The sequence below is a fragment of the Watersipora subatra genome, chromosome 4 (assembly GCF_963576615.1).
Source record: "Watersipora subatra chromosome 4, tzWatSuba1.1, whole genome shotgun sequence".
NCBI classification, from domain to species: Eukaryota; Metazoa; Bryozoa; class Gymnolaemata; order Cheilostomatida; family Watersiporidae; genus Watersipora; species Watersipora subatra.
In genome coordinates this window covers 59,335,972-59,408,060 of record NC_088711.1, presented here as the reverse complement: position 1 = coordinate 59,408,060, position 72,089 = coordinate 59,335,972, and the positions used below count along the sequence as shown (strand labels likewise).

At 33.2% G+C, this 72,089-nt stretch overlaps 1 long non-coding RNA gene across 1 annotated transcript; it reads left to right on the top strand.

The window, feature by feature from the left end:
* The first annotated feature begins 16,072 nt into the window (after nt 1-16,072).
* On the top strand, nt 16,073-53,217 carry LOC137392781 (uncharacterized). The gene is made up of 5 exons (XR_010978248.1): nt 16,073-16,158; nt 23,814-24,047; nt 25,108-25,235; nt 27,000-27,143; nt 52,444-53,217. It is a non-coding gene; the product is annotated as an uncharacterized lncRNA (long non-coding RNA).
* Nucleotides 53,218-72,089: the final 18,872 nt, after the last annotated feature.

Below are 72,089 nucleotides of genomic sequence, written 5' to 3'. Positions count from 1 at the left end.
TGCAGTCGTAAATTTCAAAAATCAAACTCTTGAAGCTTTTAACCAAGCATTACAGCTGTACTCAGGATTTTCATTGATTTTAGTTAAGCTTTCAATACTATTGATCATAAAATTTTACTGACCAAGATGAAGTTGTTTGGCTTTGGCAAAAATTGCATTACACGGATAAAGAGTTATTTGACACATCTCTCCCAAACTACATTGATAAATTCTACTTATTCAAATTTTAGCAATTTAACTTATGGAGTACTGCAGGGTTCAATTTTAGGTCCAACGCTATTTTTAATATATATTAACATCTTATGCTCTAACCTAAAATTCTTAATTCCTATATTGTATGCTGATGATACTAGCTTATCTTACAAATCAAAGAACTCAAATGATGACATTAACCTTATAAACACGATGTGGTCTATTGTACTGATTATCTTTTCATTTACCACAAAATATTCTAATTTTACTTTATAACTCACTGATCAATTCAAAAATTTCATATTGTGTTCAAGCCTGGGAGAATGCTTCATTAATTTATCATGAAACAATTATATATTTATCGAAAAAGAGTAGTTTGCATTATCTTTTTTAACAAGAAACTTTTTTATTTCTTGACTGGGGAACTATTTAAAAAATGCAAAATTCTGAATGTTAGTCAGTTGTTTAAATTTCGGACTTTGCTTAGAGCTCGTACCCTACAGGATGAGTTTATTCGCGGAGTTATATTTCGCGAAAATTGCCATATCATGCATATTCGTGGACTAGTTTATTCGCGGCTGAAAACTGTCACTCTCTATGAAGAGTTAACTCTATTACTTCTAGCAATAAAGTTAACCCTACGCATGCGCACATTGCGTGTTTCGTTTTCTATTTGGCTTACAACTACACGTACGGGTAGATCGTGCTAAGCTATAAATTTTTTGCTGCGTTCAGAGGTTTTCACGAATATTCCTAGATTTGGAGCCCTTTGATAAACCAACAATTTGTGGTAAGAAATGAGTTTTTCACATTTACTAAATTAGTTGAATTTTACTTTGGTTCTTCGGTAAAATGCAATATTTATTTTTTCCATCCTACCGCTTCATTATTTGTTTTAGTGTGAAAGAGATTTTTGATCATATCCGGAAGCACAATGATTGCAAGGGTGGTAGATGTCATTTTTAGAAGATCACCAATCATTCAGGGAGGTCTTGAAATTGAGATAGAAGTGACTCCAGCTGCTAACGAGGAGAATATATATGTTTTAAAAAAGGAACAAAAACGTGTTTACGAGCACAAATCTTTGGCCAACCGGCAGAACTTTGCAATAGCAAGCCACGATGAGAGTTCTGATGATAACTTCCTTACCAGTCATGCAGTAGCGAGGGAATCGCCTTTAACATCTACCCAAGACAGTGACAGCGACAGAGTTGCTATTACCAAAACAACTAGTCAGAGAGCACCATTACACGCTAGTATTCACTTATCAAGAGTAACAGTTTAATTTTATTGCTAGACAACCGCCATATGGACTAAACTGTTTATATTTACTCCATTCATCGTTTGTAAAATTTTATTTGTATTTGAAATATTTTATTTGTACACTCAAGTTTGTAATAAATTATAATATATCTATACATGAAATAAAATATATAATATAATCATGTTTGCTGCAGCGATATCAAGGAGTTGTTGTTGATGAAGGGGTCTAGGTTGACTGGTTAATATCTGCCAGTACTCCTGCCTTGGTGAACATTACTAGACTTCTCTCTAGTTTTCGTAATCAGAGTAGGTTGTTTCATTCTCAACCTGCAGTAAACACAAAAAAGAAAAAATATTAACAAGTGTTAAAGAAGTACAAAAACAATAGCTGAAGTATTTGATGAAAGCGATCAGTTTTTAAACAAAAGATTCAACTAATGCAGGTAATTATGGAAAAACGTATTTGCACTGCAAATCAAATACATACCATAACGTCCAGATCAGAATCATGATCGTCCTCAACTTTGGTATTAGAGATTGATGGAGTTGATTTCAATGTAAAAAGACTAGAAGAGATTTTTGCGATGACGAAGCCATGCCGAATAACTTGTGAAAACCTTGAATAATATTGTATAGTTTGATGCAATGGCAATAAAACTCGAAGCCCTGCGATGATTTTAAAGAAGCTTTAGAACCCGGCTACGTTTAGTACTTCTGCCTAGCGGCTATTTTTGCAATGACGCCATTCTGCATATCTTGACAACCTTGAATAATTTTGTAAAAAAATGTGATGCATTGGCAATGGTGTTAGCTCAAAGCCCAGGCAATAATTTTAAAAATGTTTTGGAACTCGACTACATTTAGTATTTATATTAAAAACTAGCCTAGCAGCTAGTTTTTAATTTAATGCAGTAGTTATTCTCCCTTGTGATTAAAAATAGAACTAATTATTCACAGAATTTAATAATTCGCGGAATTGACTCTTCGCGAAATCGCGAATTTTCATAACCAACGAATATTTTCATCTTGTAGGGTATATCTTTTTACTCATTGTATTCTTATCTCTCACAACACTATTCACTCAAAATTCTAAGTTCAACTTACCTTTACCTAAATCATCTTCCGCTGCTGGTCACAAAAGAACAATTTATCAAGAAGCTGTTTTATGGAACACTCTGCCTATTTCTACTCGCAGTATACAAAACACATCAGGTTTTAAGAGGAACTTAAGGGCATGGCTATTGAGATAAGTTTTTTTAACTAAAAGGTTTAATTAATTTTTGCCTGTAATCTGCCACCTAGGTTCACGCTAAATATTAGCTTTTGCTATCGTGCACATGGCCTCATCATCACTCTCTCTGAATGCTTGTTGTCTAGTTTTCATTTCTATTGTATATATTCATATATTATTGATGAAATAAAACAAACAAACATAAAATTTCAACACACTCAAGAAACCCAAAATAAAGCAAAGCATATCTAGCTTTAAACTTGATACATGTTACAAAATGTAGAAACTACCTTAAAATGAGTAGCACTATAACAATGATGATGATCGGTGGCAGAATAAGACAATGATCAACTAAATTTTATTACAGAAGAGTGACTGGACTGACCATTAGGTGTTAAGTAAAATGTACAAGAGGCTTTTAAGTTTAGAGTACCGTAAACAAATTTAGCTAATCATTAATAACACAAGTTGAGATGCAAATAAACGCAGCAAATTCTCTAGAGTCAGCAACAATTTATTCTAATCATCAATTCTTCTGATCAACTACCGCTACCCGTAGACCAAATTTATCTAAGTTTGTACAAATAAATAAAGCTTGTATGCTTACACAAGTAAGGAGTTACACTAGTACCAAATCTAATGACGCTAAGATCTTTGGATAAAAAAGGAGACAGAGTAACTCAGAGGTGAACACAAACTAATCACCCAGTGAGATAGCCATTATTGTGGCTGACTCTACATCATTTACATCATCTGAACTTGAGGTGAGCATCATAGTTACACAATACATTTGGTGAGACATTTGATTATGGGTAACTATCTTGAAACTTTCAGAGTTATCTAACCTTCATAGCTGTTCAATTTCTGCTCATGCCATTACAACTTTGCATGTAGCAGGATTCCATTTTTGTGTCTTCATTAGGAATGCATACTTTAAGGCACACCTCTCTTCTTGTCTCCAACCAATATTTGATTAGAATTGATCTTCTTGTCCTTAATCAATATTCAATTAGAGTTGATAAATTAAATAGTCTTGACCTGATAAAAATGACAGAAATGATATAAACTTTTTCATATTATTATAACTAATAAAGAAGCTCTGATGACAGTGAGCAGGAAGAATAAAAGCTCATTGCGCTCAGAACAATTCTTATTGCAAGATTAGATGTTTTTGTTATACTTAGCCTTAGGTACTGTGAATAGTCTATAGGAGGGAATATTAATAATATAGTACACAACTATTTCTTTTATACTATTATGTATCTGACAATCATTTCGGTTTGGCAAACTTTTATAGCTACTGCTTAGCATTTTACTTTCAGTTACTCATAGCTTTAGTGTTTTAATTGGCCTTTCTAATCGTTGATTAATCTTTACTAAGTGCCATGACTCACATTTTAGAATCCCTAACATCAACTGTTTCAGTCATAGCAGCTGTATCAGCTGGCATCTGCTGATCACAACATGCCACTTGTGTTTGATTATTAAGATGTAAACTTTATATACTGTAGCTTTTAGAAAATACTAGGGTGTCATTTCCTCATTCAAACTTTTTTTTTGACCAATTTGAATTTCCAAAAGACAGTTATTTAAAGATAGTTATTCATAGAATACAGATTTTTCATTTAAATAAAATTCTTGTGTCTTTTTTAATTATGCGAGTGTATCAATTGTATCAATTGTATCAAGTGTATCAATTGTATCAATTATTTATAGAATACAGAATTCCCTTTAAATAAAATTCTTGTATCATGTTTGAATTGTATGAGTGTATCAATTCATGTATTTCTTTACTGTCAAACAATCTTGTAAAATAGCTAATTATCTATTGGCCGCATTGATCTTGATCTTGTGGGTGTATTTACCGCATAGAACAATAGAAGTTTGTGTTCTTTATATATTATGGTGAATGATAATAATAATAAAGTTGTTATATCATTGACTTGTGTTATATAGGTTTCTTTACAGGCATTCTGCAATTGCCCGGTGTAGTTGTAAATAATCTTTCTCAACCAATAACTAGCCTTTTACCATGTGAAACCCATGGAATAATCCTTGATACACTTGTTTAATGACTATGTAAAACTTTATTACTTTTTATGGAGCTCATGCTAAAGAACTTCATCAGCTGATAGGTTTGACTCAAACTAAACAATCATAAAAGAATCATAGCGGTATTCTTATTCCTAAAGATTTATGGGGAATCACTTGTAATGTTTGTGAATAATCTGATTCTCATCTGCCCAAGTCTTTTGAGTGTTTCTACATTTTTACAAACGATTATTATTTAGTTTTTTATCAATCTTGCTAACTTTTTTTAATCTGAAATTATTGCATCATAATCTATTTCAACTTGGTGTATACATTTCAGTGAACATCTTTGAACTGCATAAAATATTTGCCAGGCATCTTTTCATATTTCAACATGTATTTAGATATAAATAAAAATAATTTTTTATTTACACTGGTCAATGTATTGTTGTTTAGAGCAATTAGACCTGGAGACAAAAACAACGCAGACAAAATTTGTGCTGGTATTATCTGTGTTGCTGTTTATTATTTTGTAAAATACATAAATTATCAATAAATCTATCAATAACCAAATAAATAAATGAATTATAATTTTAGGACAGCTGAAATTATCACAAAAATAATCAAATTCCACTATTTGATTGCATTAAACAACAATTATTATCTGCTAACCAAATGATTAAAGTCGACATCAATATTTCAGTCATTATTAAAGACTCCAAGCACTTTTCCATAACAATGACTATTGACAATACCTTTGTAGTAAATAATAACATACAGTATGTGGTAATAAGATTTGACACATTTTGGTATTAGACAGTTTTGTTCATATGAGAGTCATATATTTCCATTGAATATGTATTTATAGTATCTACATAGCATCTTATGTCACCTTATATAATGAAAATACAAGAAAGTTAATACTGCAGACTTCACAAGCTGACAGCTGACTTCTGATTCCTGATTAGCAAATAAAAAAATCATAGTATCTACCATAACATAATTACTTTCAAAAAAGAGATTGTAGAGTGTATCAGAATATATGAGGGAATATCAGTTGTGATGGTCACCATAACTTACATATTACAAGTACGTACAACTGTGTTTCATTTTAGAAAAAGGTGTTTTGTATCTAGTCTGTGAAGTACTCTGAAAACTTTCCTTATTGCCATCACATGAAAATATGATATGTAATAACATATGATAGCAAAAAGTGATACCTAATTTGAATCTCATTTATGTCCTAAAAGCTCAGCATGGCCCCCAATGAGCTGATCTTTGATCGAGTAGACAGTGGTTGCATTCCTAAACCTGTAAGTCGGCCCTCATTTACTGCGATGCATCCAAAGCAACCGTTTGTACAGCTCCCATAACGGCCCAAGGACAGCAGCTATAATGTTGACTCACTGAGTGGCAATTCCCAGTACGTTCTTCTTGTCTATTAACACTATTCTTTAACTACACAACTTTTAGTTACACATCTTTTGCAGTAGCTTGCGCTGATTTCTTTACTAAGAGTGTTTTAATGCTTAATAATCTTTGCATTAACACATTCCCTGCATGAGCATGTCACTGAGCACGTTGTATTGTACAGCAATATTTTATAATTGATATAATTGATAATATGATTTATTATAAATAAACTATGAAATGCTTGGAATATATTAAACTTTTTCTGTTGATCAGGAGCTAAAATATGCAGTAAATCTATAACCCAATTTATAATGTATACCTCATTGTAGTCAATTTACTATTGTAGTCAACACTTACCTGATGACAAGTTAAAACTGAAAGCAAGTTCTGAACGTCATCAGCTTCCTCTCAAGCAAGCAACTCAAAGTCAACTACCTGTAAGACCTCCGCTAAAATCAGAAAACTGTAAGAATGGTTCTAAAACTGTGTAAGTACATCCATAATTTTAGGTACTAAATACTTATTACATTATTACAGGATAAGATCGGGGAACACATGTAGGCGGAACAAATGTGTAGGAACATGTGTGACTTGCTTTGAATAGGGTACGCCTCTCTTGTACCCCCTATCATTTTAAAAGAGTGCCTAAGGCTAGGCTGACCCCAACAGCCAGCAGACCAGTTTTGGTCTCCACAGTCTCTAGACATTGTTTATTGCGTTTACCCTTCTTCTCACTCCTGAAGCAGGTTGGATTTATTGCTAACTCTCAAGCTGTTGTGTTCAAGTGGATAGTAGGAGTTGTCATTCTCTGGCATAGTTATTACCTAAGATCAATGAAAGCAATTTGCTCAGAATTTTTGTTTTGCTGACATCAGGTCAGAGACTTTTCAGACAGCACAACATTGTTTCTGGTTATGCAAATGAACACAAAGTCAGCAGATTGGTTGTTTCTAAAAGCAGCGAGTAATTTGACCTTGTAAAGCAATGAAATGACAATTTAGATTTTTCTAAATGTTTAACTTTTTGTATAATTGTAGATAACAATTTGTTGTTTACGAGGGTTTTTACGACTAGTAGGTTTATTCATGTGTTGAACTACTTACAGAGAAATAGAGTTTAGCTGGTATTGTACCATACTATACAAAGATGGATTATTCCTCAGCTTTTCCTTCGAAAACTTCTCCAAATATAGAGCTTATGGAAGACAGAAAAGCCACATAAAAGACATGTCCTCTATTATTTTATATCTTGTACATTCTACTATATATAATATGCATCTTGTACATAATATACTACACGCTACTGAAGCTGTAAAGCATATTTTCCAGAGAAATTAACTCTAGTAGATAAACCGTGCAGATTGTTCTTGCAGACCAGTTGGCTTGTTGGATCTGATGAGGTAGATGAAAAGCTGAATAAGTGTTTATTAAAAGTTCAAGCGCTCATTGCTACAAAAGGGTTTTTTCATAAAGGCAAATATTGCCCTGAAAAATTTCCAACAATTTTTTACATTTTCTCCTTCGTATGAATCTTTTTCTTGCTATTTCTAAGCTATTGTAAAACCAATTTTACTTGTACGCTGTTGCAAATGATGTATAACAGTATAGTATAGCAGTATAGTATAATAGTATATATAGTATAGTATATTACATATACTATAGTATAGTAGTAGTATAGTATGGCAATATTGTCAAGGAGAAACATGTCACGCATTCAACAAATCAAAATATCTGTCAATTATTTAGTATATCATCCAATGTACATGTACATGTATTGTAAACAGACGTTTTCTGTCCAGTTAAGTTGCTATCATTGCTAGACTACATTGTAATGCATCAGTGAATAAACAGGGCTGCGTTGTTTACAAACAGGATATACTAAAAGAATGCTGGAAATATTAGTAAGAAACTTTTACATATAGTCAACTAGTTAAAATAGAACTGTAAATACTAGCACTGCGCACCCTGCTTTAAGTTATCATATATAACCTGAAGTTTTATTAAAACCGTTTTACGTTCCGGCTGTCAAGAATGCTCTATGTTTGCTAATGTAGTGCAGGTGTCGAGAGAAAGCAAGTATAAAAACTCAGCATGTAGCTATCACCCAATGAGATACATTCCATAAGCTTTCTAGCCAATCACATAAGTTCCCAAGTTTTTTGCATGATCTATTAAATTTCAAACAAATGTTTTCCATAAAAATTGATGGCTATCATTGATAGACTACATTGTAATGCATAAGTGGAAACAGAGCTCAGTCATCTAAAAAAACATCATGGTAAAGTGACACTGGAAATTTTGGTAAGAAACTTTTACATATACAAGTGTAGTCAACTGACTACAATAGAGTTGTAAATACTAGTTCTGTACACCCTCATTTAAGAGATCAGATATATAGTTATTGATCAGATCGATACCCACTTAGCCTGTAGTACAGTGATGATGATACACCTTTGCTGTATACTCACACTCAGACATATAAAGAAATTGAGGAGTCATGTACTAAGGCTACAGAGTAAAGGGATAAGATAAAGAAGAGGCTTTTTACAACTAGTAAGCACTGCCAAGGTTATATTCCCCAGTTTATACTCTACTGTGTAACTGCCACAGTTACCATCTACATTCGTAGACCTGGAGATGAAGGCTAACATACATAAAGTATATACAGAGGAGTTGTATAATTTACAAACTGGGGTGTAGAAAGAACAATTGATTCAAAACCAAAGTTTTTAAAGTTTTAAAGAGTTGCTCACTTACAGCAATTAATTAAAAACTATTCACAACATCAGATATTAAAACTCTAAGAAGGAAAACCAGATGAAATGAGTGTAATATGTATAGTACATGTATAAACATGCATTTAACTACACTTAAACACACATACCATGTAGATGGTATCCAACACAACTTCCAATACTACTTATCATTTCCTTTAAACAATACGAAGCTGATATTACATTATGTTTATCCATGAAGTTTGTCTTTCATTTTATAATAAGCTCATTTTAAGTATTTTGAGCTTTACAAAAGCCTTAGTAAAACAAACTAACTGGTTTGATACATAAAGTCTTTTTGGTAAATATATTTTTGTTTTCAAGGAAAATTTATATCTCATAAATCTAATAATATGTATTTATATCTGTGGTAGAATCTGTAAATGTAATCATTGTAGAGCAAATATTTTTGGTTTATAAAATTAACTTCATGGGATAATTTTTTCAAAATATTCGCTAAACAGTCAAACTTTTATTATCAAAACTGTATAATATTTTATTAAGCTGCATTTATGCTCATACGTTCACTTATTTTACACTCGCACAAGAGTTTAGTGAAGTCAGTAGAATTACTAAGTAAAAGTTAATCCTTTAACCTCACCAGCCGTGTATACTCTGTTTACATAAACTATAAACTGGTAATGAAAGTATAAAAACACTCAAGGTGCCATAGTTCATATTTATCATTACAATTTGAAAACTTTTACGATTTTAAAATTGAAAACATACCTCAGAAACTCACATCTAAAACTCACATCACATCTCACCTCTGAAACTCACAAACTCACAACTGTTTTCTACTCTCTCTCTCATCAACCAAATGTATTCGTATTATAGAAGAAAGCAACTCCAAAAATACAAGTGTATTTGTTTTATAAGAGACGGTAACTTCATGAATATTACTTGTTATACAACATGGTTACTCTCATGAAGTGTATAATTATCTGCGTCAACTGATAGAACTATACACTTCACATAACATAGAGTATACGTCGTAGTTTGGGGATCTATTTATTTGTTACATGTTATTTCTGTATTGATTTAAATGTTTGCTACTGTTTACTAATGTAGACGATGTTTGTTGATTGATCTCAGTAGAACTATCCTAGCCAGCGGTATACACGTAAACTTTAGGAACACCGGAGGCTATACATGCTCAAGTTTCTTTGTTTTACATCATACTTAAGCTAGATGGCTGAATATACAAAGTGTATTTTACTCAGTACATGCTGACTAAAGTATTAGATACCATCGAACCTCAGTTTTTGAACATAACCTGTTTCAGAAGGTTGTTCGAAAACCGAGTCGTTGGAGATCCGAAACAATTTTTTTCATTACAATTAATGTATGTAAATTTTAAGCTGTTCCAAGGAAACAAATTTAGTAAAAAAAATTTTAACAATTTACGCCATAAACTGTACTGTATACTGCATATTATAAATAAAAACTGGTAGATATAGATTTCGTCTAATTTTAATAAAATTTTTTCTATCTACAATGAAAAAATAAAACAAAAAGTAAAAATTTAGTATGTTTGCTCTTAAAACGTCCAAAGAATTAGAGGTTAAGATACAAACCAAAAGCTGCAAAAATTGATAATGAAGCAGCAAAAAATTTAACAGATCAGTTACATCAAAAATCATGTGAAAAAGTAACTATGAACAACAATGGTTTATCAGCAAAGGTTTTATATAAACAGCAAAAGAGAATCCTCCTCCGAAACAATTTAGGATAAGTCGACTAAAGGAGTTATCTCTTCAGCAAATACCTTTGGTAAAAAAGACGTCGTCTCAGATGGGTCCTTCTTTTTTTGTAAAGAATTTATAAAGCGTAACTTGCTTCTCTCATACTGTTTCTGGAGCTGTTTCAAACATTTGATTCAAATGAACATGCTCCGGTTTTGTCGAGAACCAAATTTATGTTCAAGATCCGAGACAAACAAATTCCAAATTTTTTGGTCAAAAACCGAGTTGGTTGAGAACCGAAGCCTTCGAGGACCGAGGATCCACTGTATATGTATGATTTCAGCATGCTAAAACTGAGCATTCATTTGGTTTTGTGAATTTTACACACTAGGCAGCTGGACTTTTTATATTTTCATTCTTCTAATGATGTTCAGTTGTTCTAGAAAATGTAACGATTGATAGACAAAAAAGTACTTCCTCTGGTCAAACAGGATTTTCTAGTTATACTCAAAATGAGCTTAAGTGTATCAGCTGTAATTTTAACTTCAGCTAGGTTGTACAATAGAGCAAATAGTTTTCATAACTACAGAAAACTGCAAGCAATTGATTTTTTGCTAATTCAGCAACTGCTTTCGACGCGTGTCAGTTACATAAAGCAGAAGCAAATAACTCTCTAATTATGTATTTAAAAATTAATTACCAAAAATAGTAATAGTAATAGTAGTTGGCATGTTAAAGTCAAAACATTGAATAGGTTTCAATAGAGATCATGGTAGGAATAATTAACTCTCACTATGGCTCAATTTCCTTCAGCAGTATTTCATTCAATTATTTCCTTTTTACAGGTTTATTTTAGAAAATTAGAAACCACAAAGTACATCAGTTGAACACAAAAGCAAAATGAACAACAACATCAACTGCAATAAAGTTACTCACCAAAAAGGTAGGAGGGAAAAAGTTCCAGGCCTTCCAAGCCTTGTGAGTCCCCCGAAATCTCCAGTTCAGAATGATGGAAAGAGCGCTTCAAGTCATCTCGTCTTTTCAATGTCCCCAAGATCTCTAAGCAACTTAAGCCATGTAACACCTCCAATACGTCAACTATTTGATAACTTTACAAGCGATGAAGAATGTAGAAATCTATTTTATTCAGTGAGAAATTATAGAAATATTATAGATATACATGTGTTACCTTTTTATACAAAGCTGTATATATTAGGTGTCATAATAAACCACCTATTCAGTGGCTGCCCTAAAGTATAAAAACTATCTTCAACCATCATCAGTATTAATTTTATTGAAATCCAAAGACTTTTGTTTATAAATAGAACTTTAGCAAAAAATCTTAAAACAAGCTGTTAAAAGGCTGTTAAAAGGCTAAATTAATTGTAATTTCAAAATTATAATTATTAGTTTAAAATCCTAAACCATCTGATTCATATAAAAAGTTGGTAATTTTCAAATCTAATTATTTATTATAATTACTATAGAAAAGCCAATACTTTTAAAATTGATAATGATTATGTTACATTATTCAATCTACTCATGTTTCCTATAATAACAGACAGCCAGCTCTTAAACCGCTTAATGTTAATAACAGAACATCTGCAACAGGCTATCAACAAAGCTGAAAAAAGCTGGTTTTTGACTTTTGAGATTCTCATGAGAAAAATATATTTTATGAAAATGTAAATAATCCATTCTTCATTTATTATAAAAGCAGTGGTAATTTTATAATAATAATAGTTGAATGTATGTTGAAGTTCTTGTTTTATGACATACAGGATTTGTCTTCTCATAACACTCTTCTATTGGGTGTTTTTAACTCGATCTTGTTTTTAAACAGGCTCAGAGTTTAGCAACTCCAACACCTCGTGAAGTTAATAAACCAAACATATGTTCACCTGCACCACCTTGTCACATACCTCCAGAACGACCTTATCATGACGAAGACAGTTCTCAAGACGAACAGTGAGTCAGAATAAAAATGATAAAATTACACAACTGTAGAATACAATTGTAACCCTTAAGTTTTTTATTGTTTATTGTTTCTATTGATAAAGTTTTTATATCAAGGTGTACTCCGTTTGCTCTATTATGGTTTATTGATGAATCTTTTGAAATTTCATGGTATAATCATATGTTCACAGAATCTATGAGCAGCTACGGTCTGACACAACAGTACCTAGTAATGATCAGGAAAGATAAAAAGCTGATGCTGCTATTGCTCCATCTGTGTCATCCACCAACTTCCTACCAATACACCATAATAATAATGATCTAGATGAGCATCAGGGTCAGCAGTCAGTGAAAGAACATCTAAAAACTTAATAAATATGCAAAATTTGTCAAAATTTCTGCATTCATGTAGTTTTTATTCAACATAATTTTATTAAGTTTTTAAAATTTAAGTTTATTCAGTTTGCTACCATCTGCTATTAAATTAACAAGCTTTCCAAATAGTTACACAGATTAGTTGAGTCGCTCACATTTTCTACCACTTTTTGCTATACAAAAATCGTCAGAACTGAAATTAACTTTGGTAACCCTCACTCCATGTGATTAATGTCACGTCTACTTGTTCTATATGTATTACTGTATATCTTAACATTCGTGTCACAATTACAGTATTTTTTTATTTAGTTTCTCAACCATTATCTCTAGAAAGTTATCTTATTAAAATAATATAGAGGTATTTCTCAACAAAAATTTCATCTTAGCAACATGTTTCCTGAGTTTTCAACTGAAACAGGTTTGGATCTACATTCTGCTGCTGAAACTGATATGTCAACTAAAGCAAATACTTGTTCTATAGACTTTTTACCTTGAGAGAAAAAGCGAAACTAGACTCATAAGGATAGAGGAGATTCTTTTAGACTAGACAGCTACTAATGAAGTGATGACTATCATATGGTTTGCTCTTACCTTGAGAGCTGCCTCTAACTTTTAGATTTATATTTCATAATCTTCTGAGAATGATAGTTTGTTTGTCTGTTTTCTTGTGAATAATGAAAAAGATCTCATAGTTGCTGAACCTTTTAAAAACATTTCTATTAATATTGTAGGCTTCACTCAAGTCTATATGATAGTAGTCAAGGAGTGAATATTGGTCACCCTTCACTTAATAACCATCCTGCAGCTTTAAGTATGGAATCTTCAGAAATGCCTGGTGTGAGAATGACTGAAGAGAAGGGTACTGAGCATAGCAACACGTAGGTTGACATGTTTTATCTTGCCATTGTTTAAAAAGTTTGAATAGCCCCAGTCTAACAAAGTGTATAAACACTTTTACTTTACTTTATAAAAATACCTAAGTTTTTTAATGACACATTGAGCATGAGTTCTGGTACACCCATTAAACTTTGATCTTTGTGTTTTAAATCAGGTCACAAAATACTGTGTGAAAGACATAAAATTTCCTATTATTATCACTTATAAATGTTCATAGTGTTCTCATTTTCAGAGTATCCCAGCCTCCAGAGCATAATAAGGTGGACAACTAACAGCTAGAGTAAGTACCACTTTAGTCATGTAAATTGTTTTGTTTTTTTTGACTAGCTACGGTTAAGTTTGTCTTTATATGAATAAATGCAGGCTGTTGCATCAGTTTAAAACTTATTTTATCAAGTATATGTACATGTAGATTTTATGACATAAATCTGCAAAATACTTAATGAATATGCTATTGACACTGTGCAAAACTCTCAGAGCAGCTTTGCATTATTGGTGATTAACTATCTTTTTGGATTAAATTCTAGAGCGATGCATGTATATGTGACCCATAAACAAGGGAGTTTATTATTGATTTCATGCAGTGTTCATGCTTTTTACTTGTTATGCACAACAACCATTGAGTATGTATTTATGACGTGCTTTTACCAGTTAAAGTATACAAGTACTTGGAAAATAGTATGCACCGTTTTGTATACCTTTAGTCTGTATACCCAAGTACATGTACATGTATGTATTTTCTAAGCACTATTGATAATGATAGCAGTTTATTGCTGCTAACACTATCAATAGTGATTTAGAGTCCAACTCTCTATTACATAGTTGTAATCTAAAACATTGACCGAGTGTAAGTCTGTATTATTACTTTGTTTATTCTTTGTCTTTACATTATTATATGTTCATTTTTTTACCTTAACTTGATATTATTTTATTGAGTCATTTAGGTAACGTTGAAATTCTTTTAGAGAGGAAAGGCTCTGTCTGTTTCGGTGCACATTACAGCAAATAAAGACAATAAATCATTGGTTGCAAGAACGATTAGAGGGACAGAGAGAATAGAAAGGAGAGAAGAAAGTATACAAGCTTAGTAAATAAATATGTACCTTTCCCTCTTTCTCCCTTGCTCTCTCCCTCCTTTTCTTCTTCGCTTTCTCCATCTATCTCTCTCTCCCTTTCTCTCCCTCTCTCCCATACTATATCCCTCTGTCTCTCCCTCGCTTTCTCCCCCTCTCTCTCTTTTTCTCTCTTTCTATTTCTCGTCCTCAGTCTTTCCCTCACTCTTTCCCTCTCTCCCTCATTTTCTCCATAGCTTTTCCTCATATTTTCCTTCTCTCTCTCTCTCTTTCTCTCTCTCTTTCCCTCTTTCTCTTTGTCTCTCTTTCTCTTTTTCTCTCTCTCTCCCTTTCTCTCTTTCCCCTCTCTCTCTCCTTTTTATCGTTTATTAGCTGCTATATGATGCAACACAAAGCTCTAGATTATATGTATCTCAGACAAATATAACTTACATTCAAATATGCCTGTTTATTTTTATTATAAAAAACTATTAATTATACATGTAAGTAAACCTGTATACCCTGTATAGCCTGTATAGTACCATGTATATCATGAAAGCGAGAAAATATACAGGTAAAGTGTTGTACTCCATTTTCAGTATTTAAGAAATGCACCTGTAAACTATAATGCCATTATTTTTCAATGTTTTCATATTGCTTATCACCAGCCTCTTTTGTGTAATATCACACTAATTGTCAAAATAAAATAAAAAATAAACATATTTTAATGCGTTAGATGCAACTGTTTCTTTTGCACATTCTGCTCTATTCTTGGCACCAACTTATCACAGTGTATCTCAGATCATGTTCAGGTTCTGTTAGACAATTGTAGCTTTTTGATCTGATGGCCATTAAAGTTGAGAACCTTTACTTTTATTCCTAGATGGAGAAAAACTCTACTAGCCAATGAACAACTTTTAGGGCGAGGGTTGGGTTAGTGAAATGCATGATCATATGAATTCATATAAATACTTTCTGTTATTTCTAAGCTTTTGTATAACTTGTTTTACTTATCTGCTGCCAAAAATGTTGTATCTTTGTTATTATAGCACTGGTGTCAAGGGGAAACAAATCAAAATTCCTAAAAATGTAACTACCATCCATTGAGACACATTTCATAGGCTTTCTAGCCAATCAAAACTTTCGAGCTTTTATGCACGCACCAACGAATTTCAAACTGATGCTTCCTACTGAGTTATACAGTTGTTAGGGCTACTTAGTAATGCTTCAGTAAATACAAGGCTTCATCATTTCAAAATAGGTCATAATTAAAAGACAGTGGAAATATTGGTAAGAAACATTTTACATATAGTCAACCAGCTGCACTAAACTGTAAATACTAGTACTTCACACTCTGCTTTAGGTGATCAATTATACGGTTAATGGTGGACTCTGTTCCACCTCAGCCTGTTGTAACCTGAAGATTAAACACTGATGCTGTATACTCATCCTTATAAAGAAATTGAGAAGTCATGTACTAAAGCTATAGAGTAAAGTGATGAGATGGGAAAGAAGCTTTTTACAGATAGTAAGCACTGTCAATGTCACTTTCCCTAGTTTATATTGTACTGTGTAATGGCCACAGCTGCCATCTGCACCTATTATAGACATTGAGGTGGTGGCAAACTTCCACATAATGTGGGACAGAGGAGTTATATAGTTTACAGACTTGTGTATAGAAAGAAGCAGTTAATTAAAACCAGAGTGTACAATTTTAAAAGAAATGCCCAGCTACAGCAACTAATCCAAAACTATTCATAACTTCCGATATTTAAGCTCCTAAAAAGAAAAGCTGGATAAAATGAGTGTAAGATGTAAAGTTAAGACATCTATGTAACCACAATTAAACACGCACCGCATGTAGGTGGTACCTAGCACAACTTCTAATATACTATTATCTCATTAAGCAACTAAGAAGCCGCTTTTATGTTATGTACGCTCATGAACTTTGTCTTTCATTTTATAATAAGCTTGTCTTAAGATTTCTGAGTTTCACAAAAGCTTTAGTAGAACAAACTAACCATAGTGACTTTAAACTAAAGTATGTGTTGCTTTCACTTGAAAATATAAAACTATTAGAGACATGCTTCACCAAGCCTGAGAATTTTCTTGTTGGGGTTGATTAAAACCATTCATCAATCAAAAGATGACAAGTAGTTTTGAGTCTTTGCGACAGATGCAACTGCATTGTATGTTAAATATAGATACTTATATCTGTAGAAGAATCTGTAAATGTAATCATTGTAGAGCAGATGTTTATGGTTCATGCAGATAATTTTGATAACAGAAGTTCTTCAATTATTCACTAAACAGTCAGTCTTCTTCAGAGTTTATAGAAGGAATGATCTATTTAAGACCACTTCTGTATGCAAAGGAACATGCTTATAAAATGTAGTAAATAACGCAGGTAAACCTTTCTGTTTTTAATATCACAAGTCTTCACAACATATGATCAATAGTTAAATTCATTCAGTTCTTTGTTTTTAGACAAGCCGGGTCTACAAACCAATCTACCATGTTGTACAATACCCTCAAAGTTAACTGACATTTTCATAATTGTAAAGAATCAACGTAAAAACAACTAAAATATTTTACTTTTTTGATATAATTTATACAAGTGTATAATTATTTTCATTAGCTAGTACAGGTACACACTTCACATAAAGTGAAATGTACTTCATGATGTCGTGTTGGTAGCCAACCAGCACTGTGTTTAAGCTGGCCTATTGACTCGGCTTAGTCCCGCTCTGCTTGCTTTCACTTCATGGCTCAATTGGGCTTAACTTGGTCAAGATAACAACAAAGGACCCGATAAAAAGTGGCAGAGCTTATCAAAGAGCCCCATATAAAGGGACAAAAAGCACACAACAGCATCATGTCATTATATGTGCTTCGGTGCATATGCTTACATACCAATGCATGCATGGATATCTATACTGAACTATCACTCTGTAGCTGATTAGGATTGGTGAAAGAGTTTTTCAGGCTTTTTTTGCACTGGTGGCAGCAGTGGAATCAATCAATTCCTGGATTTACACAAAATTCATTAATGAAAGAGCATCCTAATAAAGTTTTGAAAGTGGCAGATTAGAAGAAACCCAGGACAAACCAAGTCCGGTCGGCCTAAAACATTGCAGCATAAATCCGAGAATACGGCAGAAGCGTTGCCTGTTTTGAAAAAGGCAACAGAGTGGCCGCGTAAATCTTGCCGCAAAAATGGCAGCAAGGTCTGAGGTGCAAGCACAGCCTACCTTAAAAGTGGCAGTTCAATATCCGAGTAAGTCTTTCCTTAAAAATTGAAGTATGTAACTAGGGAGAGGGTCAAAAAAGGGGCACTTGTTACCTTTGAAGTGGCACCTTCGTACTCATAAAAACCGCGAGTATAAAGTAAAAAACCACCTGGCTTGACTAACATACATGCTTGGAGCATAGAACTAGACACAGACCAGTTGGTCAAAGCGTTGAAAGAAGTAATTTTGATGGCCATATATGGATGCATCGAGTTAAGGAATTATGGCACACTGGGATTAGAGTTGCCATGTACTTCATTACCCACTGTAGTTTTAAAAGGTGGCGGATGCAAGCTGATGGACTGAATGAACCACCATGCTACTCATGAGGGAGGCTTTGAAGGATGCGATAAAGGATTGTGAATGATCCAGTGCCACTGAAACTGCTAGTTCAATCCAGTCTGTCACCCAGAAAAGCTCAGAGCTAAATCAACTCATATGAATAAAATGATCGAATGACTCTACAGAAACATGCCATGGATGTAGAGCTGCTAGTTTTTATTGCATACAGAGACCTGCCCAACACGCACAGGACTAACATGTAAATTGAAAATGCTCTGCAACTCGCCAAACAACAATTAAAGGCAGGAGAACATCAGCCAACCAGCACCCCTTCAGAGCTGTCGATGAGATGCTGCTTAGCCAAGTAAATGTGACAAAGACCGCCATTTCTTCAAAGCCTGATGACAGAATGCATTTGGCTGACTTGCCCGCTTAGCGTAGCAGTTGGCACAAAATCTCAACAGCTTCTTGGACTGACTTGGTTCTCTCAAAGATAAAACGCAGCCATTGTGCTGAAGTTGTGAGAAAAAGAGCCCTCAGGAGAAATACCCGAAACAAGAAAAAGCTAATCTAAGAAAGCAATAAGAAGCCGCATCAATAGCTCTAGCTCCAAGTTCCCTTAAAACTTTTTTTTCAAGAAAACTGGCAGCATGGCCTAGGGCCATTGAAGTACCAACTGATGAGTTACCTGAAAAAAGAGGGACAGTGGCAGGCTAAGGTGGAAAATGGTTCTGTAGTTACATGAAACTGTTATCAGCCTGTAGGAAGATTTAATCTCAGCCCTGTTTTTAAGCAGCACCAAATGGGTGTCTTCACATATCCTTGTGATCGAATAAGTCACAGATAGAAAAGAGAGATAGAGGAAGACACAACAGTAGCACCACCTGTTAGTTGCGCAAAGGCTCCATTTTCCAGAAAACTGACAAAATGACCTGCGGCGAATGAAAAACCAACAGATGGATCTACTGTAAAACGACAGAAGAAAAGGTACTCATGTAGAAAATACCCATGTGACCATCCAGCATTATGATCAGCTTTTGGATGTAGTCAGCTTTAACCAAGCTACAAAGCTTCACCCAACAATTGGTCTCATATCCCATTACAAACAGATCCAGCCCTTTCTTTTCAGCTTCACCAACATGGTACATAACTGAAAGACCAAGCCAGAAGCCTACCTTAACCCTTTCGCAAGTATATTAATTAATTAAACCTTCTGTACAGAGTGAATATATTTACAAAACAACTAACAATTTGGACATAGGGATACATAAAACGTCATAACTTTTTTATTTACAAGAATAACTACATGAAATTTAAAATACATGCAACTCACACACATAGAAGTCACTACATGTAATATTTCTTGAAGCAGTCACTTTTGCATAACCTCACCGTCGTCGTGAATCATGACCGTCGGCACATTCAGATTCATCATTATCGCTACCGGCTTCTGTCTCTACATCGAAATCATTGGCATCAATATCGCTTCCACTGGAACAAGATTCATCAGTTTCAACCACATAATCAACAATATATTTCTCGTAGTTGGTTCTAGTAGCAGTTTTTTGACGCGGTCATTTTGTTTGACTTGCCATTGTTTCGTTTCGATAGTAGTTTTAGGCGTAGTAGAAGTTTGCGATAGAAGATGTTTCGGTGGTAGTTGATCGCCTGTAGTGGTAACGAAAAAAACTTAGTTTTTTGTTAGGTTTGACTGACTATTATATCAAACACAATAAGATTCAGTTTAATAATATACATGTAAAGCTAAAAGAATATTTGATGAACTGAACAAAAGTAGCCAATAACAAAACGTCTGACGAATAACGTCTTTTGGGATTTCCCAAAGGACATAAATGTCTCTATGCTCAAAACTCCGAGGGACATTAATGTCGCATCGCTTACGGAAGGGTCAGAGCAGGACCCAACCAGACCAAAAATCCTCAACTATCAAGATAGGCGAGCACCAGCTTCTGGATTAGTCAAGTCCAATTCAGCTCAAAAAGCAATTTAGAGAAATCTGACCCAGCTGTTCTTGAGCTCAAGGAAACAAAGACTAATGAAGCCTTTGTGATAAACCAGATTAGCAAAAACACCAATTTAGGAATGCTGGTCCTGATTACTAGCCAGTACACTTTAGAGTTGGAGAAGCCAGTGGTGCATAGAAGGAAAGCCACTGACCTTTACGAATCAACAGGTTTTTTGCTGCCAACCAAATTCTGAGTGAAATGGGAGATACCAAAGATACCAATCCAAATAGAAATGGCCATCTGTTGCTGAATCATTATCTAGGACCACAGTTGTTTCAGACAAATAGAAAGCTGTGTTGATGATTTGTATCTGGTTATCACTGTAAGTGGCCTGAATTCAGATAGCTTGGTGTTTGTGGATGTCACAACCTTGCAGGGCAACTGCTATACTTTAGGTCTAGCTTGACTATAAGTACATACAGAGAATGGTAAATTAAATTAGAAAGTGGATGATGAGGAGCTCTAGAAGGAGAAAGGAAGAAAAGAAGCAACAGCATCACACATACGTTTGAAAGCTGTATTCTTTACTGCTCAACCCAATCATCAAGAGCCAGTTTGTGCCAAAAGTTTAACTGCCCTACTGACCCATTACAATATTGTCTTTAGCGTGAATGACGGAAACATGAGGCGTGCTTCTTAGGTTGAACATTACCTCACAGTTGAAAAAGGTGCTCAGTTGATTTACCAGCCATTTTACCGGCTTGGACCAGAAAAAGAGGCAAAGACAGAGATGGAAAAACAGTTGCAAGACCTCTTACAAAAAACCTTTTCAAGCTGGACAAAAAGGATTAGAGTTCACTAGTGGTGCTAGTTGGGAAAACAAGAAGAATGGTGATTTTGCATCAACTACCAGTATCTAAATGTTGTCACTGAGCAGAATACATACTCTTTCTTAGATTGATGGCAGCTGGTTTTAGTACGCTTGACCTGGTCAGCAGATACTGGCAAGTGTCTCAAGATGCCGTCGCACAAGTAAAGTTCACTTTTTGCCAATTTCTCGGGACCTTGGAAGAGTGAGGTCTTTCCATTTCAATTGACTTTATACCTGGTTAATTTCTAGAGGTTAATGGACCATTTGCTGTACAGACTCCATTAGCGCACCCTCTTGTTGTATCTGGACGATATCACCGCTATTGATCCAAACTTTGATATGCACCTGTGTCATTTCACGGAAGTCTTACAGCAACTACAATTAGCTAAACTTAAGTTGAAGCCACCCATGTGTGAGCTGTTTCAACATAAAATTTAACACCTCAGCCCATTAGCAGCAAAGATGGAGTTTTTACTGACCCAGCCAAGGTAGAAATGGTAAAATTGTAGCCTGTGCTTTAGAGAACTGAATATCAACAAGTTTTATTGGTAACTTTTGGGTACTACCAGCAGTTCACAACAATAGCGTGAACACTGCATAAGCTGACAGCCAAAGAAAAAAAACCTTTGAAGTGATCTAAAAACATGCAATCTTTGAGTGCCTTAAAGACAGTATCACCACCAAGCTTGTCCTAAAATAGTTGAATTCCCAAAGGTGGCATATCCTAGATCCTGACGCATGTGAACACAGCATGGGTGGCACTGTTCCCGATGGAAAAAAGCAAGAAGATGGTGATTGCTTACTACTGCAAGACTCTGACACCAACAGAAAAAAAGCTACTATGGCACACAGAGAGTTGCAGACAGTAATGCAAGTCGTAACGCCATTCAGGCCATACTTAAATGGGCATGAATTGCTGGATGGATCACACAGTTTTTTCTCTGGTGGTTATATTGCAGAAAGGAGCCTGCCAAATATGTGGTTCAATGGCTAAAGCACTAAATAAGTTTTGGTACTTACTATAGCGCTGGTCCATCTAGAAGTACTGGAATAGACATAGGCTAAGCAGACAGACCTTAACAAACTATCCTCAGGGCAAACTGATTGCATTGAGAGATGAAAGGTGAACACGAAAGTAGCAGGCTAAGGAGGACTAACAAGGGCCAAATGGTGATAGCTAAACTACAAAAGAACCAGCCGACTGCATTAAAGTGAGATTGACCTCATGCTCAGATGGTAGCTTTTCAAGGCCCGCACAGTTGAATCCAAAACAGTTTTTGGTCAGTCGCGCTGAAGTATATTTCGTCATAAAAAAGTAGAACTGAGCAAGGGTACCAACGACAGCTCAATAAAAATTGTTTGGCCAACTAGCTCCAGGACAACTACATTTACCACGCGGTTAGCAGCCAGTGGCACCCGTCAGAACAACAAACTGGCAAGAAAACAGGCTACAGATTATAGACTGGTGGCAATTTTGTATCAAGCTGTTGCTGATGAAAAAAGAGGTACCTCAAAACAGTTGAAGATAGGAGATAAGGAGGGAGATTCTGCAAACCTTCAAGCTTCTCTCCGAATCCTACTGTAAGGGTTATTGGAGGCCCAATGACTTTTTAAAGCGAGCTAGGAGAGCTTTTAGAGACCGATAAGATTACACCGTATAGCAAACACGCACTCTGACTTAGTCTAGGGTAGAAAGAATTACTAGTCACCTCTAGCTAACCTGTTACTAGCCAGGCCTGTCGATTAACATCAGTATGTTAGTTAATTTCTGTCTTTACATCAGGAGGCTAACTTCTGCCACTATAGAGGCTTTCTGAATAACTACCTAAAGAGCTCAGTCGGCCAAAAGACCGAATCTTCTCTCACCCACAGGGCACCTACAGCCAAGGCACCAAGGATTAAACTACCTTGGCTGCATATTCTGCCAGCAGTTCAACATTGGCCCAAGAAAGTGATTAAGTGTACGATCAAACAACCTTTCGGTCCGGAAAATATAAGGGGAGGCGGCTGTCTGAAAAGACGGGAATGACTGGTGTGGCAGTAATAGACTGGCAATAGAAAAAACCAGCAGCACATGCTGCAGCTCTATACTATTTTTATATGTTTGTGTACATGGCAAGATGTACCATATGAATAAGTGCTGCAGCACCAAGACATGAATAAGGAACAGAACTTTGAGTCAATTGTCTACTTAGCGGATCAGCCAGAGGGGAGCCCGTTTCCAGTCAAACAAGACCTCAGCCTCAGATAGAAATGACTATTTGACATTCTAGTTTGTATAATAACAGATAACAAGCTTTTGGTATTTTTTGCTAATTCAGCAACTCATTTCAACCAATTTCTGTAATATAAAACATGAGCAACCAAATTTCTAATAGGTATTCAAATATTCATGACCTATAAATTGTAATAGCAGAACCGAAATTTAAATAAGAATATTGAATGTGGCTCTAGAGACCATGGTTGGTGTAAATAACTCCTTTTATACAACTTACTTCAATTCAGCAGCGTGATAACCAATTTTTTCTATTTCAGCTCACTTTTGGATAGTTAAAAATTAAATGATTCAAACTCAAGGGTCTTGGTTGAAAAGTGAATGCACAAACACTAAGAGAAAAATTTAAAAACAGTGAAATGGGTACCAGCACAAGCTGCATCAAAGACGATCACTAGGATGATGATGGGGAGAGAACTCCAGGCTGCGTAAACTTTGGGATATCACGAGGCCTCTCACATTTTTCAAGACCTAATAGAAAACAAAGAATACCAGTAAGAAATTATAGAAACATTCTAAACATATTAGTTATTGTTTTACAGACCTGTATATATTATGCTTCCTAGCAAAACATCAATTCTATGGCTGCCTTAAAGTACAAAAACTATGTTCAACCACCATCAGTATTGATTTTATTAACAGTTGAAAATTTGGTCTATAAATAAAACCATTGCAAAATAATTTAGAAAAGCAGTTAAAAGGCTTAATTATTTAATGTGATGTTTATAGTTTAAAAATCATAGACAATCGGATTCATATAAAGCAATAGCAATTTTATTAAATATATTTGTTTACTATGTGAAAACCTGTATTGTTAAAGTTCATAAAGTTTCTGTTCCAAGATTGATTCCGCTCATGCTCTTTATAACAACAGAGAGAGGGGGAGAGAGAGTGAGGGAGAAAAAGGGAGAGAGAAAAACAGAGAAGAGAGAAAGAAAGGGAGAGACAAGAGAGTGAGAGAGAGAGATAGAGAGAGGGAGGAAGAGAGAGAGAGGGAGGGAGAGAAAGGGAAAGAAAAAAAGAAGGAAGAGAGGGAGAGAGGAGGAGAGAGAGGGAGAGAGGGAAGAAAAGAGAGAGGGGGAGAGGAGGATGAGGGGGAGTGGGAGGAGGGAGAGAAGGAGAGGGAGGAAAAGGAGAGGAAGGAGAAGGAGGAGAAGGGGAGGAGGAGAGAGAGGAAGAAAGGGAGGGGGAGAGGAAGGGAGAGGAAGAGAAGGAGAAGAAGAGGGAAGGGGAGGAGAGGGGAGGGGAGGAAGAGGAAGAAGGGAAGGGAGAAGAAGGGAGAGGAGGAGGAGAGGGGGAGGAGAAGGAAAGGGAGAGAACAACTAGAAGAGACTATTTGTAAAGCTGTAAAAAGCTGTTACTTGAATTTTTAAATCACGGAGAAGAAGGTTTTGAGTAGATAATTAAATTCATTATTTATTATATATCCTGTGTTAGTTGTAACAGAATAATATTAGTATGTATCTTTAAGTTCTTATATCATACAATACAAGATGTGCTGTAATAAGCCTTGCTATATTAGTTTTTTTCTAAAATTATTTTACCTTTAAACAGCCTTCAAGCCGTTTATCATTGCCACCACCTCTAAAAGGTTATCATCTGAATATATGCCTTCCTGCACCACCTCATAACATACCTCCAATACGACCTTCTGATGATGAAGACAGTTCTCAGGATGAACAGTGAGTCAGCATAAAGATAAATAGATTAAACAACTGTATATCACCACTCTAACACTTGAGTTTTGTTTTATTGTTACTAGTGATGAATTGTTTACTTCAAGGTCTACATTATTCATTTTATTAAGACTTATTGATGAACTCCTTTGAACTTTAAGATAAAATAGTCCCACGAGCAAACGAGCGGAGCGATGTGTGGGAGTTTTTATGATAAATGCATGTGCACACAACTTACGAAAATTATTCATCAACAATGAGACGAACCCTTGGCTAGAAATTTCATCAAGAAATTTAAGCATGGGAATGTAAAGTTGTTAAAATATCATAACGATACAGAACACATTTAAACCTATTTAAATATGTTACCAAGTCTTTGTAAATTATCGGTATTATCTTTAAACTTACCCATCTGATCGGATTATACACAAATAGACAGATTTATTTGAACGAAAATTGCCACAAAAAGCTTGAAAAGCTCGGTTTAATAAAAGTTAAGACCGAAAATTGAAATGCCAATAAAGCCGTGCGACCGATTGTAGAACTATTTAGTAGTGCGTATTTCATGAGAAAACCGTGTTCATTTTACCAGTCTATGGTGCTGTTTACTTGTAATCGAATTTATTCGAAGGTTTTTGTAATAAACGTAGACCGTTTGAGGCGTAGACCGATTTACAGGTACGAAATTGTGGTACACCGTTTATCAGCCTATGTTTTATGTCTAGTCACCGAAGGGTTCATTATTTAAAACGTTAGCCGAAATTCTTTACAACTTACGTACAAGCTAAGGCTAAACTACAACGCTCCTTCATGACGAGAACATTTTTTATTTTGCTACATTTTTATACGAGTGAATGCTCCTACCCGCTTTCTGTTAAAAATCGCTTATCAAAACCATTCTACATTCAACGCAACCAACTTTCATACTGTGTATAGTACACAGTAGCTTGCCATTTTACTTCTAATTTTGCATTTCAGAGTTATAATAAACATATTTCTTTATTGTTGTTGAATTACATACATTACAGTAAATTAGGCCTACAGTTTTATAACACTTTTATAACAGCTTTTATTTTGCTGCAATTTGCAGAAATCTTCGAGACGCATTAACGCTCACAGGTTTTCTATTATTGCTGTATTACTATATTAACAATATTGGTTATTTTAATAATATCAGTGCATTTTACTTATAATATTGGCCAACATTGCATTTCTCCTATTGCAAGGGAGAGATATAAACGTGTAATATTTTCCTTTCATTGTTGTTGTTTGTCATGACCAAACACTTTTTAAATAAATTTTCTAAAAACCTATATAAATACCACTTCTCGATATTGCTACCTATGACGTTTTGAAATGTAAACAAAATTGTGTATTGGTTTTCTATTATTACTATATTAATAAAATTGATTATTCTAAGAATATCAGTGCATTTTACTTCTAATATTGGCCAATATTGCATTTCTCCTGTTGCAGAGGGAAAATATAAACATATTTTCCATTCATTATTGCTTATTGTTGTATATAATAACACCCACACCCAGTACATTACAGCTACCATTGCAGTTATCCTATTGCACTGCAGAGCCATTTGATTGCTAATATTGCATTTCTCAACCATCAGTACCCTTTATTTTTTTGCCAATATCTCTGGCCATCTCTTTGGTCGTGGGCTGTATGACAGTGGAATTTCCAGCATGTTAACAGAGACTATGAACAACTATACAAATCAGTTTCTCCTTTGAAGGTGCTTATCAGTCTTTCCAACAGGTCTGACTCAACAGTACACTGTAATGATGAGGAGATATATGAAGCTGATGCTGATATTGCTCCATCTGTGTCATCCACCAACCTCCAACCAACACACCATAATAATGATAATGATATAGATGAGCCTCAGGGTCAGCAGTCAGGGTAAAAGGTTCTAAAACTTAATAAATAATCAAATTTGTCAAGTTTGGTTTTTGCTTTCACATAGTTTTTATTCAGTTTCTTTGTGTTAGGTTTGGAAATTTTAAGTATATTCAATTTGCTACGTTCTGCTGCTAAATAAGCAAATTGTCCAAATGGTTATATAGGTTAATTTAGTCTCTAACTTTTACTACTACTTCTTTCATTACTTCTAATAAAATCATCAGTTGTGAAAGTAACATTAGTAACCCTTTTGTTATGTGATTAATGTCACATCTATTCATTCAATTTGTAAGATTGTAAATTATAATAGCTGTATTACAATTAAATGTTCCCAATTAATTTTTAGACCAGTATCTGTAAAAGGTGCTGCTGTCAAAGATGTTGGAGACACTTTTTAACAAAAACTGATAGTTTTGGTAGCAAAATTGCTTTTGAGTTTCTTGCTGAAAAAAAATTGAATTGGTTTTCTGAAGTTGATGTAAATATGCCCACTAAAGCGGAGATACAATGCCTGTGAATAAATTTTGAACAAAGAGAAAAAGGAAAATTAAACTCAGAGGGTTAGAGAAAATCGTTTTAGACAAGTTAGCCACTAACTATTAGTAACTAGTATCAGCAAAGTGAGTAAACCATATAAATCATATGGTTTACTCATGCCTTGGTAGCCCAATCAAACTTCTAGCTCTATATTTTATAATCTGTTAAATGAAATAATTCGGGGAGGTATTCATTTATTAGATAGTAGTTAATCACCTGAGGATAATAGCTTGTTTGTCTGTTTGGTTTTTGTTACTTAATGGAAAGACCTAATTGTTGCTGAACCTTTTGGAAACGTTTATAGGAATATTGTAGGTCTCACTCAAGTCTATCTGATAGTAGTCAGGATAGTGAATATTGGAGTGTAAGAGCATATAAAAACCTAATAATTATAACAAGTTTGTCAAAGTTTGGCTTTTTATTCATATAGCTTTTTTCAGTTTCTTTTTGTCAGGTCTGTAAATTTTAAGTTTATTGAGTTTGCTACTATTAACTGTTAAATTAACACACAGCCAGAATGGCTACGTGTATTGGTTTAGTGTCTCAAATTTCCTAACACCTCTTTCAATACATCTACTAAAGTTATCAGTCGTCAACTAGAGTATGTACTATTTTATTCATGTGATTTGTTTTTAGTTTTTGCCTTCTAATTATAGTGGTCTAGTGCTTCTATGGATAAATGCAAGCTGTTGCTTCAGTATCACAAAACTATTGTAAAGGCAATGTGGATGGTATGAAATAAATCTACAATAAACGTTATGAATGTGGCTTTGGTAAATGCATGTGATTAACTAATTTTGTTGAGTACTTTTTTGAGAAATACATGTATAAGGCCTCTGCAAATCACTGAGTTTCTTAACAGTTTTAAGATGTAAGTAGTATGTAGAGAGCAGATCTACACAAAAAAGTGACGGATCCAGCGGGGGGATAGAAAAAGGGGGTTGCGAATTAAATTGGCTAGGGGTGTAGATTGAATTGCGTGAAGTTGAATGAGATGTTGGGGTTTGGGGGGAAATTGTGGTGTAGAGTAGGGGGTTGAATTCAAGGGGGTATGGATCCACTCCTGGCGTAATCGGCGGATTATCTGTGGATGAGTCATCCGATTAGTGGGGGATGAGTCATCCGATTAAACGTCGATTATCGCGGGATTAGTCGGGGGAATCATTGCGGATTAGTTGGCCGAATCGTCGCGGATTATCGGTGGATTAGTGGGGGTGAATATCTGGGACATCGAGGGCTGGTTGGTTTTCCGGAGTGGATCTCGCGGATTATCGAGAAGAGCGAGAGATTACCGGATAAGTGAGGGGGTTAATATCTGGGACACCGAGGGGTTGATTTTCCGGAGAATGTTATATATTTGGTTGAATGAGAGATAAGTTTTTATTATAAAATATAAACTATAAATGTTACAAAAAATTCAAAATCATTCTGTCATTCGTTTTAAAAAGGAAAGTTTTGGAATACATCTTTCATCAATTTCTGTGTCACATCGAAGAACTAAAATAAGAGTTGATTTTCCCAAAGAATTGAGAAACTGAACAGGAAGTAACAAATCTAATCCTTCATTATTTCCAATATTATCATATATGAAGGTATCTTTAGGTGTAGTAGAATTTGAAATAGGCTGAAGATTACAGATAAAGTCAATATCTTGAAAATTCGATCCTGGAGGACATTGCAACATTGAAAGAGTAGAGTTATATCCACATAATTCTCCTCTGTAGAATAATTTGAAATCAATTAGAATATCGATTGTGGAATTTTGAACTGAATATTCACATTCAGAATATGTTAGAACTTGCTCCGATGAAGCTGACACTATAGGATTAAGGTATAGGTTTTCTCCGCGAGAGCGTTGGCGTTCGTACGTCTTTTCTTTCTTTGCCGTTCCCGAATGAGAATGACGTGTCTGCAATGGAATTATACGTTATTTTTAGAACTCGAATATATATTGAGTGGTAGTATGATATAGGAGATGAGCTACGGAAGGGATGGTATATAAAGTCAGTTGGAGCTCGATAATCTCGATAGGGTTTACAGACGGATTAGATAATTCGGTTAAAATAAGAACCTCTTATTATTCACTTCGATTGTAAACTTCATAAATTCTGAAATTATCCACCACTGTTATGGATCCACCACTTTTTAAAAGAAAATATTATGTTATTGGAGCTTCTGAGGACTCAACTTCACGTACTATGAAATTCAACAATATTTCTGAAAGATTATCCCAATAGGTCATACAGACAGACTATGACAAAATAGGACTTATAGTAAAACTAAAACATTCAAATTAGTTCATTCAGTTGAACTAAGGAAATAAATACATGTAATACTTACTGAAGAAGCAAATTCTTCCATCCTTTTCTGAGTATGTTTAGGGATATATCCATTTTGCTGGTGAGATATGGGAATCTACAATAGCATTGATTACAGTCAGACTACAATATACATTCAAACCAACTCATTCAATTAACTCCGAAGAACCAAATTTATCTGTTTTAATCTGAGTAGGGATATAACATACACTTTGCTAAGATATTGGAGTTTGCAATTGCAATGAATACAATCAGCCTAGAACACATAGTTACTACTCAGAAGAGAAGATTCATTGTAACATTCCTACATAACATCTAGATTGAATTTGTAGTACTTACTGTAAACCGTAATCTTTCGTTGAGATCTTGATAGAACTTTTCACGTAAGAGAAATCGACAAGCTTTTCGCTTCCGGTCGCTTATTTCCATTCCATGAGAGCAGTAACCCCATCGCTTCACACATTTATCTGCACATTGTAATCGTTCTTGAAATATCCTTTTTCTGTTGTCTCTGGTACTCATTGTGAAGTTATGAACTGAATTGAAAAGGCATATTCGCTCGAAGGTTTTATAACAAGTAGAAGTGTTGTCGTGGTTCATTAATTTTGTGACCTAATGATATATATAAACAGATTTCGCGAAATTCAATTTCGCGAAATTCACTTTCGCAAAATTCAATTTCGCGAAAGTTGACTATATAATATATATATAATGTGTAATTTCGCGAAATTGAATTTCGTGAAACTCACTTTTGCGAAATTCAATTTCGCGAAAGTTGACTATGTAATATATATAATGTGTAATTTCGCGAAATTCACTTTCGCGAAATTCAATTTCGCGAAAGTTGACTATATAATATATATATAATGTGTAATTTCGCGAAATTCACTTTCGCGAAATTCAATTTCGCGAAAATCTGTTTACTATTTTCGCTTCATTGATTCTGTTGGATACGCCACTATTCTTCAATACCCTGTATAAGAAGCTTGCTCAGTGTAATTTTCCTTTTCATCACTTAGTCCTGCTCCTGATGCCTACTTATATACAGATTGAGATTTTGGGGCAATCGAGCGTTGATACCATAAGGCTTGTATGCTTCAGCTAGAATTCTGTTAGCCGGCTACTCGCGATTAAGTTCGTTGAGTGTCGCTGTGTTCAGGCTGTCGTGTGGACAAGCGCCTTGGCATTCGACCTGACTGTTTTCCTAGGCTTGCCTATGGAATTCTCCTGTTTGGTTTGGCTTAACCATTCCATAACAGTCTCTTGCCCAGTAAATAGAGGGATGAGCAAAAAAAAGAAGGCCCAATGGACAGATGGAGGAATTGTACTAAGGTAGGTATAGGTAAGTATTCGTTTTGAAGAGAATATAAAGAAAATGAATATATGTATTGTTTTGAATAAATGTAGTATGTATCATTTATTCTCTCAAAGATTGATGAATGATAACAGGGTTCTCTTTACCAAAAGTATTTTGTCATGATTTTATCGAAAGATTGTGTGTTATATATCACTTCACAGTCTTTTCCATATTTTGAAGATATCAGTTAGAATGTGATGCGAGTAGATTCTGGTGTTATTTGGATTAGTTAGGGGAATATTTGAATGAGTGAATTTTTTTTGTAATTATTCGAAATATTCAATTCGTTTGTCGTTCAGCTTTTGTCATTGGTTACATCATATAGATAGCAACTGAGAAGTTTTTCAAGTTTTGGATTCCATTTTAAGATTCGTCTCTTCTTGATGAACAGGAAAATTACATCAACCCAATGAGATAGATAGGGTAGAGGCGATACGTACATTCTCTGTTATTAACTAATGACGACTCGAGCAGTCCACCGTATTGTTGTAGTCAAAACGTAAACAAAAGCACGTGCTCTACCATTGTTGATGTATAGGATGCAGCTAATGATTGGATCAGCAAGCGTACGCACCTACTTCTGTTTACGTAATGGCTTTGCCTTTACAACCATAACTGAACTCTCGTCCTACCTCAAGTCACGTGATGTCGCCTATAGTCTGTCTATCTTATTGCGCAAACCTACCTTCATTTTATGAATGGTGAATCATAATCTGTAACTTCGACTTATAACCGAATAGAGCATTTGCAAAATCTCGAACACCACTTCAAGATATACTTATTTCAGAATTTTATCAATTGGATTTGTTATCAGCTCTGACTCATTTAGTCTCCCAAGTAGTTCAGTGTCTTGTGCTCTGCATGGAATCGACTCAGATATTCTGCTTGGAGCGAGTGCAAGTACAATTCTTCATGCAACTTTATTGTTTCATACGGATGTCTCAGAATAATGTTAAATGAAACCGAATGATTGAATAATACTGAGAATGAGAATAAACAGTGATGTAATGGTGTTCCAAAGAACTCAATATTCCTATGTGTAAAGAATTAACTACTACAACATTGTTGAAGTCAAATCAATATTTTTGAAAAAAAAACATGTGATGTCTGACCAATTCCGAAGTAACAATAAAATAAACTTTTTTAGTTTCCAGTTCTACAACAATCGATTCCCATTCAAGACTATATTGATAGATATCGCTCCGAAGAGTTAGTTAATATTCCAGCTTCAATGAGTCAACAAGTGTAATCTTCAAAAATGATTCAGATAATCACAAGGAAAGGAAATGACAAATTTTATTGTTTCTCCAAGACCTCATAGGAAAATTAAAGAACCAACTTCTTACCATAATATGGCTGTAATAATTACAAAAATTGAGTTACCTAGCTTTTCTAATATTGAATTTTTCATGAGTAATAGAGGATTTGAAAGAATTGACCACAGGTTATGAGTAACATAATTAGAAGAGCTGACTCAGATATAGGAGTTCTATGTGGAGATGAATAATTCCTGAATCCGAAGTAAAAGTGCAAAGGAAACAAATTAAGAATTCATCGCATGTAGGATTATGACTCAGATAAGCCACTAATCTTTTTGGGTTCACTATAAAAGGTATTCTTCAGTTCGTGATATTCATAATTCTACTATCGTCAAAATCTTGATTTTGAGATCACATTTCCAAAAGAAAGAAAATGGATAAACAACAACGATCTTTGCTGTAAGTACACTTTATAAATTCACATATCGATATCATATATTCATATTTTACATTGTTCTATTAATTATATTCTCAAAAATTACATAATTTTGATTTAGAGAGATTTCCACTGAGAACATGCTAAGAGCTGTACATGGAAGGGACGAGAGTGCTAATGACTTTCGAGAACTCCAAGACTTATCCACTCCGTCCATTTCCAAAGCGACATCGCATCCAAGATCTATATTCGATTCATTTGTGGAGCTGGAGAGAGTTAATTCTCCAGAAAAGTTCTTCGAACCTGAAACAGAGAACAAAATCATAGGTAAGTTTAAATGGGTTACTTTATGTAGTCATCAATAACTCCATCTAGTCAACTGATCTTGGAAAGGAAATATATTGTACAAGGAAATGTAAAACTAGAAGTCTCACCACTAATTTTTAATTTGTAAGTCAAACTTATATTAATACGATTTTAGGAACCAATATCTCCCAATTTATACCATCTAATCAAGTAGTTTTGGATGATGTATAGATTGTACAGGAAAATGTAAAACTGGCAGTCTCATCGCTAATATTCGAATTGTAGAAAAAGGGGATGATGAGATGTCTACACCATCCAGACAAAAGAAAGGAAAAGCTTTGCTAAGTAAGTCAAAGTTATAACATTATATTGATATTCATCCTATACAACTTTGATCCTCTTTTTAGTTACTATCTCACGCTATTCATCCACTCATATGGAAATACAAAAAACTGTTTTCATTGTTGGTTTTTTAAATTGTAGAAAAAAGAACTCCTCGAAAGTCATCATCTTCTTCTAGACGTAAGTAAATTTAATTTTTCTTTTAAGTAAAGTTACTAACATTCAATTTCTTTCTACCAGATAAAACATTACACTCATCTTTCTTCATCTTGTACTTTGTAGCTCCTATTTCGAATGATTCATCTGATGAAGAAGACTGGCACAACTTCCCACTCCCCAAGAGTCCTTGGAGACATGGAAGTTGTTCAACTCCACGGAAAGAGCAGATATTGTAAGTCTAAAATATACATAACACGATAAACTACACAATTATTATCATCTTCATTTCAATGAAGATTTAAATAACAAAAAATGTTTTCTTTCTTTTGTAGATGTAGAAAACAAAGCTCTCTTAATGGTGCGGCTGAGCACGCTTATAGTCATGATGGATATAGCACAGAGAGCGGATAAATTGAAACATGATGGAGGTGTTAGTTCAATAGAATGTTGTATGTGTTTGAAACAGTGTTGTCATTCTTCAGCCACAGAGAAACATCAGAGGGTTGCAGTACACTTCTTTAAACACTTAGTTTTATATGGATGTATTTGTTCAAATTTATTTAATTCAAAGGATTTACTCCAAAAACATTTGAAAGAGAAATCAAAAGGAAAATACAAATGTGCTGCAACCACAGTTTTGGCTAGATCCTCTTATAAGTTTTTTATTGTGGATGAAATTGGTTTTCACGATTACATGGATTTTATATCTTCACATTTTGGAAACTATTTTAACATAAAATCTAATCAAAATTTTCCACAAAAAATGTTAACTCAGAATTTAAAGAAATATAAGTTCGTTTCAAATCCAAAATATTCAGTTGAACGCAGTTTTGAAAAATTTAAACTTCCATTAAGAAAAGAGCTATCATTTTCCACCACCATTTCCAAAATGTCGAAAAATCAGGATAGCGCTTCTAATCTTTTAGCATTAGACAATCATGCCACATCACTTTCACCGATAGACAATCATCCAGCATCAAACTCCCCAAAAATTTCTCCATCCATGTCAACTGCAATGATATACCAAAAAATATTTTTAGATCAAAATCATGCCTTTCCCATTTATTCTCTTCGGAGATGTTATACCGAAGAAGTATTATCTTTATCTTCAAAAATCCCAGAAACTATGAAAAATGAATTAAAAATTATAAGAAATCGAATTATTCAAGACAAAAGAACGACTGAACGTCAGATTGATACTTTATCTATATTGATTGGCGACAACATAACTGATTGATATTATTCCAAAAGAATGGATGAGTGAAAGCCTGAATGAGTTTTTAGTAAAAGAATGCTGTACGAATGGAACTTCAATTTATCCGTTACTGTGATATATCCATCATGACTTTATCAACAGATGACAATCTTGTGATATACAATCCTCACGATATTTTTTGTAACATGTATACTTATATGGAAATATAATGACATTAGCATCCCTACACAGCTTCATTTGTCTCATTGTATTTTAACATAAATACAGTTACATTCTACATCGATGGAATAAAACATATGGATATAAAGAAGTTTCAATTAATTTTCACCAATACGAATATCTGAATACAACTTATACTATAAAATTTTATTTTCTTCATTGGCTCTTCTTTTTGTATATACAATATCAATAATATATAACTAAGCTCATATAAATTCAATATACTATCCAATGTAAAATCATTTCGAATGTAGACTTTCTCATAGTAACATGGCTCAAAACATTCTGATTAAAGATTTTGTTCCATTCGAGGTTGCAGAAATAATCCCGGATAACATCTTGGTTCAACTTGACGAAAATGAACAAATTCGTACACATCTTACCGAGGAATGTTTATACTACATTCTAGGAACAGCTGCTTTTAGAAAAGTTGTGTCATTGAAAAGATTAAAGTCCAACTGTGTCTGCAGTGCGTTGGAATGCAGGGAATGTTTGGAATCAACAATATGTGTAAAAGAAATATCGATAACACCCTCAGATTTAAAGATGATCTTTGAATGGGTTGATCTTGAAGCTACCATTCGAGAAGGTAAAATTGGAAAAGAGGTTGATTTAGAATGGATTAACACATTTATCGCGATAGATTTTAAAACGATGGAAGAAGATTTTTGAAACCGTGCTTTGGAATAGAATTCGGCATTACATGACTCATCCTACACAACGTGATGAAACGAAACAACTGCTCTTCAGAAGACTCGTTCATATAGCACAATTTCCATTAATCGGAGAAAGACTGGAAGAGGAAATCGAGCATGAAATTGATGATGTAATTATAGATGAAAAAACTGTTGGATGAAAATAAAAAAGGATTCGGAATGTTATTAAGTCTACTCCTCTAGAATTCTCCACCATTCTTCAATTTAGCTCTAACGGTGAAGGAACCAAAAACGAAGAAAACAGAAACAATGTCGGTTATATTTCTAGAGGAGTTTATTCCAGCTCATCTTAAGGATGGACAATTATCAAGAGTGGTTGTAAAGAAAAACACAAAAAAAATTCATCAGAAGAGTTACTGAAGAAACTTTTTACTATGTTATCGGATTCTATATTTATAAACGCTTCGTAACATATTTAGAAAGTCAGTGTGGATGCTTTGAGGGAGCTCGAGGATGTCAATATTGTATTAGAATAATGCAAGTACAATATGGAAATGAAGGATTGACTCGACAAGAACTTCATGAGACTTTTGCCGAACTCGATATTGGAACGTGTTTGGAATCTGCTCAAATCGGACCAAGGAGTGACAAAGTCCAACTATCATTATTATCCTCACTTGATTGGAACACACCTTCAAACATAATATTAACCGAAACAAGACTTATTTGACAAGACCATATTTGAGAGGAGAAACCAATGATCAACAAGCTACAAATCATTACTTCAGTGAACTCCTACATATCAATGGGAAGAATTGATAAACATCACAGTTAGACTTTGCATAATTCTTTATATTTAATCACTTCATATCCAAGAAGGATTGGGTCATCAAACAGAATTGAATAACTTTTTTGTATAGTATTTCAAGATAATTTTGAAGAATGAACTATATATATTATATTGACATACTTTTTATTCATTTTCTTTGCCTACTTCAGTCAAGAGAGTAGTATTTTAAAAAGACACTATGACTATAATGAATTTGCACATTATAATATTTCTCATTTTACGGTTTACGGGAATAATAAATGGAAATCAAAGAATTCAATATGTTACCGATGCGAATAACTGCTTAAGCAGAACACTCAATGAATTTGAAGTTTCTTTACTACTTCCATTCGAAGAAACTACTTTATATCACAAGAATAATGAAACATGCGGAAGAATATTTCCATCGGACTACTTTCATTGTGGTTATCCATTACCAGGCAATCACAGATTTGCGTGTAAAGAACTACTAAATGAAGATGAAACAGATGGAGAACACCTATACCTTAATCCTATAGTGTCAGCTTCATCGGAGCAAGTTCTAACATATTCTGAATGTGAATATTCAGTTCAAAATTCCACAATCGATATTCTAATTGATTTCAAATTATTCTACAGAGGAGAATTATGTGGATATAACTCTACTCTTTCAATGTTGCAATGTCCTCCAGGATCGAATTTTCAAGATATTGACTTTATCTGTAATCTTCAGCCTATTTCAAATTCTACTACACCTAAAGATAGCTTCATATATGATAATATTGGAAATAATGAAGGATTAGATTTGTTACTTCCTGTTCAGTTTCTCAATTCTTTGGGAAAATCAACTCTTATTTTAGTTCTTCGATGTGACACAGAAATTGATGAAAGATGTATTCCAAAACTTTCCTTTTTAAATCGAATGACAGAATGATTTTGAATTTTTTGTAACATTTATAGTTTATATTTTATAATAAAAACTTATCTCTCATTCAACCAAATATATAACATTCTCCGGAAAATCAACCCCTCGGTGTCCCAGATATTAACCCCCTCACTTATCCGGTAATCTCTCGCTCTCCTCGATAATCCGCGAGATCTACTCCGGAAAACCAACCAGCCCTCGATGTCCCAGATATTCACCCCACTAATCCACCGATAATCCGCGACGATTCGGCCGACTAATCCGCAACGATTCCCCCGACTAATCCCGCGATAATCCACGTTTAATCGGATGACTCATACCCCACTAATCGGATGACTCATCCACAGATAATCCGCCGATTACGCCAGGAGCGGATCCATACCCCCTTGAATTCAACCCCCTACTCTACACCACAATTTCCCCCCAAACCCCAACATCTCATTCAAGTCCACGCAATTCAATCTACACCCTAGCCAATTTAATTCGCAACCCCCTTTTTCTATCCCCCCGCTGGATCCGTCACTTTTTTGTGTAGATCTGCTCTCTACATACTACTGATGTATTTGTGTTTACTACTTGCTATACACAACAACCATTGAGTATGTACTTACTAAATAGTTTTATCTCTAAGTATTTTTAATAGCATTAGCAGTTTTTAGGACCCTTAGAGAATTAGACTATGAAACACTGACCTAGTTTATTTGTGTGTGCGTGTGTGCGTGCGTGAACTTGTAAATGCATGCAATTGGGGACTCACACCGGAATTTAACAGACAAATTGGGGACGTTCGGAAATTGGGGACGTCCCCAATCTTTTAAACCCTTTTTTCTTATAAAAAACTAAAAAATATATAGTTTAATCCAACTCCCGACAAAATCTGAGCACTGTCCCCAATTGCCTGCATTTGTACGAGAACATCTGTGAGTGTGGGTGTGTGAAAAAATATGTAAGTCCCCATAAAGTTTGTTAAATTCTCACACACATTTGACTTGTTTCCATTTGTTAGTAGGCAAATATTTTCGGAGTTTTCTTCTCATAGAAACTTTTTACCTAACAATTGGGGACATTATATCTTATTGGGGAGCTAATTTCTACCTTGTAAAAACTCACAATATTTGCGAGTTTCTACAAGAATGAAATTACAAGAGATGAAAACTCACAATATTTGTGAGTGAAAAGTCACAATATTTGTGAGTTTTTTTTAATGTAGCTTCGGAAGCAAATTGAGCGTTTACACTATTTTTGAACTTATGTTTAGCTAAAGGCTATATTTGCTCTTCTGCATTACAAATGTATTTTGTAGTTAAGCATTTGCAAAGTTTTTTTTACATTATAATGTATTTGGTCAGCAGTTATACACGCTCAGCAGACATTTGAAAGTGGGTCTCGTTTGCTTCCTTCAATAGTTCAGGCCTTTAATAATCCTTGAGAGCTCTTGTACTTTTTCAAATATTCTCACATATGCATCCTTCTTCACTTATTAGCTTTCATTTTAGTATGGTTGTAGTTTATACGCAATTAAAAAAAATTGCGCTTTATTATTCAAAAGATTTGTTTGAATTCATTACGTACATTTCTTACATAAGTTATAGCTGCATAAAATCTCAGGTTAATTTCACATAGTCTTAAAAAACTTTCGTTGCTACTAAAAGATCAGAGTCAATTACAAAGATTGACAAGGTAGTATATCTTTTGAGAATGAAATAGCTAGATGGAAAATTCTGCCATACATTTATCGCTCCTCATTGAAAATACTTATAGTTGTTTTAGAAAATATATATATTTCATCAAGTTTATATTGAGTATGTTGACAATACCAATCTTTTTATCTAAAGCTTGATTGTAATTTAACTCCTATGTCCCTATGCTTGCTTTTTATGTATGGCTTGAAAACAATGGAATTATACAAGTTTCAAGTTTAATCAATTGCGGTTATCAATGTGCAAAACTAAGCAGCAGTGCCAACATTTAATGAATATATTTAATTATTTTTGGCTTTTGGATTTTTGAAAAAGTGCTTGTCATCACCTCACTTGTTCTTTTTACTTTTGTTTATAATAGTTAACTCATGCTGACGCAATGTAAATATGTTGATGACTGGCATTGCTAGCAGTATAAAACGAGATACGGCAACAAAATTAATTCAGTAACGTAATTAAATTTGTTGTCTGTTTATGCCAATCGCTAATGGCCTAATGCTGAGTTATCCTTTGTACATCATACATGTGTAGAATTAATAGTTCCTAAAAGTAAATTAAAAAAGTGTCATAATATGTATATTTATTACTCAACAAAGATTTCATAGACAACTATGGAACTTTTGAACTGAGTTTGAAGTAGAAATGAAGTCATGCATAACTTTTAATAGCATAATTATGAAAGTGTGCACATGAGACTGCACATGAAATTGTCCACCGAGCACATGAAATTGGCAAAAAGTTAAGTATACAAAGTTTTTTTGTATACTCGCAAACAATAAAAAGATTTTTTGGGGTGTTAAATGGGTATGAAATACTGAACACAAAAAATCGTCGACATGAATGATTTTTTTAATGTTTATTACTACTTCGTTCATGGGAATGCAAAAGATAAAAATTTTTTTAATTTTATTGTAGTATTCATCATATATAATTTTAGCTGGATTTCAGTAATGTATATATGTAAGAGCCTAATACGGTTCAGTGAATGCATGAAACTTTGTTTGTTATACGATACAAAGCCAAATGCGCTTAGCTAACGTCTCAGCAAATAAGCAATGCATACTGAAAATCTATATATAAATATCAGCGTCTTTTTGTCTTTTATTGTATGTTTATTTATAACAAGTATGCATTGTTTTAACATAACAATGCATAACTTACATGACTCTCGCATAAGCTTGATTGATATGCTAAGCAAGAATATTGCAATCAGTAGAGAGCTGTAGTAGGACTGAAACAGGCACAGTATGAATTACACAAATATATAAACAGTACACAGAAATAAATGCAGTACGCAGAAATAAAACAAAGCTTTATTTAAAAACGTCATTTTTATTACCCATGCAAAATCGGGCAATCTGCTTGTTTTATATAAAGCAAGAGAGGCTGCTACCTATTTGTAAAAATTCACAACAATAAAAAATCTAAAGAAGTTAGACCAATATAAAAAAAAACATTTTTTATAATTAAAACACAAAATGAAACCAAAAATTCTGTTGATCACCAGAAAATACCAAATAGTAGATCTATTTGTAGTATTTGTAAATCTATAGTAGATGCTATTTTTAATTTTGTTCCTAAAACTTTGCAATTATTTTTTATAGATTGCATTGTAACAAACTAATTTTAAATATCAATAGCGATAGGGCAATAATTTAATTATGATGCTATTGTTATTGTGATTCCTAATTTGAAGTAAACAGTATTATAAGAATTATTCTATAGCTGGCCATTGACTACTTCTGTTAGAAAGCTTACCTACATTTTAATGTTTGAAAAACTGACTTTTTAACTTTTTGTTGGTCACAGTTGATTGTTTTTTTAATAGTTACTTTAAAAAACTCTCACAGCATTGGTAAAATTTTCGTGCTATCTGAGATTTATTTGAGCCAACGTGATATCGCTTCTCAACCTTTGCCTGTCATACATTTAGCCTGTAGTGTCTTGCTTTTGATTATGTAACATCGCAGAACCACAAGGTAAATATAGAGAACAAAGAAACTTATTCAGTAATGCTGGTCATCTGTAATAACAAGATTATAACATTGGATGCTTTACACACCAAATCAAAGACAAATAAGATGTTTACTTCCATAAAATTTGTGCTCAATAGCATATACAATTTACAAATATTCAATGAGTTTATTATTTTCCATTTAATCCATTTTATAATATTCTATTGGCACAAGGCTTTATTGTTAATTAAAAACCAAGCAGATGCAGTGAGTGAGACATGTTTTTAATAAAATAGTAGCTTGTAAATTTCACAGACACTGCAAATAATTTGTCAATAATTTACCTAGGCGCGGGATTTTGAACTTCCTTTGCAATATCACCCAGTTAGCCTCAAACAGAACAAATTGTATTTGTTTTGTATTATTGATACTCATGTTCACGTTCACTTTAAATCACATGGTTTTTACTATGCCAATCTTTTTAAGAAAATGCGTACTTATTTGCCAATATAAATAGCTTTCAAAATGCATCAAATTACTGCTCAGGCGCCAAAGAGTAATGTTATATGTTTTAAATAGAGAAAATAAAGTGAACCACCTGTAATAATCAAGCCGGATCATATTTGCAAAATATTACATCTGAATTGATGTTGCACACAAAGATCACTGTTGTCATAAACTATACAGACATAGATCAATGTTGTCAAATATTTCACATGGAAACATCCTATTTGACATTCGCAAGAATTTTTTATAGATTGCAGTGTAGCAAACTAATTTTAGATATCAATAGTGCAATAATTTACTTATTGTTCTATTGTTATTGTGATTGCTAATTTGAACTAATCAGTTTTATGAGAATTATTTTATAACTGGTCATTGACAACTTGGGTTGTAAATTTTATCTACAGTTTCAATGTTTGGAAAACCCATCTAATTGTACTTTGTGTTACTGATAGTTGCTCTTTTTTCCATAATTACTCTGAAAATGTCTCACGGCATTAGTGAAATTTTGATGCTGTTTGCGATTTGTCTGACCCAACATGTTATCGCTTCTCAATCTTTGCCTGTCATACCTTGAGCCTGTAGTGTCTCGCTTATGATTATGTAATATCAAAGAAGCAGGAGTTAAATCTGGAGAACAAAGAAACTTATTCAGTACTGCTGGTCATATACAATAACAAGATTATAACATTCGATGCTTTATACACCAATCAAAGACAAATCAAATGTTTACTCTCATAAAGTTTGCTCTTGCTAGCATATACAATTTACAAATATTCGATGAATTTAGTATTTTCTGTCTACTTTGCTCTACAGTATTTTATTCTGCGCAAAGCTTTATGGTTAGCTAAAATGCAAGCAGACTCAGCAAGTGAGACATGTTGTAAATGCTATGGTGGTTTCAAAATCTCCAGACACTGCAAATAGTTTTTAAGAATCTACCCAGGTGCCAGGTTTTAAACTTTATTTGCAACATCACCTAGCTAGCCTCAAACAGGAAATATTACATTTGTTTTGGATTAATGATAGTCATGCTCACGTTCATTTCAGATCACATGATTTTCACTAAGCCCATTTTTTAAGGAAATGCGTACATATTTGCCTATCTAAACAGCTTTCGCAGTGCATCAAATCACTGCATAGTTTCCAAAGAGTTATCACATGCGTCTTAAATAGAAAAAATAAAATGAACAAAAGCTAACAATCAACACAAATCATATTTTTAAAATGTTTCATCTAAATTAATGTTGTTCCCATAGACTACTATTATCATACGCTATACTGACATAGGGCAATATTGTCAAATGATTTATTTGATAACATTATGAAAAACAACCTGTAATATGGAACACAAATTAATTCTTTAATCAGACTATCGAATTTAAAAAGAGTTGAACAGTTATATTTTAAAACAAATATGAAGGATCTTTCTTATGAAACCTTTTTCAATTTCTCAAGAGAAATTTATTATTTTGACAATTTATATGCAATTTAACCATAAGCAACTTATACCAGAAGAAAATTATGATAGACAATATAATTATATCACCCCCAACTATGGAAGGCTTGAAGTCATGTATTTACTGATTTGCTTTAGTTTTTAATTTAAATCGCAATTGGAAAAATCTTTTAAACTCAAAATGCATGATTCTCAAGGTTGATTGTTGGAATATCACACTCACAAAGTTTTTTTCTTTTGCATCACATTAGATAGTTCGGTTGATGTAACGGCTTGCACAGCAAGAATTCTAATAGTGAGCGATTATTGCTAAGTTGTTTTCTAGTGCCGTTGTTTTTCTAATAATTTTTGTTTAATATCCGTCGTTTTGGTATACTTTCAGTGTTGTTAGAGAATCTCCTGAACCAAGTAAATATTATTACTTTCCACTTATTTTCTGCTAAATATTAAGCAGCAAGGGCCCGGGTAATCATGATGCAACATCAAACAGCAACAAGATCTATTAATAGAACAAAGCAAGTTATGCAATACGGTTACTCGCAGGCAATAATAAGATTATATGGTTTGCGACTTTTACACAGTCTCTCATCCAGAGAAGAAATTTGTTCTCTTAAGATATGCTCTCCATAACATACTACACTGAAAAATATTTAACAGTTTTAATTACAATGCTAATTTTATATGAAGCAAGAGAGGCTGATAATTGCTTATAAAATTCACAATAATAAAAGGTCTGCAGGAATGATACCAATTTGCAAAAATATTTCGGAAAATTTAGATACAAAATTAAACAAAAACTTGTGTTGAGCACCAATAATTACCAACTGGTAGATCCCTTGTTGAAAATTCGCAAAAGCACACTTGCAAAATTGCCTGAAGATCCTTGTCAACTGTTTTTATTACTGCTGACAAAGTTATTACTTTTGGTCTTTTACTCAAGGAAGCTCACGAGCCAAAATTCCTGTTTTGTCAATTTGTAATTTTGTTTAAAAAACTACACAAGTCTTTTTAGAAATTGCATTGTAACAAAATAATTTTAGATAGCAATAGCAATAGTGCAATAACCTACTTATTGTTCTATTGGGATCGCTAATTTGAACTAACCTTTTTTTTTAGAAATATTCTATAGCTGGCCGTTGACTACTTTTGTTGGAAAGCTTACATATAGTTTTAAAGATTGGAAAACTCATCTCACTTTACTTTGCGTAGCTCATACATGTATATAGCCACCCCTTTTTATTAATAATTGCTTTGAAAAAGTCTCGCAGCATTGATAAACTTTCTGCGCTGTTTGAGATTTTTCTGAGCCAACATGTTTATCACTGTTGAAACTTTGCCTGTCATACATTGAACATGTCGTGTTCTGCTTATGATTATGTAATATTGAAGTAGCACCAATTAAACTCCGAGAACAAAGAAACTTATTCAATACTGCAATCAGTAAAATTCAGTACCGCTCATGCACAATAACAAGATTATAACATTTTATGCTTGTACACTACATCAAAGACAAATAAGATCCTAAACTCTCATAAAGTTTGTGCTCAATAGCGTATACACTTTTCAAATATTCAATGAATTTAATATTTTCTGTCTATTCCATTTTATAATATCCTATTCTGTGCAAGGATTTATGGTTAGCTAGAAACAAAGCAGATTCAGTGAGTAAGACATGTTGTTAATAAAATGGTTGCTTGTAAATCTCACATACACTGCAAATAATTTGTCAAGATTCTACCTAGGCGCAAGATTTTAAACTTTATTTGCAACATCAGATAGTCATGCTCACTTCTATTTTATATCACATGGTTTCCACTATGCCCATTTTTTAAAGACATGCGTACATATTTGCCAATCTAAACAGCTTTCACGATCCATCAACTTACTGCACAATTGCCAAAGAGTTATGCCACGCGTCTTGAATCGAAAAAGTAAAGTGAACAACAGTTAACGGTAACGACGAATCACCTTTTCAAAATATTTCATATTATTAGTTGTTGCTCACATAGATGATTATCATCATAAACAATACTGACTTAGTAAAACATGGCCGAAGGTTTCACACTGAAATGTTATACTTAAAATTTTATTAAATACTTAAAGAATTTGATAGTTACTGTCTATTTTTATTTTTAAAAACTTCAATATGAATTAAAAGCCAAACAGGCATAGCAAGTGAAATGTGTTTGAAAGGTTGTATTCTGTTTCACAGGTTCTGAAAATAATCTGGCAAATATCTACTTAGTAGACAGCAATTCACCTTTAGTTGCAATATTGTCTTTTAGCTGTACACAAATTATATTATATTTGTATTGCATTAGTGTTGTTGTCTTGTTTACGTGTGCCAATTATAGGCTCAATAGTTTCTATCATGCTAATATTTGAAACAAATAAATATATTTTATTACACCCAATAATTTTCGTACAAGATTTAGTAAAAATCCCAAACTAATAGGTTATATGGCATACACACCCATGATAATAATTCCGAAACCGAAATGAGGATATGTGTTCAATGAATTTTTTACGGATGAAAGTATAATTAATTAATTCATCAATATTCTAAAGGTAATGGTTGTATTTTAATGAATGGTTTTGATAATATTCGTAGTTATTGAAATAGCATTGAGAAATTTTATGACTGTATGTACAGTTATGATATTTGCTTTATGTTTTCAAACCAATGGCCATACAAGCAAATGTTCATGCACTGATATTTTTACCATCGATTTGGGAAAATCTTATTACAAATGTTTTGAGATTGGTGGCGACTAATTCTGCTCTTATAATCATTGTGTAATGTTCGAAACTAATGGTTGTAATATAATAAGTATTTGTTGGGGTATTCGTCTTTCCAAATTAGAAATATTTTATTCTTTGTCATCAAATGTAACAACAAACTGAAGGAAACTTTTTATAACATCCTTGATATGAATTAATACTATGCATGCACCAGTAAATTTTGACAATTATTTCAAACCAATGGTTAAAAGGTTATGCAAACTCGTGGTTATATTGGAACCCTCAAATTAGCAACAACATATCACAATGGCGTTGATATGCTATATCACTCAAACTGCTTTTGTAATAATTGCTCAATATCCCCGAGCAAATGGTTAAAAAATCATACACGCTTTGTGGAGATAATGGAGCAGGCATTAGGGACATTTTATTACATATGACTTCTACATATTTGTTTATACATATTTGTATGACTGTGAGCGGAGTTGCATCAATTGGCCAACTTCCCAGAATAGTTACATAATTATAAACACTGGTGATGGTATCTTAGCATCTATTTAAGGACATCTTGTCACAATAGCTATGAGATGCTTGATAACTGCGTGTAGATTGGTAATAATTGGTCAATGTTTCAAACTAATGGAAGCAATATCATTCACAGTTGCAATAATAGTTTTGCCACAAAATTGTTGAAATCTTCTCACACATTCGCTTTAAGATGGTTAACGAATAAGTGTGCACTTACAATTATAGATCAATTTTTTCAAGCTAATGTTTCAAATATAACAAAAACTTGCTGTGATATTTGTGCCATTAAATTAGAGAGATTTTACCACAGCCCAAATGCTTTGAAATGATTAGTGACTGTAAGTGAACTTACAAAAAATTGTAAAGTCATATGCACATGTGATAATAGTTCTGTCATCAAATTGAGACATCTTGGCATGATGAATTTACATGGCTTAAAACTGTACATTCTTTTATCAGAATTGGTTAATGCGACCATACAAATGTTTAAAATAGCGTAAACATGTCTGAGATATTTGGCTGTCAAATAACGGCCATCTTACAGCAACGGTTTTTAGATTGTTCATGACTGTGAGTTCACACATAATAATTGTTCCATGTCCCCAAATTAATGATTAAAATATCATACACACGTGTGAGAATAATTTTACCATCAAATTGGGGACATATTGTTGCAATGGTGTTGACATTGTCTATGACTGACTGTGTTCTTTTGTTCTAATTGGTCAATGTGCTCAGAAAACTGTTTAAAAAAGCATATTTATTGGGGTTGATATTTTGGCATTAAAATTGGAACATCTAGCAGCAATGGTATTAATAATGATGATGACTGTGATTTCAAATAAAATAATCTGTCAACGTCCCCAAATCAATGGTTAAAATATCATACACACCTGTGAGAATAATTTTACCATCAAATTGGGGACATTTCGTTGCAATGGTGTTGACATATTCTATGACTGACTGTGTTGTTTTATTATAATTGGTCAATGTACTCGGGAAACTGCTTTAGAAGCATATTTACTGGGGTTGATATTTTGGCATTAAAATTGGAACATCTTGCAGCAATGGTATTATGAATGATGATGACTGTGATTTCAAATAAAATAATCAGTCAATGTCCCCAAATCAATGGTTAAAATATCATGCACACGTGTGAGAATAATTTTACCATCAAATTGGGGACATTTCGTTGCAATGGTGTTGACATATTCTATGACTGACTGTGTTGTTTTATTATAATTGGTCAATGTACTCGGGAAACTGCTTTAGAAGCATATTTACTGGGGTTGATATTTTGGCATTAAAATTGGAACATCTAGCAGCAATGGTATTATGAATGATGATGACTGTGATATCAAATAAGATAACCAGTCAATGTCCCCAAATCAATGGTTAAAATATCATACACACGTGTGAGAATAATTTTACCATCAAATTGGGGACATATCGTTGCAATGGTGTTGACATATTCTATGACTGACTGTGTTGTTTTGTTATAATTGGTCCATGTGCTCAGAAAACTGTTTAAAAAGCATATTTATTGGGGTTGATATTTTGGCATTAAAATTGGAACATCTAGCAGCAATGGTATTATGAATGATAATGACTGTGATTTCAAATAAAATAATCAGTCAATGTCCCCAAATCAATGGTTAAAATATCATACACACGTGTGAGAATAATTTTACCATCAAATTGGGGACATTTCGTTGCAATGGTGTTGACATATTCTATGACTGACTGTGTTGTTTTGTTATAATTGGTCCATGTGCTCAGAAAACTGTTTAAAAAGCATATTTATTGGGGTTGTTATTTTGGCATTAAAATTGGAACATCTTGCAGCAATGGTATTATGAATGATAATGACTGTGATTTCAAATAAAATAATCAGTCAATGTCCCCAAATCAATGGTTAAAATATCATACACACGTGTGAGAATAATTTTACCATCAAATTGGGGACATTTCGTTGCAATGGTGTTGACATATTCTATGACTGACTGTGTTGTTTTGTTATAATTGGTCCATGTGCTCAGAAAACTGTTTAAAAAGCATATTTATTGGGGTTGTTATTTTGGCATTAAAATTGGAACATCTTGCAGCAATGGTATTATGAATGATAATGACTGTGATTTCAAATAAAATAATCAGTCAATGTCCCCAAATCAATGGTTAAAATATCATACACACGTGTGAGAATAATTTTACCATCAAATTGGGGACATTTCGTTGCAATGGTGTTGACATATTCTATGACTGACTGTGTTGTTTTATTATAATTGGTCAATGTACTCGGGAAACTGCTTTAGAAGCATATTTACTGGGGTTGATATTTTGGCATTAAAATTGGAACATCTAGCAGCAATGGTATTATGAATGATGATGACTGTGATTTCAAATAAAATAATCAGTCAATGTCCCCAAATCAATGGTTAAAATATCATACACACCTGTGAGAATAATTTTACCATCAAATTGGGGACATTTCGTTGCAATGGTGTTGACATATTCTATGACTGACTGTGTTGTTTTATTATAATTGGTCAATGTACTCGGGAAACTGCTTTAGAAGCATATTTACTGGGGTTGATATTTTGGCATTAGATTTGGAACATCTAGCAGCATTTTGGTATTAGGAATATTCATGACTGTGATATCAAATAAGATAACCAGTCAATGTCCCCAAATCTATGGTTAAAATATCATACACACCTGTGAGAATAATTTTACCATCAAATTGGGGACATATCGTTGCAATGGTGTTGACATATTCTATGACTGACTGTGTTGTTTTGTTATAATTGGTCCATGTGGTCAGAAAACTGTTTAAAAAGCATATTTATTGGGGTTGATATTTTGGCATTAAAATTGGAACATCTTGCAGCAATGGTATTATGAATGATGATGACTGTGATTTCAAATAAAATAATCAGTCAATGTCCCCAAATCAGTGGTTAAAATATCATGCACACGTGTGAGAATAATTTTACCATCAAATTGGGGACATTTCGTTGCAATGGTGTTGACATATTCTATGACTGACTGTGTTGTTTTATTATAATTGGTCAATGTACTCGGGAAACTGCTTTAGAAGCATATTTACTGGGGTTGATATTTTGGCATTAAAATTTGAACATCTAGCAGCAATGGTAGTATGAATGATGATGACTGTGATATCAAATAAGATAACCAGTCAATGTCCCCAAATCAATGGTTAAAATATCATACACACGTGTGAGAATAATTTTACCATCAAATTGGGGACATATTGTTCCAATGGTGTTGACATATTCTATGACTGACTGTGTTGTTTTGTTCTAATTGGTCAATGTGCTCAGAAAACTGTTTAAAAAGCATATTTATTGGGGTTGATATTTTGGCATTAAAATTGGAACATCTTGCAGCAATGGTATTATGAATGATGATGACTGTGATTTCAAATAAAATAATCAGTCAATGTCCCCAAATCAATGGTTAAAATATCATACACACGTGTGAGAATAATTTTACCATCAAATTGGGGACATTTCGTTGCAATGGTGTTGACATATTCTATGACTGACTGTGTTGTTTTATTATAATTGGTCAATGTACTCGGGAAACTGCTTTAGAAGCATATTTACTGGGGTTGATATTTTGGCATTAAAATTGGAACATCTTGCAGCAATGGTATTATGAATGATGATGACTGTGATTTCAAATAAAATAATCAGTCAATGTCCCCAAATCAATGGTTAAAATATCATACACACCTGCGATAATTTTTCTACAACCAATATAGGGATATCTTTTCTCAATAATATTTCTACTAATTTGTTAAACTAATGGTTACAAACTTGCTGATTAAAGTACCAAACATTCCCTTGTGCTCAAATTGCCCTCTAAATAGTTGAGGGTGAAAAGTACAGATTCCCTATTAGACTAGCATTGAGAGAATTTATGATATCGTGTGCACTTATAATAGTTGGTCAATTGTACCTAAATAATGAATATACTTGTATACTAATACAAAGACACTTTTGTTTTATGTTTACATCATACATCAGAAAAATTGTATGACAACATATTTGAGACTATTTTTGATGGTTTGCAGTTCCAATAACTGGCCAATTACTTCAAAAAACATTGACTGTAGTATCATACGTAATGTGGATGACGTACACGCCTTCAAATTGAACAAAGTTTATTTCAATAGTACCGAGATAGCTCAAATCAGTGTGTGCAGTGATAGTATTTATTTAACACTCCCAAGCTAATGGTTAAAATATTTAGCAAACTTTTGATCATATCTGCACTAAAAATTGAGTCAATCTTGTTATTAAACATTTGAATAGATTACAGTTAAATGTATGGCTTTTGCAAAGATGGGCAACTCAATATATTTTTAGGAAAATGTAATAGAAGGCAAATTTTTGGTACGGATAACACGATTTATTAAACATAAAGATATTTTTATAAGGTAAAGGTTTTTGGGCTTACATTAGGCATATTGGAGATACCAATGCTTCATTTCCAAAGCTTGATTCTAATATGTCTTCGTCTATGCTTGGCTTTTTATGCATGGCTTACAAACAAAGGAATTGCGCAAAAATTTAAATTAAAAGTGATAATCATCATGTGCAACCAAACAGAAAAGTACGACTAAAATTAACTATATCCAAATTTATTTGGCTTCCTGATTTTAAAAAAATTACTCACATTTGCTGGCCTGGTTATTTTTACTTTTGTTTAAAAAAGTTAACTCATGATCGCGCAATGTAAATTTTCTGATGGCTGCTCTTGGTAGCGATAAAAATGAGATGTAGCAAAATACTTTATCGATTATAGTAATTAAATTTGTTGCCCAGATCTCAAGGCTTAAGAGTTCTATGAAAACTATGTTAAAATGTTTACCTTGAACATACTCGCGTTAAATGTTGAAAAGTCGTAAATCTAGATAGACATCAGCCTGCAACCTTGGCCTGGCTGTTTGCAATTCAAAACCTTAACTTGAACGGATCACCATAAATTCTGAGAAGCAATTGATTACACTGAATTTATTAATAAACATAAAAGTCTCAGGTCGATTCAACCTTTGCGCACCATACATGTGTAGAATTAGTACTTTAAATAGGTTTAATAAAGAACTATTAAACTTCTAAGTTGATATTTGAGGACAAAATTAAGTGATGGATAACTTTTACAAGCACATTTACGAAAGTGTGGGAAGAATATCACATACCGACAACTCCAAAATGGTTGAAAAAAACAAAAATAAGCCAGAGTTATCTTCTCTATGCAAAAGTCCCCGTTTATTAGATAAAAAATTCATACATGTGTGTGAGGTGAAGTCCCCAAAGTTAGTGTTAAATTCTCACGGGCTATAACTGAAAAACGGATAAGATGACAGCTCCAAAAATCAGTGCATTTGTAAACCCAACAAAAAATGTTTTAATATGTTGTTTTTTAAAGCTCTCAATGATAGATGAAAATTGTCCTCAAAGTGATGGTAAAAATATCGCGTCCCCAATTGCATGCGTTTACAAGACTGCGTGTGCGTGCGTGTGCGTGCGTGTGCGTGCGTGTGCGTGCGTGTGTGTGTGTGTGCGTGTGTGTGCGTGCGTGTGCGTGCGTGTGCGTGTGTGTGCGTGTGTGTGCGTGTGCGTGCATGTGTGTGCGTAAATGTGTGCGTGTGTGTGTGCGTGCGTGTGCGTGCGTGTGTGTGTGTGTGCGTGTGTGTGCGTGTGTGTGCGTGTGTGTGCGTGTGTGTGCGTGTGTGTGTGTTATTGCTTTGTATTATGTTCGTCTTTACAAAGTTATATGTTCATCATGTTTGATCTTAACTTAATATAATTGTGTTTAGTAATTCTGGCAATCTTGAACTTCTTTCAGAGATAAAACACTATCCATGCCGGTGCACAGTACTGTGAAAGAAAACAATAAAATCACCAACTTCAAGAAAGATTAGTGAGACTGAGAGAGTACGGAAAAGAGCAGAGAGCAAACTAGTTTGATACTACGTACATGCTTAAGAGTTCTGAAAAGTTGGTGAAAGCAACTTTGCTGTCAGAATGTGCCTCATCCTAATCTTATTGTTATTTCCCTATATGTTTTTGCCTTTTCTGTGAATGCTTCACAAACGTATTTCTTAAGCAAGCCTTTACTAATTTACATTGTATTTGTTATGCCGTAAGATATTTCATCTGTTTTACCAAGTAGTTTTCTGATTTTAGTAAGTGTTTTACTAGTGACAACATGACTAAGTGTAGCAAACTTTTCTCTATCAATTATTTTCAACCCTAAATAACCAGATGAGTAACTAAAAGCCAAAAATATAATGTTGACTGATCACTTAAGATAGTAGATAAGGCGCGTTTTATATGTTTGGCAGTTCTGTGATTACGCACTATTTACTTAGATGTTTAATATTTTAATGTTTTCATATCAATATTGTCAGTTTGATAGTTATTGGTTGATACATGGCTTTCTGAAAACATTAGAATTTACACATACGTTTGTCAGTTCACTAATGACAATAGGACTACATCTCGTAATTTATCCGTATTTCTCTCATTCTCCTTTAATCTCTCTCTATCTCTTCCTATCTCTTCCTTTCTCTCTTTCTCTTCTTTCTCTCCATCTCTCTCTTTTTACCTCTTTCCCTCACTCCGTTTCTTCCTCTCTTCTTTTCTGTCACAATCTTTCTTTACCCATTCCTTTTCTTCCCCGCTCCCTCTTTCTTTCTCTCTCAATTTTTCCTTTGCTCCCTCTCTCCTTCTCTCCCTTTCTCAACCTCTAACTTTCTCAATCTTTTCCTTTTTTTATTCTTTTTCTCAATCACTCTTTTTAATCTCTTTCCCATTCTCTCACTCTCCCTCTCTTCGTCTCCCTTTTTTCTGCTCTCCCTCTCTTCTTTACCTTTCCCTCTCTCCCTCCCTATCTCCCTCTCTGCTTTTCTCCCTCCCTCTCTTCTTCTTTCCCTCTTCCCCTTTTTCCTCTCCCTTTAGTTTTGGTTGGTCCATGTTTGTTCTTCTGATTACGTTATACTGCTCATACTTGTAATATGTCTATTAACTCAGTTATTACAGAGGATTTGTGGGCTTTACAGCATTTTTAAACATGCAAAATACTTAAACCACATTATGAGTGATTTACATACATAAACACAAGTCGCTAAGTTGAATATATTGATTAGGACATTTGCATCATGAGTAACATAAAAGAGACAACATATTATGTGCTTTTTATCATATTTTATCTGCTCTTTTAGTAAGGTAAGACAACTCCGTCTGGTTTGATAGTAGCAACAAGTGACAGCTTTAATTACTACATTTATATTGAAAATTGCCGATAGCAAAAATACGAAGTAAAGGTCTCCTTTGCAGAGGTGGTTTTTGAATGGTTAACATCTTAAGATTTACAATGGCTATGAACGGGCTCAGATTTAGCTAAAGAGAAAACAACTTCAACCTGTTATGCTCAAATAGTGAATATGCAGCAAAATGTAGTTTCGTTTTGTTTAATTTCATTTGTCAATAAACTGAGAACTAAAGATCTGAAATGCTATACTGGTGTACAACTACCACCTATTAATGATTGCTATCATATCATAACACGTCAATAATCAACATGGCTAATAGTGTATCTATAAATAATAATAATAATAATAATAATAATAATAAATAAGTATCTATAAACACAACTTTTATATACATGTACACTGTTTTCCAAATATGTTTCACCGTTTACTATAAAAATAGGTTAATATGTATTAGAAAAAATATGGAAAGTGCTATAAAGTAATTCTAATCTCTTTACAAAAAGGCAGAAAGCTTCGAAAGGTCATAAACTCCAAAGCAAACTTGGAAATTTATGAGCACTTGCTATTAGCAAGGTCAAAAGGTTGATAGACTTCAGCTTTTGAATGTGGAATCTTTATATTTATACCGTTGATAGTATATAATATTACTCAATAATGGCTAATCCTTATTGGTGGGTAAGTAAGGTCATCTCTTTTTTATTGGTCTTTCTAAAGTTAGGTGATTAAAACTGTGCTATAGATAATAGCACTTATTTACCTGTTTTTCAGTCATTCAACACTTTTTTCTACTTCAGGCTCAAAATATTGAAAACTGAGCAAACACTTTTGTCATATCACATAAATTTATTTGTATAAAGAAAGTTAATACTGTTTGTAAAACAATAAAAAGGAAAATCTCACGGTTTTTGATATAATATACATTCGAGTTAACTTATATGTCTACAACTCAAAGCTCTTTGGTACAAGAGAGCCAGAACTATCTTTACAGCTTCTACAAAATAAAAAGCAAAAAAGTGACTGTTTTTGTGGCAATGTCTCTGATAGTTCTTGCAACAAATTAGTTCTGTGATATCAGTTTGAGTGCTTATGGATACTCCTGTCATTGAGACTACTTACAGTACCTAAGGCTAAATATAATAAAACAAAATGTCATCTTGTGATAAGAAATTTTTATTACAAGAATTACTCTTTTTTCTTGGTGTGCTCATTGTAGTGAAAGGCTAATAATGATATGTTTATATCTATATTGAAGATTATATTGAAGATAATACAGCTTGACTTCTTCTATTTACCTGTACACTTGCACAAGTTAATTTATTATTGATAAAATAAAATAGCCTCTAAACCATGTAATACAACCATATAATTGTATATAAATCAGATCTCAGTCTTTGACTGACTTAACTATTGATCAGTTTTTCTCCAACATTGGGGCTTGCCCATATTTAATTGTTACATTGTGTTACACTATCCACCAAAAGTTCAAACTAAAAAATTAAGAAAACCACTTCTTTAAATATTTAGAGTTTCCTTCAGTTTCTTTAGAGAGAGTACGATTTCGAGCATGGCTCATTAGCGAGAAATAGTGTACACCTGATAACTGCACAAATGTTTAATAAACATCTACATTTAGTTTACCAGTGTAACAATCACTATCGCTGAAATACCAAAGGTCTGGTAAATTCAGAACTCATAGCCAGGCTGAGGGAGACATTTTGGATTATTGTACTTTAGCTGATGTGAACAATGAACCAATCACATAGTTTGACAAGTTCTGCCTACTAACACCGGTATGCAGTGTAGGATGGGTAGTGTCCTCAAACCCACCAGATGTTAGACATGCAAAATCTAAAAACTTGCAATGTTAACAGTATAACTAATTTAACTTAGTGCTGAGACAAGCAGAACTTTGTATATCGGTTCAAGAAGAAGGAATATACAAGTTTGATTGACCAGCTCCAAGTTGTGAGCAGCCATTTGAGCTATATTTTTACACAAAAATAAACTATGTGCTAGCAGTTTTGTTGGCAGTTTTTCTACAATTCCATCTTGTGGAGCATCTGCAGTAGTGGTTCACAGACTGTGGTAACTTTAAAATTGTTAGACAAAGATATTGGTCAGTAGCATGTATTCTATTACAATTTTCTTTCATGTGACCATGTGGCAGCAACTTCTGCTGTCTAAGAAATGCCCTTTCATACATGGTGGAAGATCATGAGTTTTACTAACCCAATGCTAGCCCTAAAGCGGTTTGCCAACTTTTAGATTTTATCTTCACACAAGAAGAAAAGAAAGAGTTATTTCCATTAATGGCCATTCAATTCAAGAGCCAAGACTGTCTAACAGAGCTTGCTCGTGGTCTCATGTACGCTGTGAGTCAGTTTGTGTTAAGAATAGACCAGTTTGTGAAGAGGAAACAATTGTGTATATTGCATTAAGATGTGCATATTCATCTTGCTTTCATGGTATACACATCAGGAATCACATCACATTGTCAGGAATTTTTTCTTGCAACTATTTATAATGAATAAATAGTTTATTTTATTTGTTATGCATGCTATGGGTAGATAGCTCCAAACTTCTACAGACACAGAAAAAGTTCAGCGTAAATTATATTTGCCAACAAAACATGTAATCTAGTGCTATTATAATGAATTGTGCAAATTATAACGAAAGTGCGAATAACTATTCAGAAAAGTTTCAGTGTAAATTAGAATCGCCAGCAACCTATGTAACCAAGTGCTATGTATTTATCAGATAGTAGCTAAATGATTATTGGAAACCATAAAATACATAATAAGACTAATCTACAGATTATAAGTTTATCCAAACTGCAGAGTCATTAAGTAAGAATTGATAATAATTAACAGTGAGATATAAAAGTACCATATAGGTAACCACCTCAAGTTGCAGATCAGCAATATATACATGTATTTTGCTTTTTTGTTACTCATTTAGCTATTTAGACTTTTGGAAACTTAAAAGTACAGAGAATTTCACTAATGATCAACATTAACATTTAACACCTATTTATCTAGTTATTAGGAGTCAAGAAACCAGAAGATAAAAGAATAAAAACTTACTTGAAAATATTTTCGTAAAGTTTTCACAAAAAGTAATAAAAGAAAATATGACAAGAATAATAACAAATTTATGAAGCAAGTTCTGACAACAACTTTGTTTTCATCAACACTTTAGAACTTTTAACAATTACGTATCAAGTTTTTATGTTTTCTGTTGTCGGCTATACTCTCTCAGTCTTTCTAATCTTTTTTTGAAATAGGTGATTTTATTGTCTTTATTTACAGTATTGTGCACCGACATGGACAGATTTTTTCTTCTCTGAAAGAATTTCAAGATTTCCAGAATGACTCAATACAATCATATCAAGTTAAAGTCAAACATGATGAACATATAATTATGTAAAGACTGATGATATACTAAGTGATAACACATGCATAAACTAGGTCAGTGTTTAAGAGTCTAAGACTTAATGATCCTTTAAACTGCTAACATGATCAGTAGTACTTGTATGTTATGCTGATAAGTAAATACATATTCAATAGTTGTTGCGTATAGCAAGTGGTAAACGCAAGCATATCATGAAATTGTTGATAAACTCATACATTTACTCACATACATGTACGTATATATACACAAATATCTTTCCAAAAATTTTCGTAAAAAATCTATGCAAAACTGCTTTAAGAGTTTTACACTGTATCAAATGAATATTTATTAGGTTTATTTTAGATTTACATTATGTCATACCAGCTACATGTACTAAAAACCTTTTAGCAATATCATGCCAGCAGCTTCCATTCAGCTACAGAATAACTAAATTACTATAATTATAATTGTTATGGGGTGTTTGTAAGAAATTGGTGGATGATACAGATAGAGCAATAGCAAAATTAGCTCTATATATCTCTCCTGATCATCACTAAATACTGTTGAGTCAGATCTGTTGAAAAAAGTGACAAGTAACTTCAAAAGAGTAACTGATTCATGTAGATGTTTATACTCTCTGTTAATAGACTATTATACCTTACCTTAGTTCATGTTGTAAAACAATGCAACCTGATATGAAACTTGCAAGACTGTGCAGTTTTATAAAATTCTAACAGAATATGACCATATTTTATAGACTTAATTTACATCTAAAGCCAAAGTACTTGATAATAAACCTATAGTAATTTTTTATATAACCAGATGTTCTGTCAACGATAAAATATTTGCTGACGATACATGTAAAGCTTCGGAAGTATTTATATTATAACAATACCTTCTAGACCCAAGTTTATAAACATTTAAAATACTTCTAGAAGCTGGTCATACAAATTACATGCTTGGCGTTGTACTTACCGTAGTTGCTGATTATCCACGTTATCAAGCTCAAGGGGTTGTGGTCCCCTAAAAGTGAGAATAATAGAAACTTTCATCTCTTTTGCACAATTAATTTTGTTATCTGGTTCTGGCCAAATCCGATGCGTGCTTCAGAATCCATTATCAAAGTGTCATTAAAATTCTTGACAGATAAAAATATTCATGCATTTCATTAGACCCAGGCTTTTCGGACTCTGATAACAACAACAAGATAAGAACATATCAACTGACACATTGTTATGCTCAGTATCCTGCTCTTCAGAAATTCTCACACCTGTCACTTCTGGAGGTACCATGACAGGAGCTGCATGATGGTTATTATGTGTAGGACGACCAATATTCAATCCTGTACTACTATAGCGTGAACATGAACGAGGCCTAAAGTAGTACTAGAAATGTTATAGAACGTTTAGTAACAATAAATAATTTTCTTTTATTTAACAGAAAAAATACAGACTATCATCCTCAGATGGTAAACTATTAGCTACTGAATGTATATCTGACTGATTTATATCATTCAGCAGGTTATAAAATGTAGAGCTAAAAGTTTCAGTCAGCTACCAACGTTCGAGTAAACAGTGTAATCATCATCACTTTGTTAATAACAATTACTAATAGTTGATAGAGGTCTAGTTTACAAAGATTTCCTTTATCCTCCTTAGTCCAATTTCACTTTTTTTCTTTATTCAAAGATTTATTCATAAACTTTATACATTTGCTTTAGCTGAAATATTTATATCAGCTGTAGAAATTTGAGTCAACATGGTTTCAGTAAAGAAGTCAAAAAAAGGTTGCGACAAAGCTCCGCTTTTTGCTGCAAAGTCGCTCTAGATTATCTCTTACAGTAGAAATTTCTAGAGAAAATCGTTCAATAAACTAAATAAAAATAAGTAATTATGAATCAGATGTTAAAACTTACAAGGATACAAATACAATAAACAGATGGGCCATCAGTCACATAGAGTAACGGTTACTAGAGGTACTTTCTCTACTTATGACTTTGGTAGAGATATAGAAAGAGGTAGTAGGTTTTGTGAGAGACTATACTGATGTATGTAGATATTCTGATTGCTTATTAATTTAACAGAAAATAGAAGCACACTGAATAAACTTCAAATTTACAATTTACAACTTTACAAACCTGACAAAAAACCACGAAAAAATAGTATGAAAGCAGAAACCAAATTTTTACAAACTTTTTTAAATTTATCAAGTTTTAGATGCTCTTACCCAGAATTCTGACCCTGAGGCTCATCTATATTATCACCATTATTATGGTGTGTTGGTAGGAAGTTGGCGAATGACACAGATGGAGCAATATCAGCGTCAGCTTTATATCTCTCCTTATCATTACTAGGTACTGTTGAGTCAGATCGTAGCTGTTCATAGTCTCTGGGAATATATGGCTATAAGTTGAAAGTTTTAAAGAGCCTGTTAACAAGCCATAATAAAGGGAACAGATTATGTCTTGAGATAAACATGTTATCAATAAAACATTAAACAATAAAAACTCAAGTGCTAGAATTGTGTTTTACAGCTGTTAAATTTTATAATTTTCCGACTGACTCAGTGTTCATCTTGAGAAGTGTCTTCGTTATGAGAAGGTCGTACAGGAGGTATGTGACAGATTGGCACAGGTGAGCATGTATTTAGTCTTTTAACTTTACGAGGTGCTAGAATAGCTTTACCCTGTTTAAATATAATATCATTGCGTCTAAAATTACCAAGTACTAATCAGTTTTATGACAACACAGGTTTTGTCTGTCATAAAATAAGAACTTGAACATACTGTAATTTTATGGAGCATAAAATATTATTATTCTAACAAAATTAACATAAAATATATAATAATAGAAAATTTACTAAGAACACATTCATAAAAATGTAACTTTTTACAGCTATAACTAGTATGTTGTAGAGGTCCTGTTATTTACATTCAATAGTTTTAAGAGCTCGACGTCTGTTTCTCTCTATCATTGTAGACAACACAACTAAACATAAACTTTTGAAAGTACCTTTTTATAAAATAACTAAACATAAGATAATTGCTGATTTTTTACATAAATCAGATATTTTAAGATTGGTAGAATAGATAGTTTGTTACGACTCCTAATATATGCAGGACGATGTAAATGTAGCTGGTATATGTAGAACACTTTTATATTGTCTTACCTTTGTGTTGCCAAATTATGGAGGCTTAGGAGAGTGTGCAGGCATTGAAAGTCTTGGAATGTGTTGAAGCTTTGAAAGTCTAAGAATGTCTTCCCATAATTATCCTGGTCATTATTTAAATTGCGGCTGGTGCTTCTATCCTGGTCCATTTTGCAGTCTGAGCCTTCTTTGCCTGGTGTTTGCGCTTTTGCTTTTAAACCAAAACCTCTGTATTTAACTATGTAACATAAACTTGAAATATTCAGCCATCGAGCTTAAGTAGAGTTTACATCAAAAAAACTTGAGCATGTACAACTTGCATGTATAACTTAAGAACTTAACATTGACTTAACTTAACATGTAGGCTATAACTTGGAATCTCTAAATACATAGAGTGCTCTCTATAAACTTTCATATTGGTATAAGCTTAGCAAAATACTCTATACACACATACCTATTTGGTTTAAAGCACTATATTTATAGATAAGTACATTACCCTCTTGCCTTTCCAGATATTTAATATCATCTAAAAATTATTACTTCCTTTACTCATAGAATTTATGTGGAAACCATTGACTTAGATATTTCTGGTACAAGTTCTTTCCTTTCTACACACTATACTCACACTCAAAGTGCACAAATTTGCATTTTTGTTAAAACAATATGTGTGTGATTGATATTACAATTTCATAAAGAATATGCTAAAAGAAAATATGAATATTATTCTTAAAAATAAAGACAAATTTTATGTTTATAGCTGTCTTGGAATTTTCAACCTTACAGCACTTTCCATTCAAAGTTAACAAAATGAATAAGACTACTAATAATCACATTTTTGATATAATGCTTTTTATACAAAATTATTGATATATAATATTACTGACATAATATTATCGATATAATAGTATTGGTAAAACAATATTTTTAATATAATTGATGTTCGAACTATTGAATTAGAAGTTTAGGCAAGCATTTGCATAGCATGGAAAACCTTGAAAAGATGTGTATAAAATATAAATTACACAAAGAGTTCTCAAATTTATTACTGGGGGTTGGTTTAAATATAAAGCAGACAATTTTAAGGTCATTTTTAATAAATGCGTAGGAATGATGGTAAAATTCACAGAGATAACTTTTTTGCTTAAACTCTTGTATTGAACTACCTAGAAAATTGCAGAAACCAAAAGAAAATAATGATGCTAAATAATAAGTTGTTAAAAAGAGTGAGAAACGAGAGAGATAAACATAAAGACTTTAGAGCATTTATGTGTTCTAATAAAACAGACAAAAGTACAGACTCCTGCTTGCTTCCTGGTGCTGTATCCATTAGAAGTTTAACTTACAAAGATAACTATTTAATGAACTCAAAGATTGGTAGCAGCGCAAGCACGCCAGAACTTAGAACAGTGGCTAATCACCAGAAGGAAGACATTCAGAATGAGAAATCTCACAACTAAAACAAAATACAGTGTTTTAAACCAGCGGTACGAAGTGTTTGTAACCAGCTGGTATTGTCATCAAAAGTGAATTTAGTAGTGAAAGTAGCGAAAAGATATCTGGTGCTCAGTACTTCATTCGATTGTCACATTAGAGTATTGTTTATCTTACGATAACTAGTTGACAATTAAAACAGCTACCGGTGATTTGTTATAAAACAACATGCAATTTTTGTTTTGTATGTGCGTGGCGAAAATCCTTGCGCGCGTGACCCGGCTAGCCTGTGCTATTCATCGTATCGCAGTATAAATCAAATTTCACCAAATTTTTAGAAAAGTCGTTGACAAAAATATTTTGCCGATGGTGGTAATAACGACGCTTATGAATTACGAAAAGATGAAGTTTACCTCTATGACTTTGAATAAAGTGATTTTCTAAAGCGATAACAACCGTTTCGGTAGCCGTTGGGCAAAAAAACAGTTCGAATTAACAGTGTTGAGTTCGAGTTATCTATAGCAATTTATCATTACGTGGGAACGGACCAAAGGAAATGTTCGAATTAGCCATGTGTTCGAGCTATCCGTGGACGAGTTATCCATGTTTGACTGTACAGTGTTTTAAACCAGCGGTACAAAGTGTTTGTAACCAGCTGGTATTGTCATCAAAAGTAAATTTAGTAGTGAAAGTAGTGAAAAGATATCTGGTGCTCAGTACTTCATTCGATTGTCACATTAGAGTATTGTTTATCTTACGATAACTAGTTGACAATTAAAACAGCTACCGGTGATTAACAGTAGAAAGTACGGTATCAGAAAGATCACAAATAAAATCAAAGCCGATGGTAAAAAGAAAGATATTAGAATATATTAACCGATAATATCTCATAAGTATTTAACTTTGTTATAAATTTGGTACAAAGTTTGCCTCAAGATAATGGACTTTGTTATAAGGTTGGTGTCCGGCTTGTTATTTCAACTTCATCCAATATGGTTTACATGAAACTCAATAGGTAGATGACAGAGACTAGTTCACTGTCTAATGCTATCTATCTGATAAAACACTCTTTAATAAAAGCCTGCATGATGCAAGACATTGTTAATCAGTGGTTAGTACTACTATATATGCTTTACTTGATGAGTTCTGATTAGTAAGAGATTCAACACTTTCATAGGTTTACTCTATACATGAAACCCTGTAGCCTACATTTTGTTATGACTGAGCGAGATTATTTTAGACTGTAAATAAAGCAAGAGAAGCAAGAATCACTGTAGAAAGCAAGAGCAGATAGTTGAACAAGCAAACAGCTAATGCTATACAAAGGAATTCTAATTGTTGCTATGAACAACCGTTATCCACCTTAGTGAATCTAAATATTTTTATTACTTGATAAAGCCAGTAAATTACTCTTATCTATGGCAGAGTAAAATTGTTTTATGGGTTTACTTTGATAAACAGGCAAAGAGGGTGTAACAGTTACCCTGAACAAACATTATCCGCCTTAATGAATCTAAATATTTTCATTTCTTGATAAAGAAGGTAAATTACTTTTATCTATGGCAGAGTAAAATTATTTTATAAGTTTACTTCAATACCACGCAAGGGGGGTATAGCAATTACGATGAACAAACATTATCAACTTTATTCACCTAATCAGTACTCAATCTGCTGTGCTATAGTGGTCTGACACTTTATTAGAATGTACACTAGGGACACTCGCTGGAGGGAACTTCTTAAAATTCCCAATCATACATAGCAATAAATCAATTACCGGTAACCAATAACCAGTAGTTAGTCAATTATTAATAATGTAAGTAGATATGACTTTGGATAAGAGGAATAACTCTCACAAAGTTATAATACCGAAACATCAAGTTTGAGGATTTTATGGTAAGGTGAGTATAAACCACATTGGAGACCTCTTTGTTGAATATCATAGCACAAATGCACAGAAAAACCCAAATATACTTTTTTTTAGATCTGAAAACATTCTAGAGGTAGAGTTATTTGAGTTTTGTTACAAACTAGAAATTCCACTGTCATACAGCACACGACCAAAGTGATACTGGAAAAAAGAAAGGGTACTGATGGTTGAGAAATGCAATATTAGCAGTCAAATAGGATAACTGCAATGGTACTACCTGCATGGAAGAAAAATAACGTGATATGATCTATTGTTCATTTATAATATTAGGCCGCTGTGAAGACATCTAACAGAATCACAACATTTTGTTATAAACATATCAGTCAACCGTAAAGCCCTTTTTAAACCATAAGCAGCTTAGAAGCTGTTCGTGTTTACAATAAAGTGGCATGGTTGTTAACAACACAATTGATCACGCAACACTAAAACCATAAAATGCAGATATTTAAAATTGCATTTTATCACTGCAAGCTAAAAGTGCAAGACCATATGACTAGCCTAATGGCCAAATGTCAATTTTTATGATTAAATACACAAGAAAATAGAGTTGTAAGCATTTTAGCAATAAAATCTCCTTTGAGTTATTTATAATGTTTCTATATAGTGTTAACTGACAATAATATAAAATAAAAATACTAATAACACATTGCATATGTTTATAACCATTTTAGTAGGTATTTTATTTTGGTCTATTTGTTAATGGATGCATTAATTGACCGTCTAGTTTGAGTAACAATAGGAGTTACTATAATACTATTACAAGTGTCACCTACTCATTCAATATACATAGATCATAGAGTTTGTCATCTCTCTGTCCATCGAGTGTTCATTTATAGTGATAATGTTAACAGAGTGAAAATCTACTTTGCACTAGATTTGAACTCAGAACTTTCAGCTCTGCAGACAACCAAGCTATCTCCTACACCAAATGGCTACATTTCTATAAAATAAAATAACTATAGTGATATGCCTGCTAATCTTTAATGGCTTCACAAATGAGCGTAAAACCACCCCAGAAGAAAATGTGTGCTCAAATGTGATGAAAAATGCTTAAAATCCCATAGCCAACCAGACTATTGCAATCAGTGTTGAGCTGTAGTAAACACTGCAGCCAGTACAGATGAATTACATAGAAATAAACACAGTACATAGAAATAAACAGAGGTCCCTAATTTAAAAGTTAGAACGGTAAATGTTTTATATGTTGGTTAAAAATTATTTTGCTGAGCATAAACATTTTAGTTCCTATTCAACTCCAGCTAATCACTTAGATTCTAGTATATGCCACTAGATGCAAGAGTATTATCTAATGTTTTGTCCAACACTCTTAGACTTATTTTGCCATGTGACAATTTAGTCTAATGCACTTCATTCCTCGTTCATATTGCTGTATTGATTAATTAGTAACAGAAAAGATAAATCCAAAGGGCTACAAATGTTTCATATTCAAACTTTCTTACAGTAAAGTGCAAATGCAGTAAACTTTAAACAACGCTAAAAATGCCAACTTAGAAAATATATTATGTAGGTGAATCTAGAAGGAGAATTGTCTCACCATTTAGTGACATTGGCTCAATAAATGCTAGTTTCACTCATTATACCAATCTATTTACTTATCCGCTAGTATTTACATTTAACTTATTTTACTCAACTTGTAGAGCCTAGTTGTAGCCATTAATTTTACTTTTAGAAGACATGGTGAGACTGTAAACCTTTGAAATTCTACATGCATATATTCTATGATGACTTTTTTGAATAAATAGTATAGGTTAATCTAGCTACTTCAAAACTTCTTTAATATTATGGGTGCTATATAAAATCAAGCAAATACCACAATCAGCTGTGTATTGTGGTATCAATATCACAATACCCGTTGTGTTGGTGTATCAATACCTCATTCAAGTAAGTTCCACACACTTGCTTGCTATAATTGTCATCAAGGTATCACTGGATGTAATGTCAATCAAAACATAACCCCTTGATGGCGTGTACCGATTCAGTTAACATACCTTGGTTGCTACTTTGCTGAAAGTAACTCCTTGTTAGTGAGAAGGAAAATTGCTTTTAATAAACAGTAAACACAATAATAGTCTGAACAACATATAGAAACTAGTAGTTGGGATTGTGCTTGTTGCTGTGCTCTTTGGCAATAAAGTCTATCATTGTATAAGTACCAAAGGGCAGAAGTTGAAATGTTTTGCTACTTTGTGCCAAGTTGTAGCATCAAATGCTTTCTCATGCTGGTCATTTTTTGTAGAGTTTGTCAAAATTTAAACTTAGAGCCAAATCAGTGTTTAATACATTGACACTTTCCGATTTAATTTTTAGCTTTTAAATCTAAATTATGATATTTTATCTTTGCTCTCATATGTTAAACAAATACACGTGCTGAAATTAAGCAATAATCAAACAAACTTAGTAGATAACAAAATTATAGCGCACTGGTCACTGCAAACTGGTTTCCCATGACTGCACCCTTGAGGTGACAAGTTGAAAATGGCCCCGCTGATTGATTTAGTCTATTTAGAAGCTTTCTATAGACATCACTTGAGTAAAGTTGATTTAATTGGTTTGTAGTTAGCATTTGCAAGTTACTTGCAACTTCTGAGTGGGCATAGTATAAAATATATAGTGTGCTTATAAATACTTTCCAACTACATGTACATATAGTCAGTTTTCTAGGGAAGCACATGATGGCTAAAATTTTTAGTATTTCTAATGAGTGTAGAACTTATAAAAGTGTCTCCTTTTTTGCTGCTAGTTTTTTAAATCTAAAAAATTTCAAATTAAAAAAAAACTTTTAGCTGTAAAGCGTTATTAAAGCATATTTTCAAAAGGCTCTGCATGCAGCTAAAGGCCAGCTTTTTGAAAGATTTGCTGACTGAATGAACTTCCATAAAAACCCAGATAAAATGACTGTTTTTGTGAGCCAGGAAACGCTTTAATATTGAAAAAATGAAATTAACATGAACTACAAAAGTTACCATAAAATATAAAAATTACTATAAAGCACAACTACTAAATTGTAAAGTTGAACAACGCAAATTTTTTTATGTGACATACTCATTTATTTTTATAGTCTGATGATATTTGCAGAGGCTGTTTTTTACTCTGTATGGGATGTTTGCTGCATGAAAGACTATTCTGTGTAAATATATTTTTCATTGTATATACAATATTCTCATGTAATGTGTTAAATCAGAAGAAGTACATGAATACAAGTATATGTTATGCTGAAATACAGTGATATGTGGTTTTTCTGTTCAGTTGATAGCTGAATTTCTTTAGTTGGTCAAATATGTTGTGTAAACATAAATAATTAAATTTCATTTTGCAAGTATGTGTTACCTTAATAGGCTATAGTAGTTTATTGATTCCTGTCAAATATGTCTCTCCATTCTCTCTACAACTAACAACTAGTACTAAATATAAATACTAATATAATAAACTAGCAATATATTTAACTTAGGAAAAATAAAACTTCATATACCAATATTAAGTATACTAACAAAAAACGCAATATAACAAAGATAATGAGTGACAAAATAAGAGAACGATCAATTAACTCTTATTACAAAAGTGTGACTTTGAACTAACTGATATGTGCCAATTAAAAGATATAAAAGGCTTTTGAGTTTAAATAATCTTAAACAAATTTACTTAATTGTAATAAATAGAAGTGGTAAATTCAGTAGAGTTAACAACAGTTTAATCTAATCATCAATGCACTTGATCACCATGTTACTCCTAAATGCATTCAGGTTTATACAAATAAATAAAGCTTGTATGTTTACGCAAGTAAGGAGTGACACTAGTACCAAATCTAATGGTGCTAAGATCATTGGATAAGAAAGCAGACAAGAGTAACTCAGAGGTGAACTCAAACTAATCACCCAGTGAGATAGCTATTCTTATGTCTGACTCAACATCATCGCCATCATCTAAATCTGAGGTGAGTATTGTACTATGCTATTGTACTATGTACTCATGATATTACAACTGTGCATATAACAGGACTCTACACCATTGTAAAGATTTTTGGTGTCGTTGCAAGGAATGCATTTATCAAGGTGCGAATCTACTCATGTCCGTAATCACTATTTAATTAGAGTTGATTTTTTTTTCAATCAATATTTGATCAGAGTTTATTTTCTTGTTCCCAAACAGTATTTGATTATAGTTGATAGCTTAAATGGTTTTGACCTTGATACAAAGTACAGATAAGACAGAAACTATAGCCTTTTATTACAAGTAATAAAAAACCCCTGATGACAGTGAGCAAGAAGAGTAAAAGCTAATTGCACTAAGAACAATTCTTATAATAAGATCTAATATAAGGAGTGATAATATTTGAGCTCTAGTATAAGGAACTATTTCTGTTGTTACATGTTAGTTGATAATTGTTTTTGTCTGACCATCTCTGGTTTCCTAGAAGTCATGTAAAACTATCATTTTTCTTGGTGATTTAAAAGCTTAAATCAGTTTACCATACAGAGAAGCATTGTCATTGCTTTCAGAGTCAAGTCAGCGGAGCCATGTAAGTCACCACTGACTTGTTAATAGTTTAAGCATCTGATTATTAATTAGTCATTATTTATAGCATTTATTGGATGACAATATTTATTCATGTAGAAAAGTTTTAAAGAATTTATTTTTTTTATAGTAATAATTCCTAACCTAAATAATGCAAATTGTTTGTATCGGTTCAGAAGAATACAAGCTCTATTTTTAAATTTAGTGGACAAAATGGCTATTTTACCTATTCAATTATGGTTCTTAAAATAGCTAAAAATTTCAACAATTAATCTGAATATAATCAATCCGGATATTAAAACACAATTCGCCTCAATAAAATGGTAATCAACAGCAATAAAGTTTATTGAAGTAAACAGTTGTGGTTGCAGTGACTTCAAAGTTGTAACTTTAGTTGTGTATATGTTTTGGTTGCAATCATGAAAGAGAGAGATAGTGAAGATTTTCTATTTATAACAGAGTTATAAATCAAATATTATATAGAGTTATGTTATGTAACAGTAGCACCAAGCGAGTATAACGACAAGCTGCTAATCAAACTAGTTTTTCCCCTATCACAAGGAAGTTTGAAATAACTGAAATTCTGCAAGGGATTTTACTATACGTTGTACTTGATAAAATGATCTGCCTTATTAATGCAGCTATGGTTCCGGTTATATCAACGCTAATATAATATATATATTTGCTAATACTTTTTGTGTTGGATTTATTTTGAAAAAAAATTTTTGATTGAGCTAAACTTTACTGCAATTTCTATTGTTTCTTGTAATAAAGAATAATTAAATGTTATAGGACACTACAACTATAGTAGTAGTAGCAGTAGTAGTAATAGTAGTACTACTATAGCACTAATATATGTACTATGTTAGAACTACTATAGAAGTAGTAATAGAAGTACTAGTAGTAGAAGTATTAGTAGAAGTAGCAGCATCAGTAATAGTAGTTTTAGTAGTAGCAGCAGTTATTGTAGTAGTAAAAGCAGTAGTATTAGCATGCAGTGACAGTAGTAGTAGAAATAGCAGTAGCAGTAACCGTAATAGCATTAATAAAAATAGAAGTAGTAACGGTAAAAGTGGTAGTATTGCTGGTAATATTAGTAGTAGTAGTACTCTAGCAGTAGCAGTAACAGTAATAAATAGTAGTGATAGGTAAAAGTCGTAGTAGTAGTAGTATGAGTAGTAATGGTAGCAGCAGTAATAGTAGTAGCAGTAAGAGTAATAGTAGTAGCAGTAGTAGTAGTAGTAGCAGTAGTAATGCCAGAAGTAGTGATAGCCGTAGTAGTATCACCAGTAGCAGTAGCAGTAAAATACTAGACTATGTAAACTAAATTAAACTTTTATCAAATTATGCTCTATGTAGCTTTTTAGGATTCCTAACTGGACGACATGAATTGTTGAAGCTTTAACTTAGTACATAGTTAAGTCATCGAGCTATACTAGCCTTATATAACTTGTAGAGTCATTTGATACTTACCTATAAACTTTTTGGTTATGACAAGAAATAAAGATCACAGATTAAAATCACGCAAGTTTCTGCTTAATCTTTTATGCTAGACTATAAGATACGTAGTTCAGAGATCATGTCTACGTGTTTCTCGGCCAGCTTTACATAATTTGTATTTATCATGTTGAAATGTGCCTATTTACAATTAGCTGACAGCCAAACAGATTTTGCTGAAAAGTGCCCTTGCAACAAAAAACCTTTATTTTAATACTTTTCTTAGCAGTATAATGCTGCTGATGCCTGTCAGCTCTAATTGTTTGCTGTCTGTCCCAATCTTTCACCATCTGGTGCGCGAAAACGTTGAAGTATTTCTACTGGAACTCAAAGCCATGCTATAATTATGTTGTTATTAAATAGCTCATATCAATTCAGTGCTTCACGGTCGTGTATAACCAGTAAACACCGTATATAACGTTTTTGCATCACATGTCACTCAGCTATTATTAGTAACATGTACACTTCATATACTGTGGCTGATAGAAAACACTAGAGAGTCATTTACTTATTCAAACTCTTTTCTTTGACTCTTTTGGATTTTCAAAGGCACTTAGGTATTACTATTATTATAACCAATTATCTATTGAACTCTAATGACACCTACACAAACTTGTGCATCTATTTACCGCATGAAACAATGGAAGTCTGTGCTTTTTATCTATTACAGTGAATGATAGTAAAAAGGGAGTTGTTATATCATTGATCCGTGTCACAAAAGTTTTTGTACAAAAATTTGTAATTCCCTATAGTGTAGTTGTAGATAATCTTTCTTTTTCAATAACTAGCCTTGTATCACGGGAATCCCAAATTAGCATCTTTGATAGACTTGTTTAATCACTGATTATGTGAAGCTTAATTACTTTTTAAGGAGTTCATACTAAATACTGTAACTTCATCAGCCATTGACCTATGAAGTATAGTTAATAGGTCTATGTCATCAGGTGATAGTTTTTAAACAATCCTAAAGAAATCCTGAAGGTATCTTTATTCCTAGAGATTTATGAATAATCACTTGTAATATTTCTGAACACTCTGATTTCCGACAGATTTCAGACAATTTTGCTAACTTTTATTTAATGTGAAACTATTACGTCATTATTGGTTTTAACTACCTTGACACAATCACTCTAAAAAGATGGTCAGATAGTATCAGAATATATGAGGTGAAATCAGTTGTGATGGTCACTATAACGTACTTGTTACAAGTATACATGTAATTGTATTTTATTTTAAAAGGAGAGTATGATATGTAGTCGATGAAGTACTCTGAAAACTTTCCTCATTGTCATTACGTGAAAGTATGAAATGTAAAAACATATGATAGCAAAAAGTGATACCTAATTTGTATTTCCTTCATGTTCTAAAAGCTCAGCATGGCCCCCAATGAGCTGATCTTTGATCGAGTAGAGAGTGGTTGCATCCCTAAACCTGTAAGTCAACCCTCCCTTACTGTGACGCGTCCAAAGCAACCAGTTGTACAGCTCCCAGAACGACCAGAGGAAAGCAGCAATAATGGTGACTCACTGAATGATGAGTCCATGTACGTTCTTGTCTATTAACATTTTCCTTTAAATAACTTGACAACTTTAGTTACACATCTTTTGCAGTAGTTGTCTCTGATATCTTTACTAAGACAATTTCAATGTGTAATAATCTCTGCAGTAACACATACCTTGCATGGGTGTGTCACTAAACAGGGCGTATTTACTACAGGTAACAGGAGTTGGTCTTATTCGACTACTTGGTTATACAGCAATATTTTCTAATTGATAATCAGCAATATGACTTTACTAAAAATAAGCTATGAAATGCTTAAAGTATGTTAACCTGTTTTTGTTGATTAGAGCCTAAAATATACAGTAAATCTTTGAATCAATTTGTAATGCCAACCATTGTAGTCGATGGAAAATTTTGTCTAATGACAGGTTGAAATTGAAAGCAAGTTATGAAAGTCATCAGAGTCCTATCAAGCAAGCTACAAAAAGTCTACCTGTAAGACCTCTACTAAAATCAGAGAACTGTGGCCACTGTGAGAATGAGTGTAACACTGTGTAAGTGCATCCTTATTTTAAGTTACTAAATACTTATTAGATAATGAAAGGGTAAGATCGGGAATACATGCAGGGAGAACACATTTGTAAGGAAACATGTGAAAATTGCTTTGAATTGGGTACGTCTCTCATTTTGAAAGAGTTTCTACACGGGACTGACCCCAACAGCCGGTAGACCAGTTTCGGTATCCACATGCTCTAGACATCGTTTATTCTTGAAGCAGGTTGGGTTTACTGC